Source organism: Cyprinus carpio, chromosome A9 (assembly GCF_018340385.1).
Source record: "Cyprinus carpio isolate SPL01 chromosome A9, ASM1834038v1, whole genome shotgun sequence".
NCBI classification, from domain to species: Eukaryota; Metazoa; Chordata; class Actinopteri; order Cypriniformes; family Cyprinidae; genus Cyprinus; species Cyprinus carpio.
In genome coordinates this window covers 30,641,960-30,714,048 of record NC_056580.1, presented here as the reverse complement: position 1 = coordinate 30,714,048, position 72,089 = coordinate 30,641,960, and the positions used below count along the sequence as shown (strand labels likewise).

The 72,089-nt window shown below is 38.6% G+C and overlaps 1 protein-coding gene across 1 annotated transcript; it reads right to left on the bottom strand.

Moving 5' to 3' along the window:
- Positions 1-16,411: 16,411 nt before the first annotated feature.
- LOC109080402 (NACHT, LRR and PYD domains-containing protein 12-like) lies at positions 16,412-68,017 on the bottom strand. Its single transcript, XM_042764475.1, has 13 exons — positions 66,799-68,017; positions 66,045-66,141; positions 56,551-56,667; positions 56,263-56,376; positions 55,875-55,988; positions 55,384-55,773; positions 50,842-52,263; positions 50,190-50,363; positions 32,824-32,994; positions 26,044-26,217; positions 19,127-19,300; positions 18,182-18,355; positions 16,412-16,616 (listed from the first exon to the last, which is right to left on the bottom strand). Exons 1-13 carry the CDS (start codon positions 68,015-68,017, stop codon positions 16,427-16,429), a joined length of 4,530 nt encoding a protein of 1,509 aa, XP_042620409.1. The 3' UTR covers positions 16,412-16,426.
- Positions 68,018-72,089: the final 4,072 nt, after the last annotated feature.

Below are 72,089 nucleotides of genomic sequence, written 5' to 3'. Positions count from 1 at the left end.
TCATAAATTGAACCAATTAGAGCCCATCACACACATCAGTTATGCACCATGCAAATATTCATTTTATGAAGCTGCACTGCCCTAAATGTTCTAGTGAACAGGAACGAGCATCTCATCTATCAACGCTCTCTGAGTGAAACTCTCAGGTCAGAACACTAAAGTTCAAATTGTTGGTTTATATCAAATCAATCTGAGCGCCAGACGTTTGATTAACACTCCAAACATGCTTTATTTTGGTCTCAGATTGATTAGAGCTCTTTACGTGAGAGGAACAGATGCTTAAACCCACATCACTCAGTTTTCAGACGTGTATGATTGATTAAATGGAACGATAGCTCGGACTGGAGGAAGGTTGATAAATCTCTCCTGTACGTGAAAAATATGCTGAAAATGTACAAATGGTCATGAGCAATATTCAACACATCAGTCACAGCTCACCTGCGTAAAGCTGTTTTCATATGAGAAAAGGCTGATATCTTCTAAAGTTCATAATCCTGAATTTAAAATAAGAGGTTTACTTCTCCAAGAGGTTGTTCATATTACTGGAAAATCTACAGAAAAATCACTGTATAGCTTAGTGCAATTCTTAAATAAGATTCCACGATTTAAATAAGTATATAATCTGTTGTTAAGAGTGAAGAGCAGCACTGCGTTCAATTTACTTCTTTCATTTTTAGAGACACGTTTACAGCATTTCACCAGTATTCTGCCAAAAGCTTGAGAATTTGAAATGTTTAAAAGTTTGAGGGTTTGAAAGTGGAGAATTTAAGACTAAATATTAGTATTGTAAATTGTTGTGTAAAATAAAATTAATATCATAATATATATATATATATATATATATATATATATATATATATATATATATATATATATATATATATATATATATATATATATATTTACTGTGCAGTATAATTGTAATTTACAACTATAAAATATACACTATATTTCTGTCTTCATTTTTTATAATTTGTTAACATTAATACTATTTTATTAATAATAATTATTGTAGCTATTATTAATATTATTTCATTTACATATTTTTAAAATAAAAACAACAAAAAACAATTAACAAAAATATTAAATATTTTATTTGTTTACTTGCATGTCATGTGACCTTTAACCACAATAACAGAACCCTGAATATACAAATGTTTCTTTAAATGACTGAAATATTAACTTTAATCTCAGGGGGTTTGGCTGACAAAAAAAAATAAATTCCAACATTTTTGTGGACAGAGGTTTATAGTATTTCACCAGTATTCAGCCAAAATAAAAGCTCCAGGATTTCAAATGCTCGAAAGCTTGTGGGTTTGAACATTTGAAAGTAAAGAATTTAAGACTCAAATATCAGCATTAGTGTAAAATAACATGAATGTTATAATTACCTATTTATTTTTCCCTTGCAGTACAGTTGTAAACTACAATAGTAATGTATTTGTCTTCACTTTTTTTTATAATTACTTAAAACTAATAATAATAATAATAATAATTATTATTATTATTTAAATATTTTTAAATAAAAACAATTTTAAAAACACTTACTAAAAAAATATATATATATATATATATATATATATATATTATATGTTTACTTGCATGTCGTGTGACCATTAACCCAGTTTGTTATTATTGTTTCATTTAAATATTTTTTAAATGTAAACAGTTTAAATATTTTATTTGGAATCCCCCTTCACAGAATGCACACAGAAACACGTAAAGCCAAATTGGTAAAGGTTGTAATTGCAGGAAATGGTCATGATATTACAGCTCTCAGACTTACTAAAATGTACAAATGAACGATGTAGCTGGCCCTTCATGTCTCTAAATTAAAGTTGCTGCTGTGCTGTTTGCTGGACATCAGACTTGGACACACATGCGTCTCTGAGCTTTGAATGAGTTCTCGAAGGATAGTGGCAGCCGACTCAGCAAGAATCCAGAGAGAGCGATTTATCGATTGCACAACTCCCAGCTGCCCCATGATCACGCTTTAACCACTGAACGCAAGGAAAAGGTAAAAGGCCTGTCACAGGCAGAGAGAACTGTTAAATCAGCAGACACACTCATCAAATCAGCAACAACCTACATCTGCATTTACACCCCAGCCACAGGAGAACACTGGTCACGATTAAACTGGTTTTATTCTTTAGTCCTGTGTCAGTTAAAAGCTGCAGAGTTGCTGTACTATATATTTTCATGAAACTCAACAGTCTTGTTTTATGCCACTGCACTAAAGAATCAACATGTAATATTATCAGTGTAAAGACAGCTATATTTACAGGATTTATGAAGGGAAATGGAAGACTTTTAAGAACTACAGCCACAGTATTTTTGTCCATACTGTGGAAGTCAATGGGGACCAACAACTGCTTCTTCAAAATATCTTCTTTTGTGCTCAACAGAAGAAAAAAATTGGAACAACTTGACAGAATAATGTCAAACCTTTTCAGTTTTGGGTGAACTATCCCTATTTGACAGATATCATTCAGTACAGATCTTCTGAAAACTCTCAAGTGTCTTTTGGTTGAATGTTTGCATCTCCTTTCAGCAAATCAAGAGTGTTTGTAATCAACTCCCATGTTTTACAGGACATCTTGTCAGTAGAGATTCAGCATCCTCTGCTGGCCAAAGAAAAGCACTCAATGCTGAAATAAAAAAAAAAAATAATAATAAAAAAAATAAAAAACAGCAAACTTACCAATGACACAGTGGAAGCACAAACACGATTGAAGCTTGAAATATAAAAGCACCATAAGTAAAAGTAAAACGATCCAGAACATTCTGACTGTTTGATCCATTCAATATTCTACTGGGATCAAAGTTGTGATTTATTCCATAATTTGCCTAGAAAAGATTGGATTCAGAGAGCAAATGCACGATGCATGTCCATTAACTTGTTTTTTATACTCAACAAAGAAGTTAAAATGAATCATACTATATGAATGTATAAGAGCAACCGTGTGAGTTTAACTGGTCACACAACAACTCATCTGGCTTCACTGGTTCATTTTTAATGGTGCTGAAGTGTGAAAAAATTAAATATCAATGATGAAAACATTTGTGCTGCCAAATATTTTTTGGAACCTGTAATACTTTTTCAGGATTCTTTGATTAATAAAAAGAACAGAGCTTAATGGCTGAGGAAATTTTAGCTTTGATCACAGGAATAAATTATATTTCACATTATGTTAAAATATAAAACTGTTATTTTAAATTGCAATAATATTTCACAATATTTCTGTTATGTCACACTTGGAACGAGAAAACGAAGAGACACGTGAGTTGCTCAAATACCAACAGTTTTTAATAAAACACCACGGAATAACACTCAGGAAGACAGTACAATCCCAGACGCTGAACTAAGAACAGGGAACACAATATATACACATCACATGACATGACATGACGAGGGGCTGACGAGACACACCTGGAATCAATAGACCAAAACAGGGAACACCTGGAACGAATGATAAGGACAGGAACGGGAAAGACCAAATATGGGCATGGAAACACATGAGGAGCAAAACACACAACACACGGAATAGAATCTGACAATTACGGCTTTTTTCTTGTATTTACTTGTAAAACTTGAAATGAAATTTAGAAAATTTATAAAATAATACATATATGATGTAACTTAGAGAAAGAGTCACTAAAAATACATAGCAATGTACTGTTTTATGCATCTCATGCATAAATATAATATAAATATGCCACTATATATTATACATATAAAACATAAATTTTAAATTTTATATACAATTAAATTAGTGCAAAACACAAGAAAAGAAGAGGGGGAGAAAAAAAACGGAAGAAAGTTACATTTTGACCAAACACGCTCAAGCATGGTAGAAAGAAATTTCTCTGTTAAGGCTTCAGTGTTCAGACTTTAATATGAAGCATAAAAAATTTAACTTCTCCCAAACAAAAAGCAACAATATAAAGGAGGATTCAGTGACTTATTAAAGCAATAGTTTGGTCATTATTTACTCAACCAATGTTAAGAAATCATATAATAAATTTAGCAGCTCAGATATTCATCTTTTATGCTTATAAGAGTGCTATAAGTGTTATAAGACAAAAGGGTGAGTAAATGATGACAAAATGTTAGTTTTGGATTGAACAGATGGCAAGGCCTCGGAGACCTTTGTGTTCAACCATCTTCTTTGATAAATACGGCACATCTGTGCCTGTTCTGCGTGCCATAATGGAGAAAAGTCTCTATCTGTGCCAGACGTGAACTGACTCTGAAACTTCCTGTATGAGGAAAAAACAGTCCTGTCAATCATGAAACACTTTTATTATAATCTAAAACCTTGTGTACAAACACAGTCTGCGGGATTTCTTCACCGTTTATATCATAATCATGACTGTGTGATTTAATACTTAAGCCCGAGTGCAATCTGCAGGGAATCATCTACATACAAGAGATGAAGGACTAAACTAACGCTGGCACTTTCCATCTTGTGTATTATATATTCAAATCATGAAAGGATAGACAGGACTATAAAAACCTCACTCAATGAACATTCATCACAGGTTTTCTTGGCGTTCTCCTCGTCCTAATGTTTCAGGGCACACGGCGGGGAAAACTGATTTATAGACTCGCTTCATGAAGCCAGCAAAACTTTAGTAACAGAACTCTTTAAAACATCACACTATAAAATATACATGGTTTAAAAACACACAGTACTGGAGTAAATGAGGCCCAGTGTGATTTCTACATGTTCAGTCTCAGACCACCCAAGAACAACATGTGTCTCTCGAGGATTCAAACACAACTCAAGAAACAAGAATGAACACTTCTGCTTCTGCTGAACTTAAAACAACGGATATTAACATCAAATTTGAGACATGACAACCACTGCAGGGAAAAGTGGGGCAATTTGTCACAATATTTTCCTCATGTGAATATTTTTGCAATCCAGTTTCTGTACAGACACAAACCTCAGGGCTGCAAACATATACCTGAACATTTCTTCTGTTATCCAGCTGCTAAAATATACTTTGACACTAAGAGGGACATGTTGTCACACTAGAATCAATTAAAGCAGTGCAATATAAGCAGAGGGCCTAATTGTAATGAATAAATTATATAAACTTACACATAAAAAAATAAACATAAATTTAATTTGAAGGACAGAATTCACTATAAACGCCAAAAGAAATGTATGAAACAAATGAATAAACCAAAGCAGTTTACTCTACTGCTAAAGAGAACAAGCAAAAAAAAAAAAAAAAAAAAAATTAAGTAGGATTACTGAAGAGCATTTTTCAATCTATAATATGTAACTTTCACAAATAATTACAAATGAATTGCAAGTAACACATTGAATTAACATAATTATTTATTTAAAAAGACTGAAATAGTATTTTCTTGTAAAACATATTCCAGTAATCTTTGTATTATTTACAACTTCGAAAAACAATTTTTGCAGTATTGTGTAACTGTAATTTTACTCAATATTTTATAGATACTGAGATCATGTGATAACTTACCTGTGTGACAGCTAGCCCCGGTCGGTGCAAACAGTTAAAGCATCACAGTCCGAGTCTCTTACAGTGCCATAGAGAAATAAAGTGAAGCAATCTAACTCTCTCATCGGTCTTTAAATATTTTATATATATATATATATATATATATATATATTATATATATATATATATATATATATATATATAACATCTTAAACCATCAAACATGCTCTTCAAAAGGAACCAGCTGTCAATTCCCCCCAAACCCTCTAAAACCTTCAAACACACACTTTGGCTGGATTAAGTAGACAACAGCAGTGTATTCAACTCGATATTTAGGCCTACCTTTTAACAGTGAACTTAAACGCTGCGCATGGACTTCTGGGAACACTTTGAACGAATCGATTACTCGAACGAATCGGCTGCCTTGTCCAAAGTGGTATTCGAGGCTTAGTGTATCCCATCATGCATCATGAGACTTTTTGCCGAGATCTCGTCAGAGGTCACGGAAACTTTTGCAATATATGTGAAATATTAATAATAATTAGATATTACATACGAATTGGTAGAAAAACAGTGTTTTTACATTTTATTGGTGCAAAGATGAGTATTGGTAGTGGTGATATTTATTTTGTACAAAATTTGCAACTGATTTTTATCACTTAATTAGAAGCACCACAAATTAAAATGATGTGATGTTATAGGGACTACTGAACAGACATTTAGAATTTGATTTTAAAATTCAAAGTATTTAAAATTAAAATTAAAGTAAAGCTATGTAAACACTTGCATTTTTACAACACTGTAAGTGTGTCCCATCAGGTAATGAAAAGTTTGACACACACTTGTGGTCTTCATGCTCACTTGAACACTTGGGCCAAATACATGAAATACGTCATAGAAGTAGTCAAGTGTTCAAGTGCAAAGACCGCAATTATGGGTATTTGGACAAGGCGTCTCGTTTATATTGAACCGGTTCATCCTCCGTAGAGATTCAATAAAATAAATCAGACTTCAAGAAAGCTGTACAAATCATCACAAGTGTCACTAACTCCTCTCGATCACTAGAGGTCAGTGTTTGTATGTCTAATAAACTACAGACACAAAAACATGAATACGAGTGGTTCAGACTGATAGGAAGTTCATTTCGCTGTAAAGAAACAGCTTGTTTTCTGCAAACACACTCAATAGCCTAAATATCTGAAGTAACTTGAAATTTCTGACAGTAAACACCAAAGTTTGCAGAAACCATGGACTACAATAATAAAAACAAGACATTTATGTTGGATATGTTCTATTACAGCTTCAAGAGCACACAAATAAATATGAGTTTAAGAAAACCAAACAAAAAATGCTCATTTGCTAATTAGATGAGAAACATTTGAGTCAATAGTGAGACTTTTGATTGCAGATGTTTGCGTATTGGCAAAAATGAGCACAGATATTGTTGAGATTTCTTCTGAAGGAGACACAAGTGAATTTATATGTCTTTTCAGGAGAAACATCTGAGAAGCCAGAGATTTCAGATGAAGTTTGATCTCCATTAGGTATGTTTTGAAGCATGACTGCTGGTTTGAGCTGGTTTAAGCTGGACATATGCTGGTCCTGAGCAAGAGCTACAGTAGTTGCTTAGGACCAGCTAAGGACCATCTTAAACCAGCAGCCATGCTTCAAAACATAACGCTGAGATGTTTGTCCAGCGCTGAGGGTGTGCTGAAGCTCAGCTGCTGATCCTGGAGCAACACCATCATGGCCTGTGGGGCAGCTTTGGCCTAATGGTTAGAGAGTTGGACTTGTAACCCGAAGGTCACAGGTTTGAGTCTTGGTGCTGGCAGGAGTTTTAGGTGGGAGGGAGTGATTGAACAGTGCTCTCTTCCACCCTCAATATCCATGGCTGAAGTGCCCTTGAGCAAGGCACTGAACCCCCAGTTGCTCCCCGGGCAGCTGGATAAAGCTGCCCACTGCTCCGGGTGTGTGTGCACGGTGTGTTCACTTCTCACTGCTGTGTGTGTGCACTTGGATGGGTTACCATATGTGGCAAATGTCACGACTTTCACTTTATCTGATTCCAGCAACTATGAAAACAGCGGCTTAAATGAGCTGCTTTTTTCCCCCTGAGCTACCACGATGGAAATGTTTGAGAGTTTTTTTGTAGTCAGTGTTTGTAGTTTTCTAAGGTAAGGTTTCTTAGATAAGGTTTGTGTTTGTGCAGAAATGGACTATATATCTGCACAAACTTCACTTTCTTCTCAAATGTTGCCATTTTGAATATAATTTTTTTTAGATTTATTAACCCTCTGCCTATATTTAAAAATATTATATTTAATATAATTTATGTTACATGGTTCAAATAATTCAAGAAACGTAAACACATTTCTGTTTTCTGCAATTTTGCGCATATGATTAAGAGTGAATGAGTGAATATTTTAAAATATTATTAACTATTTGTAATACTTTAAATGCATTGTATTTTTTTTCACCTAGGTTGTAAATAAAACAGAGTGCATTTTACAAGAACACATGATTTTAGTCTTTCTACTTCAAAATATCACATAAGTCAAAGTGTGACTTGGCATTTTTTTAATTGTAAAAATCTACCAGTAATTTCAGAGAGAAAATCGTTTATACACCATTTTTTTAGTGTGCATTACAAGATATTTTAGTTCTATTTTTATTTATTCTCTTAAAACTCTTTAAAATCCTTTGCCTCAATCAAAGTTTGTGGCTTTCACTTATAATTTTCTTTCAGTTAAAGATGTTCATTTATATTTGACTACACCATTGATGGTTAAAACATGTTTGTGTATGTAAGAAAATAAACAGTGATTGTGAATTAATCGAGGGTGGCCTCAAACCATGATTGCGCCCTTGATTGATTTCTAATAAATAAAGTACCCTAAAAAATCCTGTGACAACTTGCTCCGCTCTCCTCCGTGTCTTGTCTCAAGGAATAAATCATGATTTTAACCCCAAGATAAACACAGAAGGTGAAATCCTCTGTCCCACAATAAGCACAGAACATTAGCAGGTCTATTAAACTCAGAGATGGTTAAGTCTGTTATGGATCACATTACACGTTTCCTTATGCTAAATCCTAATTTGTTCCACTCGAACGGACTAAACCAAACTTTCAACTCAAATTGTCATTTTTCAATTGAGTGTTTAGCTACTGCAGCGAGTGGCTGTACCCGTCTTCTCTAGAAGAGCTCTTGATTGTCAAATCCAGGTATTTAAATGACCTTCTAGAGGCCAGGACCTGGAATGGAACAATATCCTTTGGCTTTGCTTCATGGCTCCAGCGCTTCTTATTTATGTTAATGCGGAGCTGGGACAGAGCGTTGGCACCTTTCCACCGTAAAGGTAGTCCAGAGGAGCTTGACTCCCTAATCCGTAAGATGAATCAGTGCATAACAGTTTAATAAAAGTGCACAATCACTTCTTTCTGCTCCACTTGGCTGCGACAGCACTTGGAGAGCCGGTGATGGAGGGATAAGTGAGCACCCGTTCAATAAAACCAAGTCATTTTGATTGCTTGAGACAATAAACAGTAGTGAAATAATGAAATGCCTCGCTTCTAATTACAGCACAAGAACTTTATTATAACCACGGGTGTGTGTGTTCTAGAGGGGAAACTGTAAATGCCTTTACTCTTTTTGTCAAGAAATTGAAAACAAAACATAAAAAGTCCAAGTGCTGCCTTAAATTTATATGTATAATCAAACTAGTCAAGGTAATTTTGTGTCATTTCAACTTAAATTACCTATATTACACACACATACACACACACACACACACACACACACACACTCATTGCTGAGCATTGTTTGATCCTGGTCATTCGTAGTTTCTGTGTTTTTCCGTGTCTTCCTAGTTCCTGGTTTTCTTGCCTTGCCTTGTTTCTGACCCTGGACTGTTTCATTGTTGATGATTGTTTACTGCCTACCCTGACCATTGCCTGTTTTGTGGATTACTCTTTTGCCTGTGCCTTGGATGTTACTGTTTTGCTGGTGATTTACTCTGCCTGTCTTGACCATGCTCATAGCTATTAAAGCCAGCATATGGATCCTCAACTCCATTGTCATTCCTCCTACATTACATAATCACCAAGTGAATACGCAGATGCAGCATATTTGATTTATTATTATCATTACATTAATGTTTACTATATATGCTAGTTGGTGTTAAAGAAAGCATTGTTCATGGCTTGTGATGCTGTAGTGCATCTGTACTACAGCATCCTCACAGAACAAATACCTTTCTTTCCATTTCTCCTTAAATATCCACCCTTCCAGGTCAATTTTCTTCTTTTGGACATGTTTAAAATCACAACTTGACACACAAGCATCAGTTACAATGCAGCGATCATCAGTTAGGTCCTGCTGGACATTCTGGCGCTGCTTGATCCATTACACATGTGTGTTTGTGTCCCAAGGCATAGCGTCAATGCAAATGAACAAAAACATTTGCAATTTGTTCCACTTTATATTATATTATTACAAATAAGCCGTGACATAAGTAGTGACATTTGCCAAGTATGGTAACTCATACTCGGAATTGGTGCTCTGCATTTAACCCATCCATGTGCGCACACACACACACACAGCAGTGAGAAGTGAACACACCGCGAACACACACCCAGAGCAGTAGGCAGCTATATATCCAGCGCCCGGGGAGCAACTGGGGGTTCAGTGCCTTGCTCAAGGGCACTTCAGCTATGGGTATTGAGGGTGGAAGAGAGCACTGTTCATTCACTCCCTCCCACCTACAACTCCTGCCAGCACCGAGACTCGAACCTGGGACTTTCGGGTTACAAGTCCAAATCTCTAACCATTAGGCCACAGCTGCACCAACCCCCCCCCCCGAATTTTCAAAACTGCCATTTCCCTCGCTAACTCTGCCCATATAAGCCCTGTGTTTTCACTCTCTCATTGTTAAGTTTTGTTTGTGTTATGCTGCATTTCTGAGCGCTCTCTCTGGTTACCGGGTGTTATGGTTTTGATCCTGTGCCTGGTTTCCTGGATTTCCCTGTTTGCCTGTGTATTTGGATCATGATTGTGGATAACCTTTATTAAAGCTGTGTTTATTAAAGCAGTTTGTAACACAAATACACTTTATTTAATTTTCAAAATAATCAGATTGGACATCTGATAGACAATATCTAGTAAATCCAAAATGATTCTGAACTCAGTTTCATGGCCCATTACCTATAAAACAAGACAGTGAAAGACAACACACATGACAGTGTGATATTGTGTGTCTCTGTGTCTTATGTCTCTGGTGATTGTGTGACTGTGACGTCTCTGTAGTGGCTCTTATACAGCATCAGATGATCCTGAATGCTGTTTGGTGTTGTCTTTATATTTTGATTGTTTGAATGTGTGTCTCTGTAGGTGATGTATGAGTATGAGACATTACTGCTGTCACATCACATCAGCAGATCCATTTCAGAAAAAACACAGTATATTCATATTACAGCCAGAGATATGAATAAACAACTGTTTAACCATAGATTAATAATTGTTGTTGTGAATATGGATTTGTTTATAGCGTTTACGCGTTTTGGGGTATTTTCTCCTGATAACCCCGAAAAGAACTTAAATTACACTTTCAGTTTTGATCGTACAGATAAGTGCAATACATCAATCGAATCTGTAAAGGGTCTACTTTTTTTTGTATACAGACATAATAACAACAAAACTTTGTGCACTTATAAAATAAAGATAACAAACAAGGAGTGCTGTCTGCAGCCTTTGTCTGCGCTGATCTTCAGATACAAATGCGTCATTAAAATGAACTGTAACTCAGTGAATACTCAACGAAGAGACATGAGAGAGATATCTATAGAAAGCCTGACATGTCTACTTTTTAAACTAAACAAGTGCTGCTGAAAACAAATATTCTGTGATAAAGTAATCCATATGAAAACAACGCGATGTCCGTTTTTCACGTCTCCCTTCATTATCTTGTAATGCGACCACGCCCCCGCGCCGAGCGCGCTTTTGAGATTCAAATGTTTCACTGAAGCGCGCGGCTTTTGAATACGCCCACACAACAGAAGACAACGCAGCGAGACTGTTCTTCAAGTTTTTATTATTTTACTGTTTGCTTTGCGATGAGAGGAATAAGACATAATTCACCCCAAAAAGATGTGATGTGGTTGAGGATTTGAGATTTGGATTTCCTCAGAAAAAAGAATGAAGCACTTTATTCAGCAGAGATCATAAACATGAGTAAGTCTCTTTTTATTGATTTATATACTTGTACTAGTTTTCACATAACGTGTAAACATTTTACTAGTTAGACTTTTTCCAAAGACTTTTTCCAAACTATAATTCCTGACTAAATGTATAATCAAGTGAAATATTATGAAGTTTCAATAGCAATATACACTACTATACCATTCAAAAGCTTGATGTAAATAATATAAATGTACCAATAAATGTAACTGTAACAAATGTAACAATCATTGCTGTTCTTTCAATTTATCCCCCCTAAAAAACCTAAAAAAAAAAAAATTCTCAGCTCTTTTCAACATTAATAATAATAATAATAATAATAATAATAATAATGATGATGATGATGATGATAATAATAACAATAAATGTTTTTTGTAGAAAATCAGATTGTTAAAAGGATTTCTGAAGGATTGTGTCACTGGAGTAATGATGCAAAAAAATTCAGTTTGAAAGTCAGCTTTGATTTTTCCTAATAAACTGTTTAACTGCACTCACAAGTGAATATTAAATTATGTTGTGGGATAATTAAATATATTCTAAATAAACTACAAACATAAAATTATATAGATTTATTTTGTCCTCACATTCTTTCTTGTAACTCATCCCTCTCAGTGACACAGCTGACTGAATGGCTCATTATGCAGCTCATTATGCAGGCCTTTGTCTTCTCAGGTGTGAATTCATGATAGTTGACGCCTACTCGCATATGACTTTTACCAACAAAAAGTGTCTTAGAAAATTTAAATCAAATATATTGTTTTCTGTAAGTGAGTAAACAAGATGATTTTCACATCATTTAGAAAAAAAAAAAATTCTAGGCTACAAGCTCCAGTTCTCAAAATATCTGGGAACCAATTTTCTGTATGTGTTTTTATTGCCTTATTCAAGTGATTTAACATTTTTATTTTTTCACTAACCACGCATAACATTTTTTTTCTCAAAAACACAATCATGTACATACATGCTGCTCACATATTATTATAGCATAGTTTGTGCTGATTACAGTGAGATTAGACTTTAGCCATTTAGATATTTATAAGAAACTGAAAAAAGCACAAATGTCAGGGCATGACAAAACTTCTCCAGGCCCCAAAAATACCCTTAGACTCCAGAGGGTTAATCGACAGCTCTCTCTTTATCAATTACACACAGAGACAATGAAAGAGATGAAAATATTCATATATTCATAGATCATCACAGAATTAAACACAGTTTAGAGTACAGAGACAAAATTGGAGCTGAATTATTAGGGGCCAAGCACCGAAGGTGCGTAGGCACCTATTGTACCAGTCGATTTTCTTCTTCCTTTTCTTCTGCTCAAGTCTATGGCAGCCCATAGAACCGCTTGAGGGACAGTTGTGAAATTTGGCACACTGATAGAGGACAGTATCAACATTAATCATAGAAAGTTTGGAGTCTCTAACTTAAACTCTCTAGTGCCACCACTTGTCCAAAATTTCACTCATGTTTATGCTAATAACACACAAACAAATTCGACGAAAAGCACGCAAAAATGGATCTGAGGCTGTATCTCCGCAACAGTGTGGCATATTGAGACCAAACTTGGTGTGTGTTATAACAAGCATGACCTGAAACTACCTGCAGTGTTTCGGCACTGTGCCACCTAGTGGTCAGGAGATATGAAAAATGCAAATTTATGCTTAAAACTTCTGAATGGTTTGGCCAAAAAACACAAAACTGGTCTCTTTAGATTCGAATGATACCCAATTTTCCCATGTCAGCCAGTGAAATGCTATATTTTATGAAAGCATTGATGTATCATTACGAAACTTGGTATGCTTCTTCGGCACCATGCCCTGATGGTACTCAAAAAGACAACCTTGTGGTCAAAAGTTATAATGAAATTTCTTCTTATAACTTTTGTTTACATTAGCCTATTGTAATGAAACTGGATTTGATAGAATCCTTGGATCATGCCAAGAACATAAATACTCATTATGCCATAATTATTTATAAATAATTATTATTTAACTTCCTGTCCGCTATTTTGATTTATGTTGAAAACCTGCTTTTTCGAACTCCTCCTAGACCATTAGTCCGATTTTCACCAAATTTGACTCGGATCATCTTTAGACCATGCTGACCAAAAGTTATGGATTTTGTGTCTATATACGAAATATACGTTTTCATTTAGTGCATCAACGAATTTGTTGGAAAGATGCCAAACTGCATCTGAGGCTGTATCTCTGCAAAGCTTTGACATATTTACACCAAACTTCGTATGTGCCATTGACACCTCACACTGACCACACTACTTCAAGTTTGTAACAGCGCCACCTAATGGTCAAAAATAAGAAACCATTCATTAACCATTAATTATAACATTTCAAAAACTGCTAATAACTTTTGCTTGCATTAACCTATTATAATGAAACCTTGAGTCATGCTGACAACACACATACCAATTATGCCATAGTAAGAGGAACTTCCTGTCCCCCATTTTGATTTATGTTGAAACCCCACTTTTTCAAACTCCTTAACTGTTTGTCCGATTTTCACAAAATTTGATTCAGATCATCTTCAGACCATGCTGACAATAATTCATGGATTTCGTGTTGATATGCAAAACCGTTTTTGTATAGAGCCGCTACAAATTTGAGGCATGATGCCAAATTGACTCTGAAACTGAAACTGAAGCTGAAACATATTAACACCAAACTTTGTGTGTGCCATTGTCACCACACACAGAACACGCCACATCAATTTGATAACAGTGCTACCTATTGGTCAAAAGTGATAAGCCAATACATCAAATTACTAGTGGTTGTATTTATGATATTTCAGCCATTTTGAATACAAACCTGATTTCAAAAAAGTTTGGACACTGTACAAATTGTGCTCCTGTGGCTCAGTGGTAGAGCATTGCGTTAGCAACACAAAAGGCTGTGGGTTCAATTCCCAGGGAACACACATACTGGTAAAAAAAAATTGTATAGCCTGAATGCACTGTAAGTCGCTTTGGATAAAAGCGTCTGATAAATGTACATGAAAAATAAATTAAATGAAAACAAATTGTGAAAAACAAAATGCAATGATGTGGAAGTTTCAAATTTCAATATTTTATTCGGAATACAACATAGATGACATATCAAATGTTTAAACTGAGAAAATGTATAATTTTAAGGGAAAAATAAGTTGAATTTCATGGCATCAACACATCTCAAAAAAGTTGGGACAAAGCCATGTTTACCACTGTGTGGCACCCCCTCTTCTTTTTATAACAGTCTGCAAACGTCTAGGGACTGAGGAGACAAGTTGCTCAAATTTATGAATAGGAATGTTGTCCCATTCTTGTCTAATACAGGCTTCTAGTTGCTTAACTGTCTTAGGTCTTCTTTGTCACATCTTCCTCTTTATGATGCACCAAATGTTTTCTATGGGTGAAAGATCTGGACTGCAGGCTGGCCATTTCAGTACCCGGATCCTTCTTCTACACAGCCATGATGCTGTAATTGATGCAGTATGTGGTCTGGCATTGTCATGTTGGAAAATGAAAGGTCTTCCCTAAAAGAGACGACATCTGGATGGGAGCATATGTTGTTCTAGAACTTGGATATACCTTTCAGCATTGATGGTTCCTTTCCAGATGTGTAAGCTGCCCATGCCACACACACTAATGCAACCCCATACCATCAGAGATGCAGGCTTCTGAACTGAGATCTGATAACAACTTGGGTTGTCCTTGTCCTCTTTAGTCCGGATGACATGGCGTCCCAGTTTTCCAAAAAGAACTTCAAATTTTGATTCGTCTGACCACAGAACAGTTTTCCACTTTGTCACAATCCATTTTAAATGAGCCTTGGCCCAGAGAAAACACCTGCGCTTCTGGTTAATGTTTAGATATGGCTTCTTTTTTGACCTACAGAGTTTTAGCCAGAAACGGCGAATGGCACGGTGGATTGTGTTCACCGACAATGTTTTCTGGAAGTATTTCTGAGCCCATGTTGTGATTTCCATTACAGTAGCATTCCTGTATGTGATGCAGTGCCGTCTAAGGGCCCGAAGATCACAGGCATCTAGTATGGTTTTTTCCGGCCTTGACCCTTACGCACAGAAATTGTTCCAGATTCTCTGAATCTTTGGATGATATTATGCACTGTAGATGATGATAGCTTCAAACTCTATGCAAATTTTTCTCTGAGAAAATCCTTTCTGATATTGCTCCCCTATTTTTCGCCGCAGCATTGGGGGAATTGGTGATCCTCTGCCCATCTTGACTTCTGAGAGACACTGCCACTCTGAGAGACTCTTTTTATACCCAATCATGTTGCCAATTGACCTAATAAGTTACAAATTGGTCCTCCAGCTGCTCATTATTTGTATATTTAACTTTTCCGTTAACTTTTATTGCTACCTGTCCCAACTTTTTTGGAATGTGTAGCTCTCATGAAATCCAAAATGAGCCAATATTTGGCATGACATTTCAAAATGTCTCACTTTTAACATTTGATATGTTATCTATATTCTATTGTGAATAAAATATAAGTTTATGATATTTGTAAATTATTCCATTCCTTTTTTACTCACAATTTGTACAGTGTCCCAACTTTTTTGGAATCGGGTTTGTAAAATCATCTTAAAATGGTTTTAATTACTCATTGCTGCAGTTGGTCTGATGCTTGCTTCTTTAGTGCTTGGCCCCATAATTGCTGCTTGCAGCTATATTTAACTTTAATTCCATTTTAAAATATTTAAATAATAATATACTCACAACAGTATACTGTCTCCAGTTTATAATGTGGATTATCTTTCAGTAACTTCACTCCTGATTTTCCTAGTTTATTCCCAGTCAGATTCAGGTGTCTCAGGAGTGAGGAATTTGATCTGAGAGCTGAAGCCAGAGCAACACAACCTTCATCTGTGATGCCACAATCCCTCAACCTGTAGAGAACAATGACACAATGTTAATTGTAGTTCAAGTGTCTGTAGTTTGTTATTAACGCTGGTTTCAGAGCAGGAGAGGAGATATAATGACAAGCATATTTACAAACTGCTGCTGACAGAATGAGATTTATGCATGTTGATGCCCAATGGTGCTGTCTGAAACTGTCATGTGCTTCAGGACTGAACAGATACACAGAGCTGAATGTGAGATATTGTTTCATAGTGATATAAGGACAAATCTATCGGGAGAAACAGTCTTACTCCTCTAATAAACACCTACAGGTCATTTGCTTCACATGAGCCACGTGTTCCCCATTACATCTCATTTATTAACTCTTGTGATCAAACACATCATGTCATGTTTAGGGTGACCATATGTCTGACTCCGGCAGCTCTTCTTGGATGCAGGGTTGCCAAGTCCGCATTTTTTCCACAGAATTGGGATAATTTTAAACTTTTGCCATGGCTTAATTTTCCCAAGTGGGTTAAAGGTTTGAAATATTGCATAAATTGAATTTGACTGAAATGCTTGTATTAAAACATTTTGCATTCTACCTAAGATAAAACTTTCATGGACTTTTACATTAACTGTTTGCTTCTGGTGGAATGACCTGCCCAACTCAATCCAAGCAGACCTTAATCATTTTCAAGAAACAGCTGAAAACACATTTTCATCTGACCCTCTAACTCCAGCACTCTCTATTATAATGCTAATTCTAATTTTATCTGCTTGTTTTTTTTTTATTAAAGAAATTTGACCAGCTAACATATGCATCTCTATTCAATTTCTATTCTAACTATTTGTTTTATTTAAAAAGAAAGGGAGAGCCTTTAACCCTAGCATTCTCTATTCAATATGGCTGCCGTCGCATCATCCAGGTGGATGCTGCACACTGGTGGTGGGCGAGGAGATACCCCCTGACAATGTAAAGTGCTTTGAGTGCCTAGAAAAGCGCTATATAAATGTAAGGAATTATTATTATTATTCTTTCTATTTATTTTATTTTTATTTATTATAAAAAATAACATTCTAACACAAGCATTATCTATTATTTTTCTATTCTATTGACTTGTTTTATTTTTATTAAAAAAATACCCTCTAACACTAGCATTCCCTAATCTTTTTCTGTTCTATCTACTTGTTTTCCCCCCAAAAAAAAAAAAATATGGTCATCCTAGTCATGTTTGGCATGCTTATAAACTGAACAGAAATCACACATTAGTATCTGAACATTCAGGTTAAATCTTTATTACATCAGTGAGAACACAATGAGCTCATGGGATTTCAGAAAAAGTGGAAAAAGTTATACTCTTACACAGAAATGAGCAGTTGATTAATCAGTATTAATCAAACTAGCAGAAGCAACTGAAGCTCCAGTAAACGTTTGTGGGGTCAAAAACAAGAGCAGAGGCTGATGTGATGTCATGGATATAAATTAAATTAACTTCATATTTATGTGCTGAAATTTAGTTTGTTTATTGAACATTTATTTTAAATATTTAGTCTTAGAATTTACATTAAAGGACAAGGACATCAGAGACTATCAGAGAGATGATCTTACCACAGTATCTCCAGTTTACAGTGATTACCCTTCAGTCCAGCACAGAGACGCTTCACTCCCAAATCTCCTATTTTATTCCAAGACAGATCCAGGTGTCTCAGGTATGAGGGGTTTGATCTCAGAGCTGAAGCCAGAGAAGCACAACCTTCATCTGTGACGCCACAATCTCTCAACCTGTAGAGAACAATGACACAGTGTTAATTGTAGTTCAAGTGTCTGTAGTTTGTTATTGACTCTGGTCTCAGAGCAGGAGAGGAGATATAATGACAAGTGTTGCCACAAACTGCTGCTGAAAGAATGAGATTTCTGCATGTTGATGCTCAATGGTGCTGTTTGAAACTGTCATGTGCTTCAGGACTAAACAGACACACAGAGCTAATTGTGAGATATTGTTTCATAGTGATATAAGGATGGTTCTGTCTGGAGAAACAATCAGTTGCTCCTCTAATAAACACCTACAGGAGGACATTTGCCTCACAGGAGCCACATATTCCTCATTACATCTCATTTCTCAACTCTTGTGGTCAAACACATCATTGTGTCATGTTTGGCAGCTTATAAACTGAACAGACATCACTAAATCACACATTAATATCTGAACATTCAGGTTAAATCTTTATGACATCTGTGAGAACACAATGCCATGGGATTTCAGAAAAAGTGGAAAATAAGAGGAAAATAAAATCTTAGACAGAGATAAACAGGTGAATGATTATTAATCAAACTAGCAAAAGCAACTGAAGCTCCAGTAAATGTTTGGTGGATCAAAAATAGGAGCAGCAGCTCATGTGATGTGATGAAGATGAATGAAATTAACTTCATATTCAGTCATCAGAGTCATTTGTGCTGAGATTTTGTGTTTACTGAACATTTATTTTACAAGCTTTAGTCTTAAAATTTACAATACAGGGCAAAGACATGAGATTATCAGAGAGATTATCTTACTGCAGTTCCTCCAGTTTACAGTGAGGATTCTTCAGTCCAGCACAGAGAAGTTTCACACCCAAATCCCCCTTTTTATTCCAAGACAGATCCAGTCGTCTCAGGTGTGAGGGGTTTGATCTCAGAGCTGAAGCCAGAGCAGCACAACCTTCATCTGTGATGCCACAATCTCTCAACCTGTAGAGAACAATCACATACTCTCCACTCTCTGTCTTATGTAGACATTCAAAACCAATATGTTTAAATTACACTATTCGTTACACAGCTGAGTTTTATACTGTTATTTTGATCTGTATGGAGTTGTGGTGTGTGTGTGTGTGTGTGCGTGTTTCTCCTCCATCTCCAAAAATATGACATGAGAAATCAAGTATTATTATCATTATTATTATTATTATTTGCTTTTTTAGACAGGACAGTACATACACAGAAAGTGAAGTGGGAGAAAGAGATGGGGGTGACTTTCTTCTTTCAGACGAATCCCGTCGGAGTTATATAAAAAATTGTCTTTGAGCTTTCAAGCTGTTTAATGGCACTCAGCAGGTGTTGCAGTGCATCAGTCCAAAAGAAGTTAAATAAAAAGCATCCATCTATGAGGTCCGTGCCGCGTATGCGCTGGTGAGTCTTGTGAAAACCAACGTTTGTTAACAGAAGCAAAGTTTCCTTACTTTAGCAAAGGAAAACCAGTCTCCTCTTGGCTTATATCGAAATCCTCTGACATTCTTCTTTACAAATCCTCATTTTGTACTTCTAATTAGTGACAATTGTTTTGTTTTGATCTCTCCCCTGCCCTTCCGCGTTCGTCACTTCTGAGCGGCGCATGCGTAAAGCCGATCTAATACGTCGTCCGCCCGGAGCTGCTTCCTTGTATAACAGTGAGCGCAAGCTAGATTAAATTGATTATTACGTATTAAATAGTAGTTTTACATACATATAAGTGCAGAGTAAGTGAAGCTATGATTTACAGAATGTACAGTGGAGTTGCTATATACAATATTAAGCAGAGTATGTACAAAATACAAATAGGAATGATTAAGATTCAAGATTATTTATTATTTGTCACGTACAAGTTATATGACATACAACAAGCAGTGAAATGTAGAACAGGGGAGGAAGAAATACAGCATAACATAAGGGAGGGGAGGAGAAAAAAACAACCCCCAGACTATGCTCCTTTGGGAGTACAGTGTGAGTAGGCATGGGCCAATTACCGGTTTCAAGGTATACCGCGATTTAAAAAATTTCACGGTTTCAAAACCACTAATATTTTCCATTATACCGTTCCTGCGGTATGCACTGTTTTCCATGTCTCCTCAAAGACTGAAAGAGTAGGAATCTCTCAGACTGAGAGCAGTGTAGAGAGTAACACTGACCCCTCCTCCTCCTGTTGCTGCGAGCGAGCGGTCAGTCACGTGTGTGTAGGATGACCCGGGTACACTTCACATTCAGAGTTCCTTTCAGTCTCATGCACAGCTGCGTCCGCTCAGCTTTCAAAAGTATACTCAACCGATGAGCGCAGACGGATGAGCTCAACACATGTGCAGTACCACGGGGTGCGCGGCTGTCCACAAGCCCTCTTGATGACAAAAATAACGTAATGCCGACAGTGTGCGCAAGTATACATTGGCCTTTACGCGATCGGCAACCGGCCATGTTTTGCTTTATTGCAACTCTCTGTTCTGGACTTGCACAAACTGCGTTGCAATGCTGTCATTTTTCAAAATGTCATTTATGTGAAAATATGAAGTCTGTTAACGCCCGTTAACACAGACCAGAGACGCTGAAGACGGACGCACAGAGAAAAATACTGTAGATCACTCACTGTTCATGATGCACAAACTATTGGAAGAAAATCCTCAATATTGATTCGGGGGTTTATATGAATGTGTTTCTGAGGGGAGCTGACTGTCTTCTGAAATGTTTACGTGGTATTTTCTTTTCATATCGTCTCTGTATAATGTTAGTTCATATTAAAGCAGCGTTTCAGCGCAGCGCAGCTCTGTATCTGGTGTTCCAGAGGTGCCTCCTGCTGTCAGAGAGTGAATCTGCATCTTATTCAGAGCTTCTGCTGTTTGTTTCGTTCATGCACGTAGTATAGTTTCACAAAGCTTGTCAGACTCAGAACATTCTGTTTTTGCTTCAAACTGGGTTATTATTAAATCAAATTATGTGTATGATTATTATTATATAACTAAATTATATTAAATGATATGTATATGAATTATAAAACTAAAATTAAATAACTGTAATTACAGATTTAGGTTAAATAAAGATGTCAGTCTTTATATATATATATTTTTTTTTTTTCTTTTTAGGAAACAAATCAAATAAAAAATAAACTAATTCTACTGTTTCTAATATTCTGTATGTTGCTCAAAAACAAAATATTTTGTGTCCAGCAGATTTTTTTATTTTTTTATCCAGTCATTTAAAAATAACACATTTCAGAGCTATAACAACAATACTGTGATACCGTGAAACCGTGATATTTTCCCTTAAGGTTATCATACCGTCAAAATCTCATACCGGCCCATGCCTAAGTGTAAGAACAGGAAAAACACCTCAGCAACAAAAGCACATAATCAATACAGCATGAAAAACACACGACTTGCAACAGGGGAGGGGAGTGGGGGGTGGAGGTAACCCAGCACAGGCAAGCAGCCATCCGGTCCTGCAGCCATTCTTGGCGCTGGTCACAGACCCGCTTGTCAGACTGGCAGTACAAAGCAGCAAAGGCGAGGAAAGGGGGGTTGGCCGGGGGTGAATGCATATCTTTATATATGTGCGTATGTCTGTGTGTATGTATGTAAAAGTTTGTGTATTTGTAGGCCTGGAGAGCCGCCACGCCTGGCATCAAATCTAGGTGCCTCAGCCCACAGATTGTCATAGCGATAGTTAGATCATATTGAACTGGGGAGGGGGTGGAAATGAGGACGGGGGGGACATGACCCCCCAGATTCACCCCCTCACTGTCTCAATGAAAGTCTCTATTGGTAAACAGAGGATTAATCAGGGTTTCCGCTATGTACATTAGTCTAAGTAGTGGCGACCCTGCCCGCCGTTCCTTAAACGTGTACTAAGTGATTTTTGAAACACTTTTGACCGCAGTGTCTGACCGATTCCCAAAACACACTTGTAGCCAATCAGCGGTTAAGGGGCGTGTCTTGTCCTGATAGCGAGAAGAGAGCGCTCAATTTGAGTGCACAGGACGCATATTACATTTACATTTAGTCATTTAGCAGACGCTTTTATTCAAAATTAGCATATTAGCAGACCGACTGTAGATTAAGAGAGATGGTGGATAAATAAAGAGGAAAACATCAGAGAAACAAAACATTAAAAACAAGGGTTGCAATCAGGCAAGAGGCAGGACCCGCGTAAATATCGGAGCAGCATTCCAGCGGTGAAGAGAAACTAAAGGATTGGGAAGGGCTCGAATCGGACAGCGAGGTTGCTTTGTTTCTTTTTGATAGGTGAGTAACGTTGATTTCGCTTTGTTTCACACAACTTATCCATGTTGTGTTGTTTGAATATGCTTATGTGTCATCTTCACATGTTTCCGCGATCATTGTTGCCATGGTTGCGTATGTATGTGTGGGGCGAGGCACAGTGACCGAGAGAGCTCAACGCGCTGCAACTTCACAAAACACATTCAAATAAAAAAAGCACCAGCAAATTAAGAAAAATTCTTCAACATTTTGACAGTACGCTTGCTGCAAATACTCGCAACACAACGAAATACAAAAACAAGCTTCAGTGCTCACAACACAAACAAATACAGAAGCGAGTTGCAAATACCCCAACAAAACGAAAATTAACCTTTTTTTTTGGCGTATTGATTACCATTTGTATAACCACAGTTGTACAAATACCATGGTTAAACTATGGTTAGAATAGTAAATCCATTGTTAATTTGTGCATGATTACAGTAACCATTTTTTGTTTGCTTTTTTTAATATAATAAATATATTTATTAATTAATTAATTTCAATAGGAAAACCATAGGCTATGGTTAGTTTTAAAAGTTAAGGTAAGTTGTAAAAGTAAGTTAGCCAGCTTACATAACTATTCACAGTTACAGTAATTGTGCATTTAGTCATCTTATTTAGGCTAATAATATCCACACAAAAAAAGCAAAAACAACAACAAAAAAAAGCTAAGGAATCATATGATCAGGATGTTAAAATAAACAAAGATCTTTTCAAAGCAAACATTGATAAATTATGTCCCAGCCATATTTGTCACTTTACGGTTCCCTTTAATATTTCCGATGTGGTCTGTGTTTTTGCAGCACGTTTCTTTATTTGTTTGTATTGTGAGTATTTGCAGCGCGTGTTGTCAAACTGATGAAATTGTTTTCATAATTTGCAGGTGTTTTTGTCATTTGCAGTGCGTTTAGCTCTCTCGGCCACCTTAGCAGGGTGTGTTTGTTTTGGTGCTAAAGAATTACTGCTTCAATGCGGCGTGGCATGAAGGTGATCAGTCTGTGGCACTGCTGAGGCGTTATTAAAGCCCAGGTTGCTTTGATAGCGGCCTTCAGGTTCTCTGTATTGTTTGTCAGATGTTACTTATCTTCCTCTACATCTTCCATACCCCATAGATTCTCTGTGAGGTTCAGGTCAGGCGAGTTGGCTGGCCAATCAAGCACAGTAATATCATGGTCAGCAAACCACTTGGAATTGGTTTTGGCACTGTAGGCAGGTGCTAAAGTCCTGCTGCAAAATGAAATCAGCATCTCCATAAAGCTTGTCAGCAGATGGAAGCATAAAGTGCTCCAAAATCTCCTGGTAGATGGCTGCATTGACTTTGGACTTGATAAAAAACAATGAAATAACACCAGCAGATGGAATGACACCCAAATCATCTCTGACTCCAGAAACTTCATACTGGACTTTGGATTCGGTGCCTCTCCAGTCTTCCTCCAGACCTTGATTTCCAAATGAAATGCAAAATTTACTTTAATCTGAAAAGAGGACTGTGGAGCACTGAGCAACAGTCCAGTTCTTTTTCTCCTTACCCCAGGTGAAATGCTTCTGATGTTTTTTTCTGGTTCAGGAGTGGCTTGGTTCTAGGAATGTGAAAACTGTAGCTCTTTTCCTGGAGACGTCTGAGCGTGGTGACTCTTGATGTGCTGACTTCGGCTTCAATCCACTCCTTGTGAAGCTCTCCCAAGTTCTTGAATCAGCTTTTCCTGACAGTCTTCCCAAGGCTGTGGTCATACCTGCTGCGTGTGCACCTTTGCTACCACACATTTTCCTTCCAGTCAACTTTCTATTAATATATTTTGATACAGCACTCTGTGAACAGCCAGCCCTTTCAGCAATGTCCTTCTGTGGCTTACCCTCCTTGTGGAGGCTGTCTATGATCGTCTTCTGGATAACTGTTGAATGTTCTAAACTAGCCCAAGAGGTATCCAGTATTTATACTCAAAATTAATCAAAGTAATCAAGCTCAAAATTTAAGATTAAAATTTTTTGAGATACTGAATTTTTAATTTTCCTGAGCTGTAAGTTGTAACCATCAGAATTAAAACAAAAAAAACTCTTGAATTATTTCAGTTTGTGTGCAATGAATGTAGAATATAAGAAAGTTTGCTTTTTTGAATTGAATTACAAAAAATAAAGACCTTTTCTATGATATTCTAATTTTTTGAGATGCACCTGTACTATCATCTATGACTGATCTGTTGATTTTTCTGGACTGAAAAAAATTGACTGCTGGACAGCTTGGTCCCCCCCAGTTAAAAAATCCTATCTACGCCCCTGATAGCGATACACAGCAAGTTGCCATGGAGACGGCCTTGATCATGTCCCAGACAGAGTCAACAATCAGCAGGTGTCTGTGGAGTGGGGGGAGGAACGCAAGAGCGTCTCCCTGCAGTGCTTTTCCGGGGGAATTGTTGTTGTTCCAACAGTGGCCTTGGCTGAGGCCAGTGCTGGAAGAGGGGAGCGGAAAGCAGATAAGATTGGGATTGTTTGGTCTTGGGGCGAGTAGCCGCATTCCAATTTACACGACTACTCTCTTAGTCCATTCTGAGCAAACTGGTATGGGTCTAGTGTAGCAGGGAGACAGGATTATAAATGGGTAACAACCAGCCTCTCAAAGCACTTGGCAATGATGGGGGTGAGTGCGACAGGACAGAAGTCGTAAAGGGCCGAGGCAGTGGAATGCTTTGGTACTGGCACGATGGTGGAGGTTTTGAAACTAGTGGGGACAGTTGTCTGGGCCAGGGACATATTGAAAATGTCCTTGATACCTCACCAGAGCCAATCACCAGCACATCACACATGTTGCACACTTACTGGCTCACTGACATTGACGAGATTTACCCCTTATAGGTATTGAAATTTCAAGCGGCAAAGTTAATTTGGTTAAATACTCCCACACTCTATGAACACCGTCTTCATGTGCGTGTGCCTCTCTGACTGTGCTCAAAAATGTTCTCTCAGACAGTGTGTGCAAATAACCTAAGAGTTCTCTTTCGCTGATGATGGTGTTTCAATAGATTTAAATCACTTGTTTTTAAACCGCAATGCTTAAACACAGGTAAATGATACGGTTTTGTGACCAGGTAGCACAGCAATGTCATGTGAACGTGTAACCACGATAGAGACGATAGTCTAAAATCTCTACCAGTTGACAAATTTCTATTTCTATATTTGCATGCCTTAAAATAATCTATATAGCAAAATCTATAATGACTTGGTAACGATATATATGATTGTTTGGTGGGTCAAAAACAGGAGCAGCAGCTCATGTGATGTAATGAAGATGAATGAAATAAACTTCATCTTCAGTCTTCAGTCATCAGAGTCATTTGTGATGAGGTTAAGTGTGTTTACAGAACATTTATTTTGCAAGCTTTAGTCTCAGAATTTACATTAAAGGACAAAGACATGAAACTATAAGAGAAATTATCTTACCGCAGTATCTCCAGTTTACAACGAGGATCCTTCAGTACAGCAGAGAGCAACGTGACTCCAGAATCTCCTATTTTATTCAAAGACAGATTCAGCTGTCTCAGGTGTGAGGGGTTTGATCTCAGAGCTGAAGCCAGAGCAGCACAACCTTCATCTTTGATGTCACAATCATTCAACCTGTAGAGAACAATGATACACTCTTCACTCTCTCCGATCAGATCGGGTCAGATTAGCAGTGAATATATTATTAAAGATGAAGTACAAACTTAAACCACAAATCAACATGTTTGATGGGTCATTGAACTGAGATCAAAAATGTCACAGAGCACAAAACATGACCATAAAACATCTAATGACTCATTCAAGAAAGATAAATATGTCTAGTAACACTTTAGTATAAGGACCAATTCTCACCATTAACTTGTTGCTTATTAGCATGCCTATTATTAACATATTGTCTGTGTATTAGTTAGTATTACCATATTACCTATAAAGCATATATTTTGCACGAACATATTCCACATGCCTAATTCGACCCAACACTTTAAACTATTAATAAGCAGCAAATTAGGATCTTACTGAGGCAAAAGTCGTAGTTAATGGTTTGTTAATAGAGAAAATTGGACCTTAAAATAAAGTGTGACCATATTTCTTTATATGCCGGCAGCCATATCACCCTGGAGCCCAAGACCGGTTTCCCATTGAAATTTAAGCTGGGGTGGGGTTGGTCATTATCTGTATGTGGGTGGTAGTGATAATGATAGGTTTATGTTGGTGGAGGTGCTAGTGAGGCCAGCAGGGGGTGCTCAACCTGTGGTCTGTGTGTGGTCTGTGTGGGTCCTAGTGCCCCAGTGTAGTGATGGGGGCACTACACTGTTAACAAGCACCGTCCTTCGGATGAGATGTTAAACTGAGGTCCTGACTCTCTGTGGTCATTAAAAATGCCAGGATGTCTTTCGAAAAGAGTAGAGGTGTAATCTCGGCATCCTGGCTAAATTCGCCCATTGGCCTCTGACCATCATGGCCTCCTAACAATCCCCATATCTGCTGATTGGCTTCATCACTCTGTCTCTTCTCCCCCAATGAGCTGGTGTGTGGTGGGCGTTCTGGTGCAATATGGCTGCCGACGCATCATCCAGGTGGATGCTGCACACTGGTGGTGGATGAGGAGATACCCCCTGACAATGTAAAGCGCTTTGAGTGCCTAGAAAAGCGCTATATAAATGTAAGGAATTATTATTATTATTATTATTGCAATGTATTTTTTTATGCAGAATGTCTTACGTAGACATATATGCAAATCTGTTTTATTAGTCACACTATTCACTACATAACTGAGTTATTAGATCTATACTTAAATTTACAGTACTTGTCAAAAGTTTAGAAACATGATTTATTTATTATTATATCAGTAAAACAATAACATTGTGAAATATTATTACAATTTCAAAAGGCCGTTTTTTATGTGAATATCTATTGTGACCAGTCGTCTGCCTCCCCCCAATTATCAGCATCACCCCGTCCCTTAATCTCCGACCTTCACCAGGCTCCCGACAGGAGTGGGTGCATGAGATATGAGGGGCGCTGAAATAGCCAGGGCTGACAGCGTGTGATGAGGCACACCTGAACCAAATGGAGCCTCATCACCACTGCTGTTTAGATGCCAAGCGAGCCTATCCTTGAGAGACCGGTCTCTTCCACATGCATGCACACTGGTGTCCTCGTGGGTCCAGGAAGGGTGCGTAGAGGGACTCCCGGGCCGCCAGAACCGTGAGCTGCCGGACCCATGGTCCGGTTAAGAACCCCACCCGTTATATGGCTGACAGGCCAGAATTCCGGCCATTTATCCCCGGGAGGCGCCATGGGCCAAGGAGTGTGAAGCTGCTCGGAAGAAGCTGCCGCCCTTCATGCCCTGGACCAGGAGAGGAGCGCGTGTGAGTGAAGTGCAAGTGACATGTGGCCAAGTATGGTGACCCATACGCAGAATTTTTGCTCTGCATTTAACCCATCCAAAGTGCACACACACAGCAGTGAGCACACACACATCGTGAACACACACCCAGAACAGTGGGCAGCCCCCACCTGCAATCCCTGCTGGCCTGACACTCGAACTCACAACTTTTGGATTATGATTCGAAATCTCTTACCGTTAGGCCACGACTTCCAGCAAACCGGCCGCCGGAAAGTCATGGCCGGTCGTGACTCCTTACCTGGACCCTTCCTTCCCGAACACTGCCTTACCTTCACGAAACCTGCAGCATGGCGAGGACACCAGATCCCCTGTTTATTTTGAACACCCTTTCCCTTTGGACACTTTTATTCCCTGTTTTTGTTATTTTCTGTTAATAAAAGCCTCTCTGAGGCCTGACGCCACACCCACTGTGTCTGTCATTCTAATATGCTGAATTGTTGCTCAATTATTGATGCTCAATTATTATTATTATTAATAATGATTATTATTATTATGAATGTTAGAAATATTTTTGCTGCTTAACATGTGGTGGAAATATTTTTGGGTTAGGGTTAGAAACAGAAACAGAAAGTTCAAAAGAACAGCTTTTATTTAAATAGAATCTTTTGTAACATTAGAAATGATTTAACTATCTCTTTTGATCAATTTCATGCATATTTGCATTAATAAAAGCATTGATTCCTATTAAACACAGACACACACCTGGGGCCTCATTTATAAAGCGTGCGTACGCACAAAACGGGGCTGGAAACGTACGTACGCCAGTTCCCACGCAAAGGTTGTGATCTATAAAAAACAAACTTGACGGGAGAATGTGCGCACCTTTAAGCAAACTTTGAGCCGTGCGTACGCACATTCTGGAGACAAAGGGAATTGGCGACACCGATGGTGAGGTCGTGAACTGAAGTTAGATTGTAGAAAATAAATGTGAGAAGAACGATTATAAGAATGAATGACATTTAATTTTCACTCCATTTCATACGTTATATCCACATTATCATGAAGATTAAATCCAACAGTGTTATTTGTGCCGATTGTTTTAGGCTATATACATCTAGTAAAATCCAAACGTAATTCAAAATGTATTAAAAGTAAAATAAAATAATAATCAGCGCTGCCTTACAGTCACATTGTCCACAACGGGAGCACAGGAGGACATGGCGCGATACATGTGATAGCCTACAGAATAGCATGAAATACCCTTTTATTAGAGAACTGGCAGAACACAGTGTAAAAAGGAAATATTTTCCTTAATGTACATAGCCTATATCATAAAATGTCAACGTCTGCAAATACAGTCATGAAGCACAATCGCTACTCATCATCGGTCCTAACTATTACGGTGTTCATTACAAAACCGTCAAGAAGCATGTGTTCACTATAACATTTTCGTCTTAAATTTTCGCCCACAAATTAATTAAGTGATTTTGTCAAGGTGTTAACGATCAGTCTATTTGCTAGAAACATATAAATTCTCCGGTGACCCGGGTATGTAATGCTTCATGATGGCACTCCTGGCACTGTTGGAGGATTACGCTAATGGCAGAATAAGGAGAGAACGAGTTTTTCAGGGACCATGATGATTTCCTGGCCCATGATGATGACTGGCTAATAAGCCGATTTAGATTCCCTAGAGCTGTGCTCTTGGATCTATGTGCTGAATTGGGTCCAGTATTAGAGAGGGCAACACGCCGGAACCATGCCATCCCAGTCCAAATACAAGTCCTCACCACTCTGGGGTTCTTGGCAACCGGCTGTTTCCAGCGGGAATTGGCAGACAGGTAAATTAATAATATAAAAAAACTATAAGTAATCCTCAAATTTGTCTCTAAGACCTTTTTGTATATGAAATAATTCTATTGGAATCTATCATCTCACCCTATAGGTCTGGTATATCACAGCCGTCCCTGAGTGCCATAATATCTGTCGTTTTAAATGGTATACTTAATATGGTTAGTCGATACATCAGGTTCCCCTACACTGTGCGAGAACAGGCCGAAATTAAAACGCAATTTGCAGCAATGTCTGGTTTCCCAAATGTAATCGGCGCAATTGACTGCACTCATGTTGCTATAAGGGCACCATCTGAAAATGAATTTGCTTATGTTAATAGAAAGCATGTGCATTCTATTAATGTGCAAATCATATGTGACTCCAACATGACACTCACAAACATTGTGGCACGCTGGCCTGGTTCAACACATGATTACTTTATCTTGACACATAGCAGTGTAGGGAACAGACTAAATGCAGGCGCAGTACGTGATGGCTGGCTTCTTGGTGAGTTTAACAATATTAAAAAGTAGAAACCGTAACAATTGTTTTTTAATATAATTATAACCTGCAGGTGACAGTGGCTACCCCCTGAGACGCTGGCTACTCACCCTATTTTTAAACCTGCAGAGCGCACAGGAGGAAACTCATTATAACGAGGTCCACTCTCGTGCCCGCGCAGTTGTGGAGCGTGCCATCGGCATCCTGAAATGCAGATGGCGTGCTCTGGATGCCTCGGGTGGCAGACTTTTTTATACCATCCAGCAAAAGTGTGCAAGATTGTCAGGGCGTGTGGTGTTTTTGCACAATATAGCACTGAGAAACGGTATTCCTCTCCCTCCTGATCTCCCTCTACCCCAGCATTACGACCCCCGAGCCACAGCCCCCTGGCCGACAAGAGGGATATCAACAAGGTGCAAGAATCCATGAGAATGTCATGCCCCGTTTGTAAGGAAGACAAAAGTCAAGGTTCATTTTTTAAGTACATCTTTTAATAATTGTTCAATTTCTTGCAACACTTCTCTCATCTGCCGTAGCTCATCTGAAACCCCGTTGACAGCGTTTATTGTCTCTCGCTGTAACTGCAGGACTGCGTCAGTGAGTACCCGACCACTTTTTGGACGTGCCAGACGCAGAAGGGGCACTGCTTTGAGCCGGACGCTGTGCATCTGCATCTGAGAACCCCTCACCCTGAACCTCCTGTTCATTTACAGCTTCAGACTCCGGAAGGACTGGAGGACAAACAATTGGCAACATTTATCCATTTATCACCCCGACACACTCAAATGTACAGCGTTAATGATTAAAAATCGGTTTAACCTTGTTCCTCTTTGGTCTCAGTCGCGTCGGTGTCTCCTTCCTTTTCCGACACAATCCCACACAGGCTGACCTCCCCAATTATGGCAGCAATTTTGCTATCCAGTGATGTGAGCTCAGGTGTACTTGGGCCCCCACCAGTTGCAGCCACGCTCTGGCGTTGGGAGGACAGTTTTCTCTTTGCCTCCACCTTGAATGAATGAGAATCTTTATTTCACATATTTTGCATACTGTAAGCACATGTAAATAAAACTTTTTGAAAATCAATATTGCTATTTATATAGGTATATAGCCTAATAAAACACAAATGTAATATGTTGGTAAAAAAAAAATTTGTATACCTTCAGGTCGGACCAGTTTTTTTCTTTAATTCTGCAAACTGTCCGTTCTGTCCCACTGACACAATTTGACGGCAGAAGCAATACTTTGCCACTCGCACTGCTTCTTTTTATTAGTGACCCCACTGCTGTGGCCACCAAATAACACAGTTTTCCGAGCCTCCACCTCCCCTACAAGTGTTTCAATCTCAGTATCTGAGAAATTACGTTTTTTTTCCTCTTTTCTCACCTGTCGCCATTATTAAAATTAGGCTAACAGAAATGCACGTTTTCACTTTCTTGATTAATTAATTGGCGGGTCGCATGCCAGTTTTTCCAGGTATATATGGGATTCCACTCTCATTTACATGCTGATCAGCAATCATGAGGTGATTTGCATTGACTATTTATGGTTAAAAATGGGGGGTGTACAGGGCGGGATATGAGGCTGGTTCACGTACGCACATCTGCGGGTGATCTGTGATTTATAAAGGGAACATTGCTTACAGGTGTGCGTACGCACGGTTTTATAAATCGGAATATTTTTTGGCGTACGCCATTTTTGGCTTTTGGGCGCACGTAAACTTTTAGTAAAGATCCTACGCATAGTTTTATAAATGAGACCCCTGATATTTTTATTGTAGTAAGTCATGGTTTCTGCATAAATACTGGGCAGCTCAACTGTTTTCAACATTTATAATAATCAGAAATGTTTCTTGAGCAGCAAAGCAGCATATTAGAATGATTTCTGAAGATCATGTGACACTGAAGACCGGAGTAATGGTGCTGAAAATCCAGCTTTGATCACAGCAATCAATTACATTTTAACAGATATTCACATAGAAAACAGTTATTTGAAATTGTACGTTTTTTTTTTTTTTTTTTTTATTTACTGTATTTTTGAACAGTCTTAGTCACTGTCACGAATCGGTCTATAAACTTCCGTTCACTCACCACCAGAGTTCACCCGCTCACCACATGGACTCTCATACTACAAAGACTCTTACACTATACCCTGGACTACATTTCCCATCATCCATTGCACTGATTACACGCACAGCTGTAACCAATCACACACCCTACATAAGCCATGGACTCCCTCTCTCTCACAGCCGAGTATTGTTCTGCTTTTATCACTCTCTTGATGATAGCTGCTTTACGGAGCCTTTTTATGTTTTCATAGTCTAGTTATTACCCGTTTCCTGATTTCTGCCTGTGTATATTGGATTATCTATTGTTTTACCATTTGGACTCTGTTTGCCCCTGCCTGGACTACTGCTGCGCACCTGGATTATCGCTCTTAGCCTTGCCCTGTTGAATATTGTTCGCTGGAGTCTGATCACTTCACTTGATCATTTGTTTTCACTTCACAAATACTGTACAGTGTGTGATATATAATCTTACCACAGTTTTTCCAGTTTACAGTGAGGATTTTGTAGTACATCAGAGAGCAGATTCACTGAATTTCCCAGTTTATTCCCAGTCAGACTCAGGTGTCCCAGGTGTGAGGGGTTTGATGTCAGAGCTGAAGCCAGAGCAGCACAACCTTCATCTGTGATGCCACAATCTCTCAACCTGTAGAGAACAATCACACACTCTTCACTCTCTCAGATCAGATCAGTTTATTTGAAGGTAAAAAAGTAGCATATTGTAACTTGAGAGCTGGCTGATTTGAATTAGAGAACTTGTGATATATATATATATATATATATATATATATATATATATATATATATATATATATATATATATATATATATATATTTTAAGCTGAAATTTACACTCACAGCTCTGATGTGAAAGCTTCAAATCTAGTGTTTTGACTTTCCCTATTCCTTTTGTGATATTCCCGTTGCAAAACACACTTGTACACTTGTAAATGCAGATGCGTGAGAGCAGAACTGGGGGTGGGGGTGGGGCTGGGGTGGTATGAAACCATTTTTTGGTCAATGCCTGACTAGTAAAATTGGATGGTTTCTTTGTGTGATGACGTCACACAGTAGCAGCACTTAGTTTGACATTTTGCTAGGAAAGCCAGCTTTGGGAAAGCAACAGCACAGCAGAAGACTGTGGAAGCTACCAGCACTAACAACACAGAAGACATGGGAAGCCATCGTGGACAACAGACTCTCCTCACTCAGCACACAATTCACTGTCCTTCCGGCTCCCACAGCAGATGACACACTTTGCTGTAATATAATGGTCACTTTCATACAGAAATGTTCCTTCTATATGTGACCGAGTGGATAATAAGCATGATGTACGGGGTGGGGCATATATATTTATTCTGTCCTATAAATAGAGCAAAGGTTGGCAGGATGTGTAACTTCCCTACGTTTTGACCTTTTCCGTCTCCTTCGGGTATTGTGACCCTGAAGCGCCATAGCAAGGTATGAGCGTGGCATTTGTTTAGATGCTTTAAGAATCTGTATAAGGACGATTTATTTCTTTAAATTGTTTATTCTATGTTGATTGCAAAGAGATAACCCCCCGATGCAAGAGTTTGAGCGTGTGGGCTGTTAGTATATGTTGCAAGTTGTGGACACCGTGTTTTGCCTGTAGCAACGAGCTGTATCACACAGCGTTTCTATTTCACTCTATCATGCAGCATTTCTATTTCACTCTATCAAACAAAGTTTTCATTCAACTCTTGGATAACAGCAGAGGTATGTCTCTGTGTTAGATGGTTAGGTTTGTTTATAGAGATAATACTTATATGTAATTATTGGGTGATTTAAAAGGATTATGTATTTTGAATGTTTACGATGCGGTGTTGGATTTGTCTCAAGTTTTTTATTTGTGTTTTTTTTTATATTAATTTAGTTTGTTAAATTGTTAAAATGGCTTTGTGTTTACATTTTTATTTTATTTTTTCTTCATTTGTGGAGGTTCTATGCATATGGGCCTCTGATGTCTAGGACCTGCTGTTTTGCTTATGATTTATTTTTGCTATACACGTTGTGGTGTAATTAAGAAAGTTACAAGAGACTGTTTAATGTAGAATGCCTTTATTTTGAAGGTGTGTGTTTTATTTTGTAATTTAGATTTCCTGTTAGTGAGATCATTTCCTGTTGTGCTGTTGTTGCAGTCATGTTGAAGAAGTACATGTTGTAGTTAATGCCATCTCTATCCATCCGTCTTTGTTTGTTCATGGGGCATCGTCAGTGAGTATATTTAATTTAATAACTTGAGACCCAATTAAGGAGTAATATATTATTTGTTTTGTGCTGAATATATTTTTGTTTACTTATCTGTATTTGTTATGTGTTTGTTATTTCAGTTTTACCTTTTCTTCATTAAAATTACCTGCCAAGTACAACACATCGCCTGTTCATTGGAGGTTTATGGTGAAACTTTTTGAAGGAACGAGTTTAGCTTGCTGTTTCATGTTAGAATAAATTTCCCAGTAACTGATCAAATCTGGGCAAATAGAATAGGGGCATTGAAGAAAATTAGGCTACCAAACATGAATAAAATATGCAAGCAGACAGTCACAATGGCAATCAAGAAATTAACCAATACCCCCGAAAAAAACACATGCATCATTTTTAATGTCATTCAGAATAATCCAATTTAAATGCAAAAAGTGCCCAATATAAGTGATAGGAAAAAGCAACTCTATAATTTTACACAGAACTATAGAGGAAGCCTTTTGTTAAGTTCATATTGTAGAACAAAATACAGAACTTTGCACAGTCAAAACTTATCAAGTCTTGCAGTTTTTAAGGATTTATCAATCTAGACCGTTTAAAAGATAAAAGACAGGATCGTATAAACCAAGATATTTAGTTTCGTTTTTGATTACTTAATTCAAATGTGCACTGATTTCGGAGTTGCAGTGATAAAGCCTTCTTGTCATCTCACTCCACAATTATTCACGTTTTGAGAGTCGGGTCACTCTCCCACTTTTTTATTATATTTAGGCATTGTGATCACTTGAATATACAGTCATTCAAAATCAGATATGTTAAAACTTATCATGCTAAAATCCTGTCTGTCGACTGAGCCCTCTTGATAAGTGCGGCTGTCAACGTTTACATCAGCACCAGTGCCTCTGCAGCGTGTGTGTGTTAACGTTGTGATGACTGATTGGATGCAGTACATGCATACTTGGGCATGTGTTGGGACTCAACACTTCGCTGTGCAACTGGCTGTTGGACTTTCTGACTGGAAGACCTCAGGCAGTACGTGTCGGCAGCAACACATCCAGCACCATCACACTGAACACTGGGGCCCCCCAAGGATGTGTGCTGAGCCCCCTCCTCTTCACTCTGCTGACCCCGACTGCACACCGTCACACAACTCCAACCTCTTCATTAAGTTTGCGGATGACACGACTGTGGTGGGTCTCATTAGCAACAGAGATGAGACAAACTACAGGAGCGAGGTGAGCCCCCTGGCCGGGTGGTGCAGTGACAACAATCTCTCTCTGAACGTGGAGAAGACGAAGGAGATTGTTGTTGACTTCAGGAGAGCGCACACTCAGCATGTCCCTCTGACCATCAATGGTGCGACTGTGGAGAGAGTGAGCAGCACCAAGTTCCTGGGTGTGCACATCACAGAGGACCTCTCCTGGACCGTCAACACTGCAGCACTGGCCAAGAAATCACAGCAGCGTCTCTACTTCCTCCGCAAACTGAGGAGAGCCAGAGCCCCCAACCCCCATCATGTACACCTTCTACAGAGGCACCATCGAGAGCATTCTGACCAGCTGCATCACTGTGTGGTATGGCGCCTGCAACGCGTCCTGCTGGAAGACTCTTCAACGCATAGTGAGAGCTGCTGAGAAGATCATTGGTGTCTCTCTCTCCTCCCTCCAGGACATTTATGGAACCCGTCTCACTCGAAAAGCCCTCTGCATTGCAGGTGATCCCATTCACCCGTCACACAGCTTCTTCAGTCTGCTGCCATCAGGGAGGAGACTGCGAAGTCTCCAGGCCAGGACCAGCAGACTGAAGGACAGCTTCATCCATCAGGCTGTCAGGAAGCTGAACTCGCTCCCGAACTTGCCCCCCCGTCTCTCTTCTTCCTCAGGCACCACTGAACTATGAAACCCCCCCCCCCCGCCCAGGTCCCACATCCCCAGGTCCTTCCACCCCCCCTCCCTCTAACATACGAATGTCATGCACCAGTCACTTTGTGCAGCAGTAGTCTGCTCAGTACCTCATTCACTCATTCATCATGGAACTGACATCATTCTACCACCTCATCAGTCAGTTTAATAGAATAACTGCTCTTGAGCCCTTTGTCACTTTGTCACTTTTAAATCAGACTGAATAAGCTATTTTTTTATGCACTAAAGATCTTTTTATCTGCACTGTTTGTTCACTGGTTTGCACTCTATCTGCCATGTGCCTTGCGCTGCTTTTATTTAACCTTATTTTTATTTTATTTTTTCTATTATGTCTTTTTTTTTTTACATTCCCTTATTGTATAGTTTTATCTTATATTTTATATTTGATCTAGATTTTTAGGCTCTACTGTTAGTGTTATCTGTTTGCACCGGGGGTCTGAGAGTAACGCAATTTCGATTCTCTGTATGTACAGATGGTAGACAACCAAAATGAGTAATACCGCCGCGCGTACCGCCGCCGCAGGGCCGCGGCGTTAACTTCAAGTCAGTCAAGTGTTAAAATCCTTCGCGAAACTACCACCAGGTGGCGCAAAGGGACGGGATTGCGAACTGAATGTAATAGTAAAATGAGATAAAAGGAGGAGGTAAAACAACAATAACATTATGATATAACATTGTACCATCTTTAAAAAACCATTAAAAAATGTACAGTGAGTTAATTTCAAAATGTAGGATAGTCTTAGGCTACAGTCTACTCATCAAAAATTAAAAGAAGTCCTTTACACAAAGGATCTTATGCTTGCTATTGTTATTAAACAGTCATTAAATATAAGGCCTATATATACGGATAAAAAGCTAAATGTTTTCATTTCGGTTCATTCTTGGTTTAAAAAAAAAATCCTTCAGGTTCCATTTGCAGATAGAAAGGAGAACGGTCCAGCATTTAGCAATAATTATGATTCATTCTGTTATTATTCTTGATTTTTCAAACTGCTAACACTTTGCATTTTTGAATTATGCCTTTACTGTGTGACCAAAAATTGTGTATTTTCTGTTTCAGCTGTTTGATCGCGCTGGTGCCTTGCGCACATTCATTGGAAAGAGTAGCCGTTCACCGTGCCATTCGGCGCGAGCAGCGGTGCACTTTGGCATATTTTTGTTAATTATGATTTTTTATTTTTTTTCCCCGTCGATACTGAAACACGCGTGAACTACAAAGCCTATTTTTTCCTAATGAATAATAGTCAAGCTTGAAATAGGCAACATCACGAATATGAAAACGTTTGGATTTCTCCCGAATGAGAGCCCAACCTTACCTTATGGTTCGCTTTATATTATTATTCATTTTTTTTGTTTGTTTGTTTATAGCTAAGCCTATATTATTATATACTGCAATTTTATTTATCCATTAGAATTATATATTTGTAATTATTGTTCTGTTCTGATAAATTTGTTAAATTTAAAGGTTTTGTTGTTAAGTGAAGAGAACTAAAAATATCCTGTTGGCACATTATAACATTATTAGGCCAGCCGTTATTATTTCTGAATGTAATAAAATGCAACTTATACATGACTTATATATTCTTATATATATACTTATATATTTTTTCCTCTCACAAACTTAATTTATTTTTTAGCCTGTTTTAAAAAATAAATAAATAAATAAATAAATAAATAAAATAACATGCAGCAAACGAAAATAGGTGATTAATCGGTTAAAATTTGTTACTGTGGGGTAATTATAATTATTATATACTTAGGAACAGAGTCTGGGCCTAATCTAGGCTATCCAGGGTTTTTTTAATTTTTTTTTTAATTTTCATTGCATCTGAAAATGACTTTGTGCAGCACATTCACGCTCAACCTGCCTCGCGCGTTGCTCAGCTGTGGACGATTTAAAAATGTTTGATATAAAGGTTGCTGTCCCATTTTATACAGGAATTGTTCATTTAAAAAAAAAAATCGAATTTTATTGTTAGTTCTAATTATATTGTTAACACAAGTTAATTTAGGATATTTAACATGCACTGTGACATTTTTACCCTTTTTAACTTATAAACTCCTTGAGATTTTAAAGTCAGTTTAATAGTATTGAAGTTCAAGTTTTTAAAAAAAAGGTTTTAAATGCTTAAATTATTTCTATGAATTAATAATATGTTATCAGGTTTTAATTGCTTAAATTATTTCTATGAATTAATAATATGTTATCATGTTTATTCTTGTAGAAAATAAGTGTTTATTCTTTAAGAAAATAAGGAAAAAAAATAAGGGACGATCCAAATATTATTCATATTTGTTTTGCTTCACCTATTTATGTAAGCTACAATTATTCTAAAAAAAAAAAAAAAAAAAAAAAAAAAAAAAAAAAAACATAATGTAATTAAAGGTGCCATCGGCCTGAGTAAATTTGACCATTATAGAATTGTGACTTTAAAGGTTAGTGATTTAGGAGGTGAAAATACTGTGATATTACAAATGTTATGGGATTTTAAAGCATAACAACTGAAGGGCTATGAAACGTTAGCCCAGTGGTTCTCAACCTTTTTTTTCCAACGGGCCGCACTATGGTGCGAGTGCAAGTCTCGCGGCCGCACGCATATCATTTACATATTACGTTATCAATACAAACCAAACTGATTTATAATATTATAGCCTAAATATTATGATATTTAATCGATTACATTCATTGAAATAAATTAATAATTCTACTCCCCATAAATAAAAACACCTGATGCTGTCGGGAGCTGACCCATTTTGTGAAATTCGGCTCGAAAGGAGTAACAGCACAATGAAGTTGCGATTGTAAGTTGCAGTCTGTAAGACGCGCACGGGAGCATGACTTGACGCGCGACATTGCAGAAAATGTGCGTTCACAAATGTAGCCTATGTTGATCCAAATATGGAAAGCACTTTCGAATTTAATAATATGAGGTTCTCTCCAGAGATGTTTTGCCACATTTCTGCAATTAAGGATGATTGCTGCGTAGTATGGGTGTTTCTATTTGCCTGAACTTCAAGTGAGTTACGGCGCAAACCGAAAATCCAGCACTCTCCTTCACTGCTGATACTGTGACTTTTCTTGTTTGAATGTGTTCATTTGCTGGCATTTCCACACTTCTTTTTACTCCCTTAAAAACAAATTTGTCAATTCTGATGCTCAATTTTACCGAACTAATGGCTGTTGATGACTATTTGAATTGAATTCTGCCAAATTGCGCGCTTGTATGTGTTCATAAAATGCGGAACGTAGGTCTGCTCATGTCTGAAAATAATATATGAAAAACAAAATAATTTTACATATAAACATTAGGCTATAGCTTATATTTTTTTATTACATTTTTAAATGAATGTAAAAACTAAAATGAATTGTAAAACTGAAAGTTATTTTTTTTAATTGTGTTCAGCATGGTGGGCCGCATTTGAATTCGTGAAGGGCCGCGGGTTGAGAACCGCTGCGTTAGCCAATAAAGCATTTTTTTAAACAATGGCACTTAAAATTTGTGAACTAAAATATTATTTCAACCATATAGCCTGTGAATAAACAAAATGCATACTTTTCAATGAAAGAACACTGAGAGTTTGCTTCTGGTGTTTGGATTTGTATTTCAATAATGAGCTCCAAGTTTAGGAATAGCCAACACAGTTTTTTTATTTCTCTCTCTCTCTCTCTCTCTCTCTCTCTCTCTCTCTCTCTCTCTCTCTCTCTCTCTTTAATTAACTCTCTATTTAATTAACAGCATTAACTTACAATGAAACACATCTTCCTTCAGGTAGACTCAATGTTTTTCTGTTTGCTAAATGTTGGGCTCATGATCAGTAAGTTGTATTCGCTCAAACTGATTTAGTTAAATCAAAACTTGCGGACTTTGAAGCTGGGCGCAGTTAGCGCGAGTCACGCGCGCTGTGAAGCGGGAGCAGCTGATGGAGGACCCCGCTTGGTCTTAAAGCCTTCCGCAAACGCTACGTTCACAAATAACAATGATTTTCGTTAAATAATGATTAATTATCAATTGATAATTTGTTATTATTATGGTCTTGTGAAAACAATAATATGGGCTGCGGGGAAAATAATGAATAAAAAGAGTAAGGCTGCTGTGAGTGCAGGCATGTTTCAACACAGTAACATGAGAACACACCGTTCCTCACAGCCAAAAAACAGACGAGTTCAGTTCAGCTGGAGGGGGCTGGGGTAATTATGTATAGCTTGTGGGGGTCGAGATAAAGGTGTGAATCTCTTGGTCTTTCATATGGACAGTGTCTTATGAGGGTATCAAACTTGCAGAACAGGTTTAGATAGGACTGGTCATTTTGGTTTTAGGGCAACTTTGAAGAAAGGTTTTGATCCACTTCAAATGTTGACTAATGTATAGCAATATAATTTATTAGTTATTATAACTTCAGAGGAAGTTGCCTTAACTCAATAAAATAAATAAATAAATTCACAAACGACATCCAGACCAGTCCAGACATCAGTATGATCCGTCTATGATGTTTTATAGGCTTTTTTAGATTTGGGAATACACATGCGTTACAGACATGACAAAAAAAACTTTTTGGAGACATTATTATTATTATTAATTAATTATTTTTTTTTTATTTTTTTTTTTTTTTAGCCTATTTACAATGCACAAACCTGAAGCAACAATATCTGCAGAGAAGGGTTGGCCATTCTCAAAAAAAATATCAATTTTATTTCAATTTTCGTTTTTGTGTTTCAGAGGAAAAATCAGTGTTAAGGCATCTCTCCCAGACCGTTCTGAAAGAAGAATTTATGCAAACGCGTATAAAATGCTTTAAAAACTTTAACAGAGATGTCTAGAGGCTATTTAATAGATCTGCCTCCCATGTAAGATTTTTCTAGTTACTAGTCGTTCATTTGTCATTATTCAACTAATCGCAGGATTATATTACATTTTCATATATAATCCATAATGAGCCTTAATATATTTCGCGCTCAAGCACATGCATTAAGTTTGCCCCAAAGCACAGGCAGAAGTAGCCCAATAATTGTAAAAAAAAGGAGACATTTTAATTATTTATTAATAAACAAATGTTTTTCTTGTCGGCTGCAAGATGAAATTCACAGTGCTGCCTCTCTCCACATGAACACGCCTTCACAGATTACACAATGCTTTCGTTCTGAATTGATTCGTTTAAAAGACATTTCAAGCTTTCTGTAGATATATTTCTCATGTATGTGAGACACCACAATTTTAAGTTAATTCATTATCAGGAAAAAATTCAAGTGATCTAGAGGGCGCCTCCCTGTCCTGCATGCGCATTAATAATTTTCGCACAAGCACTTAAATATGAATAGATATTCACATTTTGCATATGCATTACAACGTAAATTATTTTTTACATGCAATTATCCAAAATAAAACCAAACAAGATTTGTAGTGAAGATAAAACAAATAAGAATAAATGGTGCGCATGCACTCAGCATCACTCGCGCCACGCAAATCTTGCACGCAGACATTTTACACACCTGCATTTAAATGCGGCTGCAATTATTTTTTTTTACTTAAATTCTATGTAAGCAAGTAACGGCGGCTCCCTTTAAAATCACTGAAGTTGTCTATTAATGAAGCTCTTTTTTTTTTCTTTTTTTTTTAAATCATTTGCAGTTTGGGGATTATAATGAGAGAACTTGAGTTTAATCGTGAGGACGTTTTATTAATCCGTCCATTCTTTAGAATTTCAATGATTTAGCTAAATCGTGCAGGTTTAATTTATTCGTTTCTTGTTTTAATCAGGCCTAAATAATGGGAACGAAATTATACAGTGCCTCACGTTTTACTAAAAGAAAATAATTTATAAAACAAGCAACAATTTCTTACAGACAAATATATTTTCCCAAGAAGTTGTCTGTCAAAATAAAGGACAGTTAACGAATAACAAAAATTCATGTTGTTTTATTAAAGGAATTTTAAAATATAAATTAAAATATAGGCCTAATATATGAGAATATTGACATTTTGCATATAAATGTAGCCTAGCTCACTAAAATAAGCTACCACTTTTAATGCTCTGATGCAAAGTAAACCACAATTTCTTTTGAATAATATAACACATAATTCATATTATATAAATAATACTGCACACCTATTAAATGTGTCAAATCTAAAATATGGTGTAATACTGTGTAGCTTAGAGAAAATATAAGCACAGGCTCAGGCACAGGCTTGACATTTATCCTGCTTGAATTCGTTCTAAGAAATGCACATAACTTTATAATTACCAAACTTTCATCTGTGAATATTAAATATTTTTTAACTATAGTGTTTTTCTTTCATTTTCCCTGACTGCAGCCGTCAAATGTAACACATCAGAGAGGCAAAACTGACGTCTATTTGCGAAAATGTGCTTTGATGCGCTTGTTTGAAAACTTGTGATTAAAGCGCCACTCAGCGGTCAAAAGCTGCAAATGCACTTTGCAGACGCCGCGGCGGCGGTACGAGCGGCGGTAGAAGTGACGTTTTGGATGTCTACCTACTGTATGTACTGTACATGTGGAAGAATTGACAATAAAGCAGACTTGACTTGACTTGACTTGACTTGTTTGTTAAACAATTGGCTTATGCAATTTATATGTTTGAAACCTGCCAAACTGACCCCAAACCAGCCCAAATTTTGTTCACCCGCCCAAGCCAATTTTTCCCCGCACAATTAAATTAAAAATAGCCCAACTGGGCGGGAACCTGCCCAATCTTTCAACACTGGTCGTGTGGTTTGTGCTCTTAAGGCTGTGGGTCCCTGGCCCAGTAACTCTTTACCTTCCTACCACAGGTTTGGTAAATCCTATGTACTATGGGTGGTGATTTTAATATTCAATTTAAAGTCTAAACATCTTACAGTTGTGATTCTCTCTTTTTAGAATTTTATAAATTAAAGTTGATTGTTTACTCAGAAGTTTCAATACCGTTTGTTAATGAAAATATTGAACTTGAAGGTCATGTCTCTGTCCTTCTTTTATTTATTGGCTTTTGAACTTGTGTGGTGTGTTGCTGTTGTAAATTATTTCTGTGGGTAGAAATCCCCGGTGGCATAGTCGGAATTAAGGGTGATCTTTGGACATTTAAATTTACATTTAGACATTTAACAGACGCTTTTAATCCAAAGCGACTTACAAATGAGGACAATGGAAGCAATCAAAATCAACAAAAGAGCAATGATATGCAAGTGCTATAACAAGCCTTAGTTAGCTTAATGCAGTACATGTAGCAAGCTGCCCAACATGCACTGGCAGAAGTGTGTCTGGCAGAAATGCCTATCATGGAAGCCTTACCTGTGCTTATACCTAGGTAACCTGGCTTCCAGTGGCTACTGTGATTAGTGCAGTTGGCGTCCAGGAAAGACTGGAGGGCTGCCAAGGAAGGCCGGCTGACAGCAGGAAAGACTGCACCGGGGATGGAGGGGCTAGTTACCCTATCCTCATGTCTGCGAAGCAGGAAGCCACACAGACTCCCTACATAACTACAAGCAGATCAAAGAGAAAACAGCCCGGAGGTCCATCGAGAGGCGGGATGGAAGATGGACCAAACAGGACGGACAACATGGTAATGACTGAATGAAGACAAGTAAAGAAAGGATCTTAAGAGAATGTACCTGTGGGTGGTCCAAAGTTACAACAAACCAGGGTTTGTGAATCCACCAGGGGAGAGCAAAATGCTGCAACAACACCCAGGTGCAAACTTGTACTGCAACAGCAGGTCAGACAAGGAGGAACTGTAGCCAGGTTGAGCACCACAGTGCTACTAAGCCCACCATTACACCTAGTGGAAAGGAGCAAGAGCAGCCCCTACAAGAGGAGTTGCATCAATTCCTAACCCCGCAGCTGGTTCTTTCCAATGCAACAGCATGCAGGGAACCTGCAAGACCCACAGCTAAGATGCCAAGCCGGAAAGCCAAGATCAAATGGCTGAAAGCCAGTGAGAAGGATGAATGGAGAAGCTTCGACCAGAGCCTACAAACAATTCTTCAGAGCTCCCTGAGAGGCAGCATAATCACCAAGTTAAACATCATCAGAGATATCATCTACAGCTGCAGCAGAGATAGATTTGGAGAGCTGCAGCAGAGAAAGGTGCCTCCCGAACAGAGCGGGACACGGGAGAAGGAGATCCTGCAGCTAGTAAAGTAACGTTTCTGCCTCCGAAAGCTGTTGAGAAAAGCAAAAGATCACAAAAAGGAGGGCCTAAAGAACCTGTGAACCCAGATCAGAGATAGGCTTTCACATCTGAGGAGAGCAGAGAGGATCAGGAAATGAAGATGCAGAAAGGAAAAAGCAAGGTCGAGCTTCCACCGGGACCCTTTTAAGTATGCACGCAACCTATTAGAAGAGAAAAAAATCAGTACACTGCATATTACCAAGCAGGAGCTGAAAAACCACATTAAAACCCAGAGCAGTGACAGCCTCCAAGAAAGTCCGCTCCGTCCACCAGGGTTCATCCCTCAGCCTCCAGAGACATCTTCAAAGTTTGATACCACCCATCCCCCCAAAATGGTCTGAAGTCAACCAGGTTGTACAGCGATCAAGAGCTGCATCAGCAGCTGGACCAAACGGCGTTCTTCACAAAGTCTACAAGAACTGCTCCACAGTCCTGATGCTGCTGTGGAGGCTGATGTGCCGTATACATTCCGAAAGAGAAACACTCCTGCAACATCAGCCAATTCAGAGGCATTGCTCTGCTGAATGTGGAAGGGAAGTTTTTTTTTTATGGTGATGGCAACACAAATGACCAGTAACTTTCTAGCAAACAAATATATTGACACCCGTTTGCCAGAAGGCAGGTGTCCCAGGATTACCAGGCTGCGTGGAGCACTCCGTGATGATTTGGGATCAGATTCAGACAGCCAAGCATAATAAATCAGATCTCCATGTTGTGTGGTTAGATCTCGCAAATGCGTATGGGTCTGTCCCCCACCAGGTCATCAGGTTTGCCCTCAACTTCTTCCATATCCCACCATGTATTCAAAGCCTCATAACCAACTACTTTGACAATCTCCAAGTCTGTTACGAAACCTCCGTATTTATTACTGGATGGCATCAAGTGGAGAAAGGAATAGCCATGGGATGCTCCATCTCTCCCATATGCTTCACAACAGCTTTCAAGGTCATACTTATCAGAGGAAGAAAGATAGTCAGAGGAGTTAGATCCCCATCAGGTCAGCGACTTCCTGGTCGATGGAGCTACATGGATGATGTCACCACACTCCTTCAGACGGCGGCATGCACCAACAGGCTTCTGAAAAGGTTCGAAGACGACCTGTTCACATGGGCCAGGATGAAGATAAAGCCATCCAAGTCACGCAGTCTTTTAATCCGGAAAGGAGCCAGGAGGGACAACATCTCCTTCTCAGTGAGTGGTGAGAAGATTAAAAGCTTGATAGACCAACCAGTCAAAAGCCCTGGAAGGCTCTACGCTGCTGACCTAACAGACAAACACATGGTTTTCTCTGTAACCACACAACTCAAAGGAGGTCTAAAGAAGATTGACGAAAGCCCACTTCGAGGCAAATTCAAGGTCTGGTGTTACCAGTTCACCCTATTCAATCGCCTGTTGTGGCCTCTGAAGTTATGTGATATCACCTCATTGACAGTCCTGAATATGGACACAAAGGTAAATCAGACCATAACTTGTCTGAAACACCAAGAGGCTGTGGCACTGATACATCATGGCAGGACAGGCTTCGGATGGACAACATCAACCAGCATGTGGTCCAAAGCCACAAAGATAGAGAGGAAAAGACTGAGTGTTTAGAAGGTCATGAAGGAGGAAGAGGAAGGCTACAGGGTCAAAGCTGTGAGCCAATCCCAGCAAGGCAAATGGACGACCTGGGAGGCTGTTATCGACAGGACCATCACATGGACTGATCTGTGGAAGCTGCTCCGAGCAAGGTTAAGTTTCCTGATCAGGGCCACGTATGATACCCTCCAAAGCCCCCAGAACCTGCACCGCTGGTACGGCATAGGAGAGTTTTGCCAGCTCTGTAGCCACCAGAGCTGGCCTCTCCGGCTGTAAGACTGCTCTGACCCAGGGCCGATACAGGTGGTGCCACGAGTGCATCCTGCGGAAGCTAGCAGAGGTTATTGAAGCATGCAGACTCGAAGTGAACAAAGCGAGCATGTCAACATTATACCAGCCTATTCAATTTGTCAGGCAAGGGGGAGAGGCACTAAGCAGCTTCGTACAGGAGAGGTCCCTGTTGTCACTGGGAGGCGAGTGGGACCTGAGAGATCTTGGTCGCCAAATGAAGTTCCCACAGCAGATTGTCATAACATCTCTTCGACCTGACATTGCAATCTTGTCCACCACCACGAAAACTGTCACCATGGCCGAACTAACTGTGCCATGGGAAGACGGCATGGAGGCAGTGTTTGAGAGGAAAAGGGGGAAGTATGCAGAGCTTGCATCTGCATGCATGCAAGCTGGGTGGAGAGCATATACCTTTCCAGTGGAGGTTGGTTGCAGAGGCTTCATCGGAACCTCCACGCAGCGATTCCTTAAGACTCTCGGAGTCAGAGGCCCCAAGCTGCAGAAGACCTTGAAAGACCTGGCGGAGGAGGCAGAGCAGGGGAGCTTTTGGCTCTGGCTATGCAGAAAAGACAAGGCTTGGGGGAGAGACGGATCCTGGGGTGGCGATGTTCCAGGATTAAAGGAGCGAAACATCAAGGACAGGTGGCTCCTGGCTGATGACCCTGCAGCTGCCCAACCAGCACTAGCAGAAGTGCGACTGGCAGAAATGCCTAGCAGGTAGCCTTACCTGTGCTTATACCTTGTTAACTATATAATAAATAAAAAGAAAACAAATAGATAGAATACAAAAAGATAAGATATGCTAGTTATTTTTTATTTTTATAAAGAATACAATTTGAATAGAGAGTGCTAGAGTTAGAGGGTCAAATAAAGACGGAAGAGATGTGTTTTTAGCCGATTCTTGAAGATGGCTAAGGACTCAACTGCTCAGACTGAGTTGGGCAGGTCATTCAACCAGGAGGGAACATTTAATTTAAAAGTCAGTGAAAGTGATTTTGTACCTCTTTGGGATGGCACAATAAGGCAAAGTTCTTTTGCAGAATGCAAGCTTCTAGAGGGCACATAAGTCTGAAGTAATAAATTTAAGAAAAGGGGTGCAGAGCCAGTCATTGTTTTGTAGGCAAACATTAATGCCTTGAATTTTATGCGAGCCGTTATTGGTAGCCAGTGCAAATGGATAAACAGAGGTGTGGTGTGCAATCTTTTTTGGCTTGTTAAAAATTTATCTTGCTTCCACGTTAATTGTAAGAGTTTGATAGACCTACCAAGAGAGCATTGCAATAGTCCAGCCTGGACAGAACAAGAGCTTGAACAAGGAGTTGTGAAACATGTTCCGAAAGAATGGGCCTGATCTTCTTGATGTTGAATAAAGCAAATCTGCAGGACCTGGCAGTTTTAGCAATGTGGTCTAAGAAAGTAGTTAGATGTTGTGACTTGGACACCTCACCTCTCCAAGATATCTTGAAGGACCTATCTGAGAGATAAGACTCAAACCACTGGAGTGTGGTTCCTGAGATTCCCTTTGCCAGTAGGATTGAGGATCTGGTGGTTAACAGTGTCAAAAGCGGAGGACAGATCCAACAAGACAAGTATTGAAGATTTGGAATCCGCTCTTGCCAGTCTTAGGGCTTCAGCAACTGAGATGAAGGGCAGTCTCGGTTGAATGTCCATTTCTGATACCAGACTGGTTGCTGTCGAGGAGTTTCTTCTGTGTGAGAAAGGCAAAGACTTGGCTGAACACAGGTCGTTCAAGTGTTTTTGCAATTAAAGAAAGAAGGGAAACCAGTCAGTAGTTCTCTAAAAGAGTTGGATTAAGGGTGGGTTTCTTAAGTAGTGGGGTTATACAAGACTTTCTAATTGTTGAGGGAAAAACACCAGTGCGAAGGGATGTGTTGATGTGAGTGAGTGCAGGTACAACTGCAGGAGAAATGGCTTGAAGGAGATGAAATGGAATAGGATCAAGCGGACAATTAGTAGGATGATTAGAAAGGATGAGTTTGGAGACTTCTGCCTCAGAGAGTGAAGAGAAGGATGTAAACGAGTGTATGCTTGCTGGTATGATGTGCTTAACAGATTGTGGTGTGGAAAATTGTTAACTGATGGTTTTATTTTTTTAATGAATGATGTGGCAAAGTCTGGCAAAGGATATCACTCGCTTACATATATATGTAATTCCTTTTCATAAACAAATGGTCTGTATCAACACTTCCTGGTTCTTATAGCAAAAAATAAATAAGAAATAAATGTAAAACTAATTAAGTAAGTTCTTCAGTTAACCAATGTGTATTTCTTTACTATATCCTATAGATGAGACAATATAATATTACACTGTAGATATTAAGATTATTAAATGTGGCAGCTCTGCTTAACGTTTTCACTAAAAAGTTCTCAGCTAATCAAATTCAAGGACCAGAAAGAAACGCTGTATATATATTGATTATTGTCTGTGTGGACATTGAAAGATTCAACTTTTCACTGAACTGTGAGTATAAATGTCAACTTTCAACAAATACTAATATTACTATGACAAATTCTCAAATTCAAATCAGCTCACTCTTGCTACTCTTTTACGTTCCTAAATTTAGCATAGAATCCATTATTAGAGAGAAAGTACAAATTGAAAGCACAAATCAACATGTTTGATGGATCATTAACTGGATTGAGATCCAAAATGTCACAGAGCATAAATCATCATAAATCATCTAAAGTTTTATTTTAAGCACCAATTGTCTGCAATTTTATTTATGTTTGTCTCATACAAATTCTGTTTTAAATAAATGATACTATTCAATACCTGAGTTTTACTGTGTTCTTTAGATCTGTACTCATATGTATGCAGCAGTGATTTGTGTGATTTTACACAATTAAAACAATATTTTATAGAGTCAGTGACTGTTGACCTCGAGTCTGTTCAAAGTCAAGAGACGGAAATGTTGATTGTGTGTAAAAGTGTGTATTTCAGTGTGACTCTCAGTCCTGCAGTATCATGTTATTGAGGAGCAGCTCATGTTTTAAATCATTTACAGCTCAATCAGCTAAACTCACAGCAGCAGAAAGAGACTCAACACTTCAAACACACATTGAGCACGGATACATGCACACCAGTAAGCTGATAACTCACAAATAACAGCTTATTAAAATAACCAGGTTTCCCCGTTTACATGCACATCAGTAACCCGACAACACAAGTAAGCTGCATTTACATTATTTTGTTTTAATAAATCAGGTTATTTCCCTTTAGTGATGTCAAAATATAATCATTTGCATATCTGACTCTGATTATTCCTTGTTTGTCAGTTGTGATGTTAAATAAAGCTTGCAACATGTCAGCGCAAAATTTACAGCTCATATTATCATCTCATGCAGTTATATAACCACTTCTACTTCTGCTGCTCGATATGAGAACACTTTTTTATAATTTTCTGAGTCATGAAAGAGTGCTTTTGTGATATATTGCCTTCTTTCTTTACTACAAAACTACCTATGTTGACTAGCTTATGCTTACGCCGTTTATGAGCTTACTCCGATAAAAGAAAACGGGTTACCTCATTTACATGACCACATGTATTTTCGTCTTAATAAGCATAATTGGCTTAAGAATATGCATGTAAACGCGTGCATTATTGTGTTTTATGTGTGAGAGTCAAATATGATCTTACCACAGTTTCTCCAGTTTACAGTGAGGATCCGCCAGTCCAGCAGAGAGCAGCGTGACTCCAGAATCTCCTATTTCATTCCCAGACAGATTCAGTTCTCTCAGGTGTGAGGGGTTTGATCTCAGAGCTGAAACCAGAGCAGCACAACCTTCATCTGTGACGCCACAATCACTCAACCTGTAGAGAACAATGACACACTCTCCACTCTTTCAGATCAGATTGGGTCAGATTAGCAGTGAATCCATTATTAAAAATAAAGTACAAACTTAAAACATAAATCAACATGTTTGATGGATCATTGGACTGAGATCTAAAATATCACAGATAAATATTACAAAATGTCAGTGGTTAAAAATTACAAACATTAAATAAAATTTTTGCAAAGACATTTTTAATTATTGACAAACCTGAATAATTTTTTCATATGCCAATTCTCTGACTCTGAATCTTACGGTGTCAGCATTAAAACCACTGACCACTAAACTCTGGACAACATCTGCAGCACTGAAGATTTATAAGCTTTTAACTTTGATTTATATATATATATATATATATATATATATATATATATATATATATATATATATATATATATATATATATATATATATATATATACTTTAACAGTGAAGTGATTGTTCTCAGTGATACTTACTGAACTGATCTGGATTCTTTAATCACAGGCAGCAGCTTCTGAAGAACTTCCATATTTTCATGTTTATTTTTTCCTTTAACCAATTTATCAAGACAAAACTCATTCAGGTCCTTTTCTGATGTCAACAACACAAAAACTACAGCTGACCACTGAGATGAAGAGAGTTTGGTTTCCTTTATTCTTCCAGATTTCAGATACTGTTGTATTTGCTCCACTAGTGAATGATCACCCAGTTCATTCAGACAGTGGAACAGATTGATGGATTTCGCTGGAGAGTCAATGGTCCTGATCTTCTTCTTGATGTAATCAACTGTTTTCTCATTGCTGTCAGAGCTGCTTCTTTTCATCAACATTATTCGTCGTAGAAGAATCTGATAAGACTCCACTGACAAACCCAGAAGGAACCGCAGGAAAAGATCCAGATGTCCATTTTTACTCTGTAGAGCCTCATCCACAGCTCTCTGATGCAGCTCAGATAATAAAAAATGTTCTGATGAATTGAGTTGAAACCAGTCCTGAACTTTAGACCGTAAACTCTGTTTGGTGATTGGCTCAAACACATTTCTGTTGTTGTTTGTCCAGGAGAGGTGTACATATAGAGCTGCTAGATGCTCCTGAATGCTCAGATGAACAAAGCAGAAGACTTTCCCCTGAAACAAGCCCAACTCCTCTCTGAAGATCTGAGTGCACAATCCTGAGTACACTGATGCTTCTGTCACATCAATGCCACACTCTCTCAGGTCTTCCTCGTAGAAGATCAGGTTGCCTTTCACAAGCTGCTGAAAAGCCACTTTCCCCAGTTTGAGGATCATGTCTTCATCTGTCACCTTCTTCTCATAGTCCTTCTCACGTTTGATGTTGGTCTGAAGGATCAGGAAGTGTGTGTACATTTGAGTGAGAGTCTTGGGAATCTCTCCACTCTCTGCTGGAGTCAACATCTTCTCCAGAACAGCGGCTGAGATCCAGCAGAACACTGGGATGTGGCACATGATGTGGAGGCTTCTTGATGACTTCAGGTGTGAGATGATTGTATTGGCCAGACTCTGATCACTGATACTCTTCCTGAAGTATTCCTCCTTCTGTGGATCATTGAAGCCTCGTACCTCTGTCACTCGATGGACACACTCAGAGGGGACGAGATCAGCTGCTGATGGTCTGGAGGTGATCCAGATGAGAGCAGAGGGAAGCAGATTCCCCACAATGAGGTTCATCAGCAGCATGTCCACTGAGGCTGATTCAGATATATTACACAGTTTCACTTTGCTCTTAAAGTCCAGAGACAGACGACACTCATCCAGACCATCAAAGATGAACAACACTTTATATTCATCACTGGATATTTCCATTTCTTTAGTTTCAGGGAAAAATACATGAAGAAGATCTGAAAGACTCAGTGTTTTGTCCTTCATCAAGTTGATTTCTCTGAAAGTGTAGAAGATTTTTATTAATAAGGTTTTCTATTAATCAAGTATAATCAATGTGAATTTAGCCATATATGTCTATGTTATTATTCCATTATAATCCTATGGTTGTAGTATAGGAAGAAAGATGCCTACGTGACCAGAATGTCCAGACCCAGATGAGAAACATCTGGGGAGACCAACAAAAGGGTTTTTCTCCTTACCAGACCAAATAGGGGGCCCCTTCTCTCTGGGGATCGAATTGTAAGCCTAAGGAAAATTATGGAATATTGGGAACGCCCTGTATATGGTATATAAGGAGATACCACATAACATTCTGGAGATCTTCTCGCAGAGAACATCTCGGCTTCGTTTCTCTCTGAAATAAAGTCTATCTTCTGGAAACAAAACCCCAAGACTGAGTGTGATCCCTCAGATCCATGGCAGCAGATACGACACTACATTTGGCGCCCGAACAGGGACTGGAAAGGAGCAGCAGAGTGGACGACTGCTTTTGAACTGACTGATGAGCAACACGCACACAGTGGTGGCCACCATAAAATAAGGTAAGCATTTTTGCTTATATAATTAGTGTGTGTTGTTGAACAGTCAGTTCTACCAGAAAGACTCAGGGAGGTAGAGATAAGACTGAAGTATTTATTTACAACAACACAAAAAATATAATTATTTTGGCGTAGGCCCCATCCGTAGCGTGGATCTGAAGTTTGTAGATACCAGCTAATCCTGCCGAAGACGAAGGCAGGGCGGAGCCTACCCCCCGCATGGACAGGGGCCAACCTGGTGGTGGTGGGGAGGAGGAGGATGGAGGGAAATGACGGCGGCGTTATCTGCAAACACAAAATAGGATGTGAGTAGTGCGCTTTTATATCCATCGTGTTGAAAGCCGATTGGCTAGACCTTAATTGTAATGTGACGTGACATTTAGTCTTCCTAGTAGAACTTACGCTTACGCTTCCATTTCTTAATTGTAATGTGACGTGACATTTAGTTTTGATTGTAGTATTTATTTTTACAACAACACAAAAAATATAATTATTTTGGCGTAGGCCCCATCCGTAGCGTGGATCTGAAGTTTGTAGATACCAGCTAATCCTGCCCCAAAAGAAAGAAGAATAATGTAATACGCACCAGATGAAGTATTTCTTAGAGGATCCTGGAACATGAACGAAAGAGATAAATTGAGATAATTAGCCAGACATAAAAATACAACATCAGATATTACTGCCTTCTTTACCAGTAGGATGGAAAGGTATATGTGTAAGAGTATGATTACTTCAAGAAGTTAACATGGCACAATAGGGAACAGAAGCAAGCACAAGTAGGGAAGACAACAGAATTAAAAGAGGTTACGAGCCAGACCCCAATGTATATTTAGACTCAATTGGGCAACCGAGAGGAATTCCTAATGAATTCAAGGCAAGAGATGAAATAAAATCAGGTTTTGAGTCAATATTTTGTTTGGATCACACCAAACAAAAATGCAGAGTGGATTAATTACATTTATTATAATCAACAAAGATTCATTAACTATACTGATGATGGGTTAACCTTGTTAGGAGACCAAGTACACGCAACAAGTAGAATGACATGGCAAAACAGACAGGCTCTTAACTGGCTTTTGGCAGACAATGTTCGGAGATCAATGTTGTACTTTTATACCAAATAATACTGCCCCCTGGGGGAGCTTTTAGTGAAGTTATGACTAAAATTAAAAAATTAAGAGCTGAAGTTACAGCAAATGCCAGAAGAGACAAACAAATTTGGGATTGGATAGATTTGAAATTTGGAGCATGGGGAACATGGTTTGCTAAACTGGGAATGTTTTTTGGGAGTTGCTGTACTAGTAGGAGGATTGTTATTTTGTTGTGTATTACCTATATTGAGAACATTAATCGTCAACGCTACAGCTAAGCAAATGGAAGTGATAAAAGTCCCAAATAATCAACAAATTATCACCGAGAGGAGTCTAAAGGAATATTATGAAGGATGGCTAAACAAACTGAACTTAAATGAACAAACTTTTGATGATAGTTCAAGTGACTCTAACGAGGACGATGAAGAGGTCTAAAGATGAACCATACCCTGGGTGTAAGTACTAGCCTAACTTCTGCCCAGGGTGGCCCTCTACGATACATAGAGTATCTGGGCTGAAGATCAATTATTATAATCTTGTGATATTCAATGGGTTATGTTTTGTATGTATTTTTTATGTCTTTTATACACAATTGTGACAATCACAGGCAAGTGCTGAACCAATTACACGCTCACGCTTATAACATTGTTTTCTATTAAAGAAAGGGTTTAGGGAGGCTGGATCTTTTACTCCCTCCTAGTCAACTGTGGAAGGAGATGTTTGGTCCTGTTGCTCCCCAGAGTGAAATTACATAAATCTAGTCATTGGTAATAATACAGTGTGACTTATTTAGTCACTAGGGAGTGTTAACTAATAAGACTGGATTATGGAGTAGCACTCTGAATAAAAATAATCAAATATGAGACTTACTAAGTCTCAGAGGGGGGAAATGTAGAAGATTTTTAAATTAAATTAAATTAAATTTATGCATTTAGCAGACGCTTTTATCCAAAGCGACTTACAGTGCATTCAGGCTATCAATTTTTACCTATCATGTGTTCCCGGGGAATCGAACCCCCAACCTTGCGCTTGTTAACGCCACGCTCTACCACTTGAGCTACAGGAGCACTTTTTTATTAATAAGGTTTTCTATTAATCAAGTATAATCAATGTGAATTTAGCCATATATGTCTATGTTATTATTCCATTATAATCCTATGGTTGTAGTATAGGAAGAAAGATGCCTACGTGACCAGAATGTCCAGACCCAGATGAGAAACATCTGGGGAGACCAACAAAAGGGTTTTTTCTCCTTACCAGACCAAATAGGGGGCCCCTTTCTCTCTGGGGATCGAATTGTAAGCCTAAGGAAAATTATGGAATATTGGGAACGACCTGTATATGGTATATAAGGAGATACCACATAACATTCTGGAGATCTTCTCGCAGAGAACATCTCGGCTTCGTTTCTCTCTGAAATAAAGTCTATCTTCTGGAAACAAAACCCCAAGACTGAGTGTGATCCCTCAGATCCATGGCAGCAGACACGACACTACAAAAGGAAGTTGAAATATGAGCTGGACGTCCTGATTCTCTTTCCCTTCAGACCAGTCCAGGATGAACTTCTGCACAGAGACTGTTTTTCCAATGCCAGCGACTCCCTTTGTCATCACAGTTCTGATGGCTTTGTCTTGCAGTAAATGTCTAAAGATGTCACTGCATTTGATGGCTGTGTCCTCTGTTGCTGCTGTCCTGGATTGTGTCTCAATCTGTCTCACCTCATGCTCATTACTGATCTCTCCATTCTCAATCTCTGTGATGTAGAGCTCTGTGTATATCTCATTCAGGAGTGTTGGGTTTCCCTGCGTCGCTGTTCCCTCATACAGATGCTCAAACTTCTTCAGCAGATTTGATCTAAACGTGTTGAGAACTTCATGGCTGGAAAATTAAAATACTGCATTATTAAATAAGCTAATGAGCACAGTGCCATTTTTGTATTCTGTATCATAATCATATAATTTTTGACATAAATATTAGACCTGAGATCAGTCTTTGTATCTTTACTCTTATAATCTAATGGCTGATTCACAGACGCATCACTCCTCAAAGACACACAGCTGGGCTCTGCTTCTGACCTTTTCTGATGAACTGAACTATAATAGAGAGAGATTTAAGTGAATCCTTTGAATTACCATACTTAACAAAGTACATCTTAATTTCTTATTTAAGCAATCACTTTAAAAAGCACTTCAGAATCATTAATTCTTAACAAAATATGTTAAGAAGAACTGAGAGCTTTCACAAATGCATCTCTCTGTGTAACACTTTATATGTTAAAATATCAGATAAAGATACTTAAAGATAAAGATAACACTATTTTGATAACATAAAATGACATGTTGTAATAATATTTATATACAAATGTACCTGCAATCAGTCTTTGTTTCTTCACTCTTAAAATCTATTGGATGTTCCATAGACCAATCACTCCTCATAGACACGCAGCTGGGCTCTGCTTCTGATCTCTTCTGCTGAAATGAACTATTACAAAACAGATTTAATTAAATTAATTATTTTTAATCAAAAACTCTCCATGAGGAGGCTTTTTAAGTAAGATTTTAATTTTAGCTTAAAATCCTCCAGACACAAAAACACGATAGAGACTCCCATCTACCATCATTCAAGGTGATTTAATACAGAGTTTATTGAAAGTACCTGCATTCTGGAGAAACATCTTCATCTGTGGATGTTTGTATGTCATCCATGATAAAACAGAATCTGATCTTGACTCTGAATGGAAATGACAAACAACCACAATAATTCAGCTGAACAGATCAGGAGAGAAACAGTATCATGACACGTGGCGTTCACTCAGATACACAATGTTACAGGAAATCTGAAAGTGGAAGTCCCCTGTAAGCAGAGACCTTGGCTTTCACCACTCACAGATTCACAGAATCACCACCTTTCTATGAAGCAGCTACACATAAAATCATGCCTTAGCTTTTATAAAGGTTCATATAAAACACTTTAATATTCCGTATTGAATCGACTCTGCCTGTTTAAATGAAGAAACATCGGCTCTGAACTTTTACTTTCACTTTTTATTTGTGACGAGGACAATGATGATCTCAAGCCTCATCCGGTGTTAAAAATAAACAAATGACAATTTTGTAAAAAAAAAAAATATATATATAAAAATATTTACATATTATGTTATATATATTAATTTGTATATTCATTAAAATTCATTGAAAAAGTAGCCCAAGCCTATGATGACAACAAACAACAGTAAAACATGAGCTAAGCTGAATCAAACTGACTGTGAAAGTAGTTTCAACTTATTAAACTGATTTTAAAAAAAGAATAATAATTTTGGCATGAATTTTTTATCATATACAGGTGCTGGTCATATAATTAGAATATCATCAAAAAGTTGATTTATTTCACTAATTCCATTCAAAAAGTGAAACTTGTATATTATATTCATTCATTACAAACAGTTGTCCAAAAGATGACCATTGACACCTTGCACAAGGAGGGCAAGACACAAAAGGTCATTGCAAAAGAGGCTGGCTGTTCAGAGATCTCTGTGTCCAAGCACATTAATAGAGAGGCGAAGGGAAGGAAAAGATATGGTAGAAAAAAGTGTACAAGCAGTAGGGATAACCGCACCCTGGAGAGGATTGTGAAACAAAACCAATTCAAAAATGTGGGGGGGATTCACAAAGAGTGGACTGCAGCTGGAGACAGTGCTTCAAGAACCACTACGCACAGACGTATGCAAGACATGGGTTTCAGCTGTCGCATTCCTTGTGTCAAGCCACTCTTGAACAACAGACCACTGCTGCTGAGTGGTCCAAAGTTATGTTCTCTGATGAAAGTAAATTTTGCATTTCCTTTGGAAATCAGGGTCCCAGAGTCTGGAGGAAGAGAGGAGAGGCACACAATCCACGTTGCTTGAGATCCAGTGTAAAGTTTCCACAGTCAGTGATGGTTTGGGGTGCTATGTCATCTGCTGGTGTTGGTCCACTGTGTTTTCTGAGGTCCAAGGTCAACGCAGCCGTATACCAGGAAGTTTTAGAGCACTTCATGCTTCCTGCTGCTGACCAACTTTATGGAGATACAGATTTCATTTTCCAACAGGACTTGCCACCTGCACACAGTGCCAAAGCTACCAGTACCTGGTTTAAGGAACATGGTATCCCTGTTCTTAATTGGCCAGCAAACTCGCCTGACCTTAACCCCATAGAAAATCAATGGGGTATTGTGAAGAGGAAGATGCAATATGCCAGACTCAAGAATGCAGAAGAGCTGAAGGCCACTATCAGAGCAACCTGGGCTCTCATAACACCTGAGCAGTGCCACAGACTGATCGACTCCATGCCACACTGCATTGTTGCAGTAATTCAGGCAAAAGGAGCCCCAACTAAGTATTGAGTGCTGTACATGCTCATACTTTTCATGTTCATACTTTTCAGTTGGCCAAGATTTCTAAAAATCCTTTCTTTGTATTGGTCTTAAGTAATATTCTAATTTTCTGAGATACTGAATTTGGTATTTTCCTTAGTTGTCGGTTTTTAATCATCAAAATTAAAAGAAATAAACATTTGAAATATATCAGTCTGTGTGTATTGAATGAATATAATATACAAGTTTCACTTTTTGAATGGAATTAGTGAAATAAATCAACTTTTTGATGATATTCTAATTATATGACCAGCACCTGTATATATTATTATTATTATTATTATTATTATTATTATTACCCGGATCATGTCTGTGCCCAAATGAAGAATTAACAACCATTTCTACAGCCATTGCATAGAGACAGCAGAGAAAGAGTGAGAACGGCTGCTTACCTCAGCAGCAACAATCTTGCGTTCTCGCATCAGCAGCAATTATTTTCATCTTTAACCTTAGATCTTAGGTTAAGGTTTATTGAGTATTACTCTTAATGAAGACACACACACACACACACACACACACACACACATTCAACTTCAGCAATACTACAATGACAAAGTCGCTTATATTAAGACTGATGTACTGTATATCCTAGTTGTAACACAAATAAACAAAAGGCCCCCCCCCCACTTCAAAATGAATACTTAGTTTGTGCATCCTAATTATTAATGAAAAATAAATAAATAAATAAAATTTGAATTGAGATATAATATATGGCAAAAAAAAATCTGAATTGAGATATATTTATCATTAATGAAATTCATCAAAACATATTCTGTTTACATGACCGTATCTGATCGACTCTAGCCTGTTTAAAGAGGGCCATCGGCTCTGAAGTTGACTATCGCACATTTTGTTTTTGACGAGACAATGATGATCTCAAGCCTCAGCCAATGGTAAAAGAAACAAATGACATTTGTAAATAAAAGAAATATTTTATAATAATAATCCATGCAAGTTAGATATTGAATTTGTTAGATCATTAAAAGTAATTGAACATACCCAAGCGCATGATGACAAACCAAACCAGTAAAACAGCTAACCAAACTGACTGTTAAAGTATTTCAACTTGGAAACTGATTTTAAAAAAGAATAAATTTGGCCTGATTATTATCATATACATGGCATATATTACAATATCATCACAAGTTGATTTTTTCAGTATTCCATTCAATAGGAAACGTGTATATTATATATTCATTCAGTAAAATTGTCCAAAAGAGGACCAGACACCTGCACAATGCGGCAAGGACACAAAAGTCATTGCAAAAGAGGCTTGGATGTTCAGAGATCTCTGTAGTCCACGCCATTAAATGAGAGGCGGAAGGAAGGAAAAGATAGGTAGTAGAAAAAGATGTACAGCCAGTAGGGAATAACCGCACCCTAGAGAGGATGTGTGAACAAAACCCAATTGTAAATGTGGGGGGGATTCACAAAGACGTGACGGCAGCTGGAACAGTGCTTTCCAAGAAACCACTACGCACAGATACTGCATAAGACTAGGGTTTCAGCTGTCGGCTTCCTTTGTGTCCAAGCCACTCTGGACAACAGACCACTGCTGAACTGAGTTGGTCCAAAGTTATGTTCTCTGATCTTGATGAAGTAGAATTTTGCATTTGCCGTTTGGAAATCAGGAGGCCCAGAGTCTGGAGGAAGGGCCCAAGAGGAAGGGGAGGGAGACACTCCAATACAGTTGCTTTGAGTCCACGTGTAAAGTTTCCACAGCAGTGATTTGTGTTTTGGGTGCTATTGTCTCTGCATGTGAACTCCACTGTGTTTTCTGCGGATCCAACGGTCAAATGCAGCCGGTACAGTGAGAAGTTTTAGAGCTACTTCATGCCTTCATGCTGACGACCAACTTTATGGAGATACAGATTTCATTTTTCCAACAGGGGATGCCATCCTGCACACCGTGCCAAAGCTACCACGTAACCTGTCTATAGGAACATTGTTGCCTGTTCTTATAAGGCCAGCAAACTCGCCTGACCTAACCCCATAGAAAATCAATGAGGTATTGTTGAAGAGGGAAGTGCAATATGCCAGACTAAGAATGCAGAAGAGCTGAAGGCCACTATCAGGAGCAACCTGGGCTCTCATAACACACCTGAGCAGTGCCACATACTGATCGACTTTCATATGCCACGCCGCATTGTTGCAGTAATTCAGGCAAAAGGGAGCCCCAACTACAGTATTGCATGTGCTTGTATGCTCATACTTTTCATGTTCATCACTTTTCAGTTGGGCCAAGATTTCTTAAAAATCCTTTCTTTGTCTTGGTCTAAGTAATATTCTAATTTGACTGAGATACTGAATTTGGTATTTTTTTCCTTAGTTGTCGGTTTTTAATCATCAAATTAAAAGAAATAAACATTTGAAATATATCAAGTCTGTGTGTAATGAATGAATATAATATACAAGTTTCACCTTTGAATGGAATTAGTGAAATAAATCAACTTTTTGATGATATTCTAATTATATGACCAGCACCTATATGATTATTATTATGTATTATTATTATTATTATTATTACCCGGATCATGTCTGTGGCCCAAATGAAGATTAACAACCATTTCTACAGCCTCGTGCATATGATGAGACAGCAGAAGAAAGAGTTGAGAACGGCTGCTTACCTCAGCAAGCAACAATCTTGCGTTCTCGCATCAGCCAGCATTATTTTCATCTTTAACCTTAGATCTTAGGTTAAGTTATTGAGTATTACTCTTAATGAAGACCATCATAACACACACCACACACACACACACACACATTCAACTTCAGCAAATACTACAATGACAAAGTCGCTTATATTAAGACTGATGTACTGTATATCCTCTTTTGTAACACAAATAAACAAAAGCCCCCCCCCCACTTCAAAATGAATACTTAGTTTGTGCATCCTAATTATTAATGAAAAATAAATAAATAAATAAAAATAAATAAATAAATAAAAACATAGACCAATTTGGAGTAGGCGTCACATTTATCATTAATGAAATTCATCAAAACATATTCTGTTTACATGAGAAGGGCTTGAACGTTGTTCTTGTTCGGGTTCCTGCTCATGTAGGCAAGGCAAGTTTATTTATATAGCACATTTTGTACACAATGGTAAGTGCTTTACATAAAAGAAAGTAAAATAATCATGAAGAAAAATAATTAAAAACAAAGAAAAAACAAACAATTTTAAAACTTTGAAAATGATTTAAAAAATTGACTTATTTAAAATGAATTTAAAAACAGTTAAAATAGAAAATGATTTTACATAAAATACAGTGAATACATAAAATACAGTGCAATCAGTTCAGACATCGCACAGTGCTCATTCAGTAAATGCACAGCTAAACAGATGAGTTTTGGACTCTAAATTTATATGTGACTAATGTTTTAGCACATCTGATCTCTTCTGGAAGCTGATTCCAACTGCGGGCGGCACATAGTAACTAAGGGCGACTCCCCTTGTTTTGTTTGAACCCTTGGTAATTCTAACTGACCTCGATCCTAATGATCTGAGTGTTCGTATTAGGTTTATATTCAGTGAACATATCTGCAATATATATCGGTCCTAGATCATTGAGTGATTTATAAACGAGTAAAAGTACTTTCTGGTTCTAGTCAGAATCCTGGCAGCAGCGTTCTGGATGAGCTGCAGCTGTCTAATGGTCTTCTTGTGAAGCTGGTGAGGAGCCCATTACCAATATCCACCCTGCCAGGGGTGCTGTTGATAAGGCATGAACAAGTTTCTCCAAGTCTTGACTGGAAACAAAAACATCTAATTCTTGCAATGTTTTTTAGTATGAATAGTATGCTCGATTTAGGTTACTGCTTTTTGACATGACTACTGAAACTAAGGTCTGTCTCCAGAATCACACCAAGGTTCCTCTTGACTTGATTTTTAGGTTGTTTGACCCCCTACAGTCCAGGTATCCATCATTCACCTTGAAAAACTTCATCTTTGTTTTTCCAAATGCAATGACTTCAGTTTTTTCCTTTGGGAAGAAAATGTTCTGGCACATCCAACTATTAATTTCAGCAATACATTTGGCAGAGGGAGGTCAATGGGGCTGTAGTCATTATTGGCGATAAGGCTAGGTAAATCTATAGTATCATCAGCATAGCGTGTGGATAGGCAATTTGGTTCTTTCTCATTATTTGACTTAGGTGGGAGCAATATACAAGCTAAACAAGAGTGGTGCAAGAAATTGAGCCTTGTGGGACTCCACCTGTCATGGACGTCCACTTAGACGTATGCTCTCCTAGATTCACACCATAGCCTCTCCCTTCTAAGTAGACTGAACCATTGGAGTGTACCATCCCAGAAAGCCCGACCCAGTTTTCCAGTCTCTCTAGTAGTATATTATGATCGACAGTGTCAAATGCAGCACTGAGATCTAGCAATACCAGCACTGATATTTTGTTAAATTGTCTTCAAAACGACAATCTGTGGATTTAAATGTCCCATTAAATAGAACTGAGGGAAAGAGTATTATAAAATCTCGAATGACGGATAAATGGCAACAATACTGGGATATAAATGATACGGGTCAAAATCTTTATAATATTTAGGAAAAAGTCAGTGTTGGCGGAATGAGGGGAGGAAACAGAAAAGAAGAGGTTTTGTTCATTCGGCTTAGAATAGACTGAATCTGACAATATTCAAAATAGGCAAACATCCAACAGGTTTGTGTGAAAATTGTGAGGTAACGGAATCAGTGTTACAGTACATGTGTTATTGGGATGTAGGAAATATGAGGAGGAAAGAAGGGAAATGTTTCAAATGCTAAAGAAAGACATTGTAAATGTTAATGTTCAGAAGCTTTTAGAAGAAAGTCAACTGAAATCAATTCAAATGGTTGGGTCGAAACCATGTTTGTTAATAGGGCTCTTGTCTCATGACAAGGGGCTTTTTTCTCCTTTAGACCATCTGCATGTTTTTGTGAAATAATACTCAATGTCTGCCGCAGATATGTGGCCCAAAAGTAACCGTTCACGGATGCATTGATGAAGAGAGTACGATCTGTACCCTTGATGGCCCATTTTTCGTGAAGCTCTCTTTACTTTAATATCTTCTTTCCTCCGGCAGGACCAATTGTGTGTGCGTGTGGAAGTGGTTCGGGCAGCAGAGGATACCATGCCTGATTAATGGTAAGTTTTTCCCCCCCATTCACCGAAACAACAGAAACGTTTTTTTTAAGGCTGTATGTTCTGAGTTGTCTCCCACCTTTTTGTTGTTTTGGTACCAGCCAATTTAACATTCATATACAGGACTGATATTCCTGGTCATTCATTTAAGCATTTTTTTAGTTACGTGTCCACGTTCACAGGACAAAGGGGTAATTGTTTGGGGACTGCATGGCCAGGTCTGAATAGAATCATGAACAGGTTGGTCAAGGACTGACCATGGGAGGGGCTGGGTCCTTCTTGAGCTTCTACAGCCTGAATGGTTGCACACCTATTATGGTCTGATGACAACTCCCTCAGAGCACTCTCTTTTTCATCATAGTACCTATTTTGAGGGGCAAATCGAGACACCGGGCGGGTATCAGCGTCAATATTTTCACGGCCTGGGCGATACCTGATTGGTGAAGTGGAAATCTGCCAAATTCAGCCACCCAACCCTGAAACCTGTAGCATTTCAATTTGGCCGTTGACAGGACATATGTAAGCGGGGATTGTTGTCACTCTATACAGTAAAAAGTTGGAGCATAATACAAATAATCACGGGAATTTTTCGGTGGGTTTGACAACTTTAAAGCAAAGCCACCAAATTCAAAGGCTTTGCCTGAGTGTATGAGGTGGTAGGGTTTTTTCTCCAGCAAGCAAGTTTAGAGTGTGGTAGTTTCCTTCAGCACAGTTAGATGAAGTTTCTCACCTTTGTTTCTGCACCGTATAAATACTTAGGCACCTAACACCCTATTGAGCTGTTATGCAGTTATATAAAAGGCTGTGGAACACGGTCAGGAAAAAGCAATAGGCTAATACGAATGGGGCTGGAGCAGACAAGGTCAATTACGCTGTGCCATCAAGAGTGCTCTGATGTTGTTCCAGTCCAGGGTAATGGCTTACCTCGCGGAAAACACCGAGTCATAATGCAATATGTGTTCTTTGATTGTCTCTGACTCAAAAGGTTTTCCAGGCTTCAGTGAGCATTATTTCTGGAGTACTTGTTTAACAGGTCATATAAAGAGCTAGCTATGCGAGGAAATCTTTTAATATGTCCTGTCTGTAGTTATGCGTATGCAGACCAGAATTTCCTCGCTTCACCCACATTCAGTTTTCCATCTCTCTAGTTATAGAACTCTACAATTATGATTCGACAGTGTCAAATGCCAGCACTGAGATCTAGCAATACCAGCACTGATATTTTGTTAAAGTGTCTTCAAAACGACAATCTGTGGCACTTTAAAAATGTCCCATTACAATAGAACTGAGGGAAAAGAGTATTACTAAAATCTCGAATGAACGATAAATTGCAACAATAACTGTGATATAAATGATAACGGGTCAAAATCTTTGATAATAATTTAGGGAAAAAGTCAGTGTTTGGTCGGAATGAGGGGAGAAACGAAAAGTAAGAGTTTTGGGTTCATATCGGCTTACGAATTAGACTGAATCTGACAATGCGTCAAAATAGGGCAAACATCCAACAGGTTTGTGTGAAAAATTGTGAGGTAACAGCGTAATCAGTGTACAGTACAATACGTGTTTATGTTTACATGTGTTATTGGGATGTAGGAAATATGAGGAGGAAAGAAGGGAAATGTTTCAAATGCTAAAGAAAGACTTTTTAGAATGTTTTTGTTGAGAGTCTTTTTGAAGTAAGTTAAAATGGTTGGGTCGAAACCATGTTGGTTAATAGGGGGCTCCTTGTCTCATGCAAGGCTTTTTCTCCTTTAGACATCTGCATGTTTTTGTGACATAATACTCAATGTCTCCTGCATAATGTGGTGCCATAAGTAACGTTCACGGGGGGGATGAGTGAGAAGAGTACGATCCTGTACCTTGATGGCCCCATTTGTCATCGTGAAGCTCTTGTTACGTTATATTTCTCCGGCAGGAACCAATGTGTTGGTTTGAGTGGTTCGTCAGAGGATACCATCCTGATTAATGGTAAGTTTTTTCCCCATTCCACGAAAACAGACATCTTGTTTTATTAAGAAAGCTGTATGTTCCTGAGGTTGTCTCACTTTTGGTTTTGTACCAGCCAACTTACATCATAGAACAGGTGACTGATCTCCTGTCCATTTCATTTAAAGCATTTTATTATTACATCGGTTCAACCAAAACCAGGGGAATTGTTGGAACTCTGCTGCCAGGTCTGAATAGATGAAACAGTTTGTGGTCAGACCTGACCATGGATGCTGGGTCCATCTCGTCTTCCGTGAGCTTCTACTTACAAAAGAGAGAGTACGATCTGTACCTTGATGGCCCATTTCATCGTGAAGCTCTCTGTTACTTTATATTTCTCCGGCAGGACCAATTGTGTGCGTGTGGAAGTGGTTCGGCAGAGGATACCATCCTGATTAATGGTAAGTTTTCCCCATTCACGAAACAGACATTTTGTTTTTAAGCTGTATGTTCTGAGTTGTCTCACTTTTGGTTTTGTACCAGCCAATTTGCATTCATATACAGGACTGATATCCTGGTCATTCATTTTAGCATTTTTTATTACGTTCACAGACAAAGGGGTAATTGTTGGGACTGCTGGACAGGTCTGAATAGATGAACAGTTGGTCAAGACTGACCATGGGATGCTGGGTCCTTCTTGAGCTTCTACAGCCTGAATGGTTGCACCTATTATGTCTGATGACAACTCCTCAGAGCACTCTTTCATCATAGTACCTATTTTGAGGGGCAATCGAGACAGCGTATCAGCGTCAATATTTTCACGGCCTGGGCGATACCTGATTGTGAAGTGGAAATCTGCCAATTCAGCCACCCACCTGAAACCTGTAGCATTCAATTTGGCCGTTGACAGGACATATGTAAGGGGATTGTTGTCACTATATACAGTAAAAGTTGGAGCATAATACAAATAATCACGGAATTTTTCGGTGTTTGACCACTTTAAAGCAAGAAATTCAAGCTTGCCTGAGTGTAGGTGGTAGTTTTTCTCAGCAGCAGTTAGAGTGCGGGATCCATAAGCAATTACATGAAGTTTCTCACTTTGTTTCTGGTATAATACTGCACCTAACCCTTGAGCTGTATGCAGTATAAAAGGCTGTGAAAAGTCAGGAAAAGCTAATACGGGGGGCTGGAGCAGACAGTCAATTAGCTGTTCCAGAGTGCTCTGATGTTGTTCAGTCCAGGTAATGGGCTTACTCGATGGAACACCGGTTATAATGCATTTTGTCTTTGATTGTCTCTGACTCATTTTCAGGTGAGCATTATCTTCTGGAGTACTTTTTAACAGGTCATATAAAGGGCTAGCTATGCGAGAGAAATCTTTAATGTACTGTCTGTAGTAGCTAAGCAGACCAAGAATTTTCCTCAGCTCACCCACATTCTTTGGTTGTATGTCTTTCAGGGCTCTGTCAGCTTCTGTATCTGCAGGATCAACTTTACTTCCCTCTGCAGAGACTATCCTACCCAGGTAGCGGACTTCAGGTTTGAAGAACTCACACTTACTCGGTTTAAGCTTGATGCCATGTTGCCTAAGCCTCTGCAACACTTTCCTTACATCCTTGACGTGGTTCTCAAAGGTCTTACTAAACACCAAGGTGTCATCGAGGTATGGAATGCAGATCTCAACCCGCAAGCCATCTAAACACTCCTCCATACATCGCTGGAAGGCTGCAGGAGCATTCATCAGCCCGAAAGGAATACGCACCCATTCATACAGGCCCCAGGGTGTCACAAACACCGTTAGGTGCTTACTTTCCTTTGACATGAACCCCTGGTGGTAGGCCTTCCCTTGATCTAGTGTAGAAAACCTGCAATTACCACCTAGGCTGTCCATAATGTCTTGTACCCTTGGAAATGGTTGTCTGTCCGGATGAGTCTTTCTGTTTAGATCCCTGTAATCGATACATAAACGGAGGCTGCCATCTTTCTTTCTTATGCACACAATTGGAGACGAGTATGAGGAGTTGGGTTTTTCAATCCAGCCTCTTGCTATGAGGTCATGTAAGTATTCTTTCATCTTGCGATACAAAGGCTTTGGCACAGACATGTAAGTGCGACTGACTGGCTCATCATCTTTAAGTGATATACTCAACTCCAAATTCCTGATACACCCAATGTCGTTGTCTGATTTAGAGAATGAATGACACTCTTCTCTTAACATTTGTTGTACTACCTGTCTCTGATGTTCGCTCAGGTGGCTGACATCGACTGGCGGGTCCCAAGAATCACTATTGGTGTTGTCATGACAATTCTCCGCAGCCTGGATGTGACGTACCCCAACAGCGGTAAGGTTTTCTGGCACTCCAAACATACTAGCAGGGAAGACATTCTTGACAAGCTGTACTGTACCAATCGGAGTCTGGCCCATCAGAGTGATATCGTGATCAGTGTCATTGTATACCTCAATTGTGATTTTTGTTGGAGCCTCTCTTTTCAGCCTTACTAAACTTTCTTTGAAATCAAGCCCATCTGCCCAGCAAGGATTCACATCAAGCTCAAAAATGAGTGTGCTATCCTCCTTAACTGGCAGCATGTACACTTGGCGTGAGACCTGTACCGTACTCCGTTTGGGAATAACAGCATGCCCTTTCATGGTCTTTACTCTATATTCACATGAGCTCTCTGCACTCACAAGTTTGATAAATGTCTGGACTTTGCTCCTCTTTAGGCTGGGGAATGCAGCTTTAAAGAGCAGGTCATATGGGTTTTTGAAAAATCTCTCTTTTGCAGTTTATAACGTAGCTATCCTTAAATGAAAACAATCTGCAAAGTTGTTAATCAAAGAAGTGCATGATAAATAAAGATATTGTCTCTCAAAAGAGAGAGTCGACTCAGAGTCGCCTTTATGAGTCGTTACATTTTCAAATATTTTGTCTGTTACCGGTATACGTCACTGGGTAACACATTTGCATAATCCCCGCCTGCCCGCGAAATACGAACAGAGTCTGATCTGCCCACAAACACTTTTGCTATTAGTGCGTTTACATCATGTTGAGAAGACGCGGTGTTCAGGGATACCACAGAAATACAATTCGAGCCTTTTGTTGTGTGCATGTCATTTTATCAAGAACTGCTTCTCTAATCTGGGCTTTTATCTTCGTTGGCTTCTAATCTTCTTAATTTGGACTAACAAGCTCTCTGAACCACGACCTGTAAGTAGTACGATTGATACGTTAGGGTGTACATTTTCAATTGAGTGCTCAAAATATAATTTTTTTGTGCCAATATGTGATGTATACCTAGTGCAGCTTTAGGTTTCCAGGTAAAGCACGATATTACTGTCTTACTGAAGTAGTTCTAAAAATTCGCAGTGAACCTAAGAATATGTCGATTATTGTAGACTGACGTTGTTGTAATTACTTTGTTTAATAATAATGTAGTGTAGCACACACACTTTATAATAATTGTGAAACTGCTGTTTATTGTGCTGCACTGGCAGTTACAGGGTTAATGCGGGAGAGATGAGTGATTTCGGCTGGTGCTCCTGTGATACAACTGTTCTGCGTTCTGATTAAAAGTTAAGACCAAGCGTCTTTTGTCTGTCGTTCTTCAAACATTACAGTAGACATATTTTGGTTTACAAACTGTATTGTTTAATCAGTTAGTCACGTTAGCACTCGGCTAACGTATCCACCTAGTGTTCACAGTTTAGCAGCTAAACTTTAGCTGTGGGCACGATTCGCTTGCATAAGTGTGTTTTTGTATTTTATGTCATTATAAGAACGGATTGACTGTATTATTGTTTTATGTAAAGGTGCTTTGTCAATGGTAGCGCTGGCTAACTGGCTCAAGGACTCATCTCTGTGCCAAACACAACAGGTTTGGCCAGCTGACCAATCAGAGCAGAGTAGGCTTGAGGAAGGGAGGGGCTTGCTCTGAACTTGCTTGAAACAAATCATTTCCTAATCATTGGCAAATGACTCTAATATTAAATGTATATTCTGAGAAAATTACAATGTTTTCTGACCTTAGATGCATTTAAACCTGATGTAGGGGACTCCAATACAATATTGGGACACTTTAAAATACCATATGACCTGCTCTTTAACAGTTCTCTCAAGCATGTTGAAGCTCACAGTACTTGGCTGGACTTGTTCAATGGAGTTCATAATTTGTTCTATCACATTGAAACCTATGATAGGGTGAGAGAGGTTCTGACCCCTCGCTACAAGTATGGGAATGACAAGTTCGGTATGGTGAGATGTCTGTGACGCTAGTCTGAAAGTCACTTCAACATATCCAATGTAGGGCATATCAATACCATTGGCAGCCACAAGGTTCAACGTATTTGGAGACTCGAGAATATCCGAAACATCTCTCAATGGGACTTCTGGTAAGTATTCCTGTTTCCACAATTCATCAATAACACACCTGAGAGCCTGTGTCCCACAGTGCTTGAATTTGATGGCCATGCAGGTAACATTAAACAAGACATTGCCTCCCAACTAATGATGTCACAGAGGAATGCTGGTTAACTCAAGTACTGCAGGGGGCATGGACACTCATCGTCAGGTCGGAATTTGAAACTGGTCTTGGTGGGTTGATACAAGTTCGCTTGTGTTCAGTCCAATGGTGAGTTTTACAGATCTTAGAACAATACAGTATCTTTTTCGTGAACACTGCCTCATTTGCTTCTTCGTTTTTTCACAGGCTGCACATCTTTGGGACTGGTTAGTGGGTCTGGTAACTCCCTGTCCCGCGTAAGTAACTGCTCTCCATTTAAAGTACTCTCTCTTGAAGGCTTAATGCCACGGATTCTGCATCCTGCTTGGAAGTGCTCGCCACTGCCACATCTAAAACAATGCATACAACGGTCCTCTGTTCTTTGTTGCTGACAATTAAAGCACTTTCTTGCTTGGGAACGAGTAGGGGGTGCATAGTATTGTCGGGGTATATACTGGGGTGGAAACTGAGTATTCACTCTCATTTGGTTGGTGCCCGGTGATGGCCTATATGGCTGCAATTGACACTGAATGACTTCTCTTTCAGGGACTCCCTGTGCAGGAACAGGACACTGTGGTGAGGCAAAAGCTGGTTGCTGCAATGTTTCTCTGATGTGAGCTATTTCAGCACTGAGTGATTTGAGTGAAGCTACATCAGTTCTCAGTTCTTTCAGTTCTGACAGCACATTGGAAGATGATTTTGGTGCACTTTGAGTTGCACTAGATTTCTTATCAATGGTTTCATCATTAGAATTAACTGCATGGATAACAGTTGTTGTGTGCTGCACATTGGTTTTCTTTTTCTTTTGTCTTTCCACCTCGTTAGCACAAGCAATGTTTAATTTATCCAACAGAGCCTCATCTGTGGTTTTTGTGTCGAGAAGGAGGGGTTGCATATCTACTGCATTTCTTCGAGCACTGTTGCCTCCATTGTGACACTAGAGTGGACTTTTTCGGTGAGTAGTGGCTTATTTGAGACTGACGGAACTTGTCTGTTTCACCTGATGATATCTGTGGCCTCAGGGCTATGGTTCTTTTGTCTCTTTCTTGCCTTTACTGCAGGAACTCTTTCCACCTCACTGTTGGACTAGGTTGTTTTAGGGGGGATGTACTGCATCAGAAGCTGTCTGCCAGGTAAGTGACGACCGCACGCTGAAGAGTAGATCCCAGCGGTGCCTCCAAATGTTGTACCCCTGAAAAAGGGGAGAGAATTAATCAGTCACAGTCACGATGCTTCTCCACTGACAACTTTATGCGTAATTTTTTTTTTCTCTTTTTTTTCCCATAACAGTTAACAATAAACAACTTTTCAAAACAGCAGCATTGGCATTTTCTTCATTGCACATACATTCAATAATTGTGACACAAGCTATTAACAATGTATTCTCTTTAGCAATTATTTTTTAGAATCAATCATGCTAATTAATAATTAGACATTTAAGCATTTTATAAACATCTGTAGATCACTTCTTACTCTTTTTAACCAGATACATAGATAGAAACCACCACAAACAATTCTAAACATGTAAATGTTCTCTTTTAGGAATTATTTTATCGCAAAGTGCATAGATATCTCAAACTCTCTTTGTTAAGTAGATTTTCACAGTTACATTTCTCAATATATTCACATTTTTCCAGCAAATCAAACAAATAGAATTAAATAAGTAAAATTAAACACTAAATCACAAGCTTGCATACTAAATATTTAATGCTAATCACTGAGCATGTGACCTGTCGCCATTATGTGGGCCTCGTGCAATTAACGCTCAAAATGGAGCTCAGAGCTTACACATCTCTCAACTAATTACACCTTTTAACATGTTAATTAGAACCCAATCGATGATATAATGACATCTGCACACTCTTAAACACCATAAACTCATACTATACTGACAAAGAATTCAAATTAATACCTGAAAAAGGGGAAAGAATTAATCAGTCACAGTCACGATGCTTCTCCAATGACAACTTTATGCGTAATGGAGAAACACAGCGAGTTCTCCCCCTACTGGTTGACAAGGCAGCAGCAATCGATTGCAGAATTGTTGGACTAAACTAATTGATCACCGATTAACACAAAACTACTTAAATAACATATTTACACTTGATTAACCTTTTTTAAATGGATTCAAATATAATTACACACACATATATATTTCACTTTGTCACACTGGAAGGTAGTAAGTAATGTTGAGTAATGCTAGTCCATCAATCAGCATGTGC

Coding starts and splice junctions, on each gene's coding strand:
- LOC109080402 (XM_042764475.1), bottom strand. CDS start 68,017: ATGAAAGGGCATGCTGTTATTCCCAAACGGAGTACGGTACAGGTCTCA. Junction 55,774..55,874: donor GATACAAAGACTGATCTCAG/GTCTAATATTTA, acceptor TTAATTTTCCAG/CCATGAAGTTCTCAACACGT. Junction 18,356..19,126: donor TGTAAACTGGAGGAACTGCA/GTAAGATAATCT, acceptor TGTTCTCTACAG/GTTGAGAGATTGTGGCGTCA.